At 48.4% G+C, this 67,111-nt stretch overlaps 3 protein-coding genes and 1 long non-coding RNA gene across 4 annotated transcripts; 2 read left to right on the forward strand and 2 right to left on the reverse strand.

The window, feature by feature from the left end:
• The first annotated feature begins 6,923 nt into the window (after nt 1-6,923).
• Nucleotides 6,924-16,060, forward strand: LOC140189128 (uncharacterized). Its single transcript, XM_072245835.1, has 2 exons — nt 6,924-6,963; nt 14,497-16,060. Exon 2 carries the CDS (start codon nt 14,869-14,871, stop codon nt 15,883-15,885), a length of 1,017 nt encoding a protein of 338 aa, XP_072101936.1. The 5' UTR covers nt 6,924-6,963; nt 14,497-14,868; the 3' UTR covers nt 15,886-16,060.
• Nucleotides 16,061-19,889: 3,829 nt separating this feature from the next.
• On the reverse strand, nt 19,890-26,562 carry LOC140189131 (uncharacterized). The gene is made up of 3 exons (XR_011883459.1): nt 26,493-26,562; nt 20,243-20,369; nt 19,890-19,988 (listed from the first exon to the last, which is right to left on the reverse strand). It is a non-coding gene; the product is annotated as an uncharacterized lncRNA (long non-coding RNA).
• A 223-nt stretch (nt 26,563-26,785) lies between these two features.
• On the forward strand, nt 26,786-36,195 carry LOC140189126 (uncharacterized). The gene is made up of 2 exons (XM_072245830.1): nt 26,786-26,975; nt 31,755-36,195. Exon 2 carries the CDS (start codon nt 32,490-32,492, stop codon nt 34,185-34,187), a length of 1,698 nt encoding a protein of 565 aa, XP_072101931.1. The 5' UTR covers nt 26,786-26,975; nt 31,755-32,489; the 3' UTR covers nt 34,188-36,195.
• A 6,547-nt stretch (nt 36,196-42,742) lies between these two features.
• LOC140189129 (uncharacterized) lies at nt 42,743-60,526 on the reverse strand. The gene is made up of 2 exons (XM_072245836.1): nt 60,331-60,526; nt 42,743-44,964 (listed from the first exon to the last, which is right to left on the reverse strand). Exon 2 carries the CDS (start codon nt 44,204-44,206, stop codon nt 43,265-43,267), a length of 942 nt encoding a protein of 313 aa, XP_072101937.1. The 5' UTR covers nt 44,207-44,964; nt 60,331-60,526; the 3' UTR covers nt 42,743-43,264.
• Nucleotides 60,527-67,111: the final 6,585 nt, after the last annotated feature.

Consider the following 67,111-nt stretch of genomic DNA (forward strand, 5'->3'; position numbering starts at 1 on the left):
GGGGTTCATTCTGTGCCCGTCAGTCTCTGGTACAGTGCGAGAGTGTGGGGTTCATTCTGTCCCCGTCAGTCTCTGGTACAGTGCGAGAGTGTGGGGTTCATTCTGTCCCTGTCAGTCTCTGGTACAGTGCGAGAGTGTGGGGTTCATTCTGTACCTGTCAGTCTCTGGTACAGTGCGAGAGTGTGGGGTTCATTCTGTACCTGTCAGTCTCTGGTACAGTGCGAGAGTGTGGGGTTCATTCTGTACCTGTCAGTCTCTGGTTCAGTGTGAGAGTGTGGGGTTCATTCTGTACCTGTCAGTCTCTGGTACGGTGTGAGAGTGTGGGGTTTATTCTGTGCCTGTCAGTCTCTGGTACAGTGCGAGAGTGTGGGGTTCATTCTCTACCTGTCAGTCTCTGGTACAGTGCGAGAGTGTGGGTTTCATTCTCTACCTGTCAGTCTCTGGTACAGTGTGAGAGTGTGTGGTTTATTCTGTACCTGTCAGTCTCTGGTACAGTGTGAGAGTGTGGGGTTCATTCTGTTCCCGTCCATCTCTGGTACAGTGTGAGAGTGTGGGGATCATTCTGTACACGTCCGTCTTTGGTACAGTGTGAGAGTGTGGGGTTCATTCTGTACCTGTCAGTCTCTGGTACAGCGTGAGAGTGTGGGATTCATTCTGTACACGTCCGTCTCTGGTACAGTGTGAGAATGTGGGGTTCATTCTGTCCCTGTCAGTCTCTGGTACAGTGTGGGAGTTGGTACTTGGCACTCTGTCTCCAAGTCTCTCATGCTGTGTAAGTGTATAAAGTTCTTTCAGATTCATCCTCACAATTGAATTCTTTTTAGCTTTTTAAACAATATCACACAATGCGATGTGGCCACACATTTGTTGGAGGAACAACACCTTATGGGTGGCTTCCAACCTGACGGCATGAACATCGAACTCTCGCATTTCTGGTAATGCCTCCCGCTGCCCCCCCTTCACCATTTCCCATCATCTTGCCCACCCACCATCTCCCTCTGGTGCTCCTCTCCCCTTTTCTTTCTTCCATGGCCTCCTGTCTCTTTCACTAATCAACTTTCCAGCCCCCTACACGTTTCACACTCACCTTATTTTCTCTCTCCCCTTCCCCACCTTTTAAATCTACTCCTCACATTTTCTCCTTAAATCCTGCCGAAGGGTTTTGGCCCAAAACATTGGCTGTATTATTTTTTTCTATAGATGCTGCCTGACCTGCTGAGTTTGTTGTGTGTGGCTTGGATTTCCAGCAACCGTAGATTTTCTCTTGTTGGTGACACAATGACAGTGATGATGTATCTGGTTACATTGTGCTAATCTGAATGGACTTTGGAGCAGGGCATCCAGAGCAACAAGTCCAGACCATTGAATCCAACTCTGGTCTTGTGATAAATATGTCACTTCCCTCGAGTCTCTGTGTGGGAGGGTTTGAATGGTGTGGAGTAACATTCGGGCTGATGGAATTGAGAATGATCTTGACTGTAGATTTGTAACCAGTCCACAGTGCTCAGTGATGGGACCTCTGTCTGATCAGATTAAAACACACATGGGCTGATCAGATCGCTGATGACACAAATATTGGTGCAGATGTGGGTGGTGAGGAAGGTTGTCAAACGGACACAACTGGATGTAGATCAGTTGGAATCATGGATGGAGAAATGGGGGACAGAGTTTAATCTGGACAAGTGTGAGGAGTTTATAGGTCCAATGTTGGGGAAAATACACAGTAAATGGCAACACCCTTGGGAGCACTGATACACGAGGGATCTTGACGTGTTTGTCCGTATCATCCTCCAAGTGTCAATGAAAGCAAGTAAACTGCTATAAAGATCACAGAGGGGGAGCAGTAAGAGGATTCGCAGGGTGGGGGGGTCTCCGTAGGGTAATGTCATGTATGGAATTGTGCATAATTAATGACCACTGACATTCTGTTGTGTTTCTCTTTTAGAAGCTGGACTGCTGTTATGATGTAAGTATGTGAAGTTTTTTTTTAAACTGTGCTTTACGTTTCTGTATTTGGAGGACAATTAATGAGTTGTTATTGTCATAAGGCGGTGGCTGGGAACAGACCCAAGTGCAAGACACAGACACTGAAGGACTAGGGGCAGGTCCAGGATACAGGGCAATGGCAAGGACATGGACACGAAAATCGGGAACCCGGAACAGGACTGGACAAGAGAGCTAGGAGCCCGGGCTTGGACTCCGAGCCAGAGACTGGACAAGGACCCAGTACCTGGGTTTTGTCCTTGGCTCGGACCCCAGAACTAGGCAAGGACAAGACTTGGCAGGCAGGCAGGACGAGGCAGGTCCTCCTGGGCAGGGCGCGGATCACCACCCGACAGAGGCATGGAACAGGACGGGACAGAACCAACCGCAGTTAATGGCGAGACGGCCTGGCTTACCCTACATAGGCCAGGGACAGGAAGGGACAGAACCATCTGCAGGTAACGGCGAGAAGGCCTGGCTTACCTGGGTGGAGGCAAGGGACAGGAAGGGAGCTAGGTACAGGGTGGCTCCAGGACAAGACTGCAGGCCAGACGAGGCGAGAGTTACCAACAAGACAAGGCAAGGCTTCAGGCAATGCAAGGCGAGACGAGAACTTCAGGTAAGGCAAGAGTTAGCGGCAAGACAAGGCAAGGCTTCTGGCAAAGCAAGGTGAGACGAGAACTTCAGGTGAGGCAAGAGTTACCGGCAAGACAAGGCAGGGCTTCAGGCAAGGAAACAGAAGGCAGAGGAAGGAATACTAGGAGTAAGGACAAGAACAATCCAGCAGCAACACCCTGGTCTCTGAAGGTATTTATGCAGCCAGCCCCTATGAGCATCAGCTGACTCAATTAGAGCTCAACAAGAACAGAAACAGTGTAGACAGGAAAACCTGGAGCAAGGGTTGATGGACTGGACCGTGAACCAGAATACAGACTTCACGGACCGGGCCATGATAGTCATGGTTTTCCTGAAACAGAAAATGCCTCATGCCATTTTATTTGTAAAAGCCTTCACACTGCAAGAATACCGCAGTGTCAATCTGCACCGAGATAGCCTGATCACATTCTCTTGAGGTTCAATGGCATTGCTGACTCTGAATTTACTGCCGTTGAATGCCAGCAGGGTCACAATCAGCAGAAACTCTCACAAAGCAGCTCTGTTTGTATTGTGTGCTTAGTAGGTCTGTGGGAGATACCCAGACTGTGAAGCTATAGTAATGGAGAGAGACACACTGAGCCAAGTCACAGCTTGATGGGCAGAGAGGAAAACAGAGAATTTGATGTTGTGTCCTTATGCCTGAACTATACCCAGTTAGAAGTGTTGTTCCTCCGCACAGTGTTCAGCCTCACTGTAACAGTGTGACATCAGACATCAACATGAAAACCAAAATAATCTCAGCTGAGATATATTCTCTTTCACCTGTTGATCTTCTTTGCAAACATTTTACAGGCAGAAAAGGCAAAGAATTTCTGTCTGAATTATCCCTTACGAACTGTACTTTACGCATCACCGTAAGACTGTATCCATTTACCCCTAGGCTTGAAGAAGCTTGTTTTTTATATTTCCACACTTTTATATATATATAATCATTGCTAACCTGTTTGATATATATGATTTTATATTATTGTATTGCGTAGTTACTAACAAATAGTATTAGTTAACAGCAATACCAGACTCCAAAGTGTTTTCCATTTCTGCGGGTTCCTTAACCCGTCATGGAGTACGTGACAAAATTGGGGCCTGCGTCCGGGATTTCAACAAATTATTTGGGGGCTCATTTGAATTGATTGGGGAAAATGGAGGCTAGTATTGATAGGATGCAGTATTGGAACCAACCCCTGGAGGACGCTACAAGGGATGTGCTGTTGGCAATCGCTCAAAAGTTAAGACTAAAGGTGGCCACTAAAATGAGAAAAGCTCAGATGCAGACGGTAATAGCCCAGCATTATATAGCGAAGGGAAAGTTTGAAGAGGAGGTGTTTGAGTTATGCCATGGAGGTAAACTTACTAAGGCTGAGATTCAGCTTCAGGTAGAGCACTTCAGGCTGGAGGCTGAGGAGAGGAAAAGACAGCATGAGTTGCAACTGAAACAGCTCAAGGCCACTGAGGCGAAAAAGCAGACAGAAGAGTCAGAAAAACGGAGAGAAGAGGCAGAAAGACAGAGACAGTTTGAGAGGGAGATGTGGCAGCTGGGAGGTCCAGTGTTGGACCCTGATGACTTTTACAGCTTGCAAGAGCTGGTTTTGATTGAAGAATTTAAGAATTGTGTCCCCGATGATGTAAGGGGATACCTAGATGAAGAGGATGCCGCTACCTTGGGGGAGTCTGCTAAGGCAGCAGGCGAGTTTGTTTTAACCCACGAGGTTGAGTTTACTCCAGATGAGAGTTTCCCAGAGAGTAGCTGGGAGGTTCAGGGTAACCTTGAATTTGAAACTGGGGCAAGTGATGAAAGCCCAGAAGAGGCAGCTGTCCCAATTGCCTGTGTTCAGGTTGTTGAAGTACCTGTGGATTCACAGGGTACTGAACCTTGTGTTGAAGCTCAGGTAAGGTCTGAGGTGTCTGACTCGGTTGAAAAGGAATCCTTTTGTGTCAGATGGACTTGGTTCAGTGAATAAGGGGTTAACCCTGGTACCAGTGGAAATTGAGGATTCTCAGTCACTTGTATTACACAGTGTTCTAAAAGTTAATGATGAGATGAAAACTGATGAGGTAAATGTCACTGAAGATATTGAGAAAAGTGTTGTTTCTGGACTTTTGAATAAAGTGCTGGGGAAGGTTCAATTGGTTTCACGACCTTTGACCCTGCTTTCAGGACAAAGGCCTGCTAAAGAAGTATGTGGCACTCTGCTGAATTTTGTTTTAACATTCTGATGTAAACATGTTCAAGGTTATAGAGTTGCTTTTCACGATGGTGTTGTGGAGAAAAAAGATTGTTTTGGTTTTGAGAAGCCATTTGTAGAGGTTACTATGGAGGCAAATCAAGATAAAAGTTGTAGAAATGGAATAAATGGATTGTTTGGACTTTTTCACAATATACACATGGTTTTTGTAAGTCTGATGATAGTGCTGAGTTTAGTAAACATTGGGGGGAGGTTGACACATATCGAAGGTGATGTTTATCCAGCAGTTCAGCTAACGAGCAAGCCGGCTGCTGCTAATGACCAACACAGAAAGACTCATGTTTACCCTGTCTGCGTAGTCACTCGAAGCATGTCTAAGAAGTCTGCTGATGCTCATGGTGATTTCTCAGAGACTTTCTTACCTTCCCTATTCCAGCAGAACTTAGAGGACAGTAAGGTTGATGAGAAAGCTTTTTCTTGTCCAGGGAGGAATTTATAGAAGAACAGAAGCGAGATTCTGAAATTGCTGTGTTAAAGGAGACAGCTCTCTCAGAATAGGAGGTTCAGAGAGAGTCAGTAGGATATTATTTTAAAGATGGGATGTTAATGAGGAAGTGGAGACCAGCCACTGTGCATGCAAGTGAGGATCCGGAACATCAAGTTGTGGTCCCGAAAGTTTATAGGACTGAGATTTTAAACATGGCTCATAATATGCCTTTAGGTGGACATTTTGGAGTGAGAAAGACAGTGAACAGGATTATGAAGGAACTCTACTGGCCTGATTTAAGAAAGGATGTTGTGAATTTTTGCAGGACTTGCCATACCTGCCAGGTTGTGGGGAAACCTAATCAGGTTATTCACGTAGCACCACTTAAACCAATACCTGCTTTTGGTGAACCTTTTCCTAGGGTCATAGTGGATTGTGTTGGCCCATTGCCCAAGACTGCAGCTGGTCATCAGTACTGGTTAACAATTATGTGTGCTGCGTCTTGGTTTGCTGAAGCAGTGCCTCTCGGAAACATCCAGACCAAGACTGTGGTAAAAGCAATCATCAAGTTTTCATACTGGTAGGTCTGTCCAAAGAAATTCAATCTGACCAGGGTAGTAACTTTACTTCGAGAACATTCCAGGGGATAGTTAGAGAACTGGGGCTAAGCACATTGCCTCATCTGCATATCACCCAGAGTCTGAGGGAGCCTTGGAAAGGTTCCACTCCACTCTTAAGACCATGATTAAAATATATTGTGTGGAAAATGGAAAAAACTGGGATGAGGGGCTTCCCCTGCACTTATCCGCTGTTAGAGATTCAATTCAAGAATCATTGCAGCGTAGTCCGTTTGAGCATGTTTTCGGTCACAGGCCCAAAAGACCTTTGACCTTGCTCAGAGAACAGTGGTCTGATCAGAAAGTATGTGTCAGTGTGCTGGATTATGTTTTGAAATTTCGAGAAAGACTTAACAAGGCTTGTGACCTTGCACAGGAGAATTTGCAGAATGTTCAAATTAAAATGAAACACTGGTTTGATGGGATAGCACCTGTGAGTACTGTTATGAAAACAAATGAAGCTGTGGAGCCTGGTACTGAGATACCAGATAATTTTAATGTACTCAGTGTAGTCTCCACAAAACTCGAAGACACTACTGTTTTGAAAAATATTAATAACAAGGTCCATCAGTTGGAACCTGCACAGCAAAAGCAATTGAAAGAATTAATTAGCACGTGTAACGCTCAGTTATATTGGCTCGTATATGTCTAGGGGATATTGGGGTGTTCCTTTGGCAGAGAGGGCTAAAGAAATACCTACATTTGTGACACCATCTCGACTGTATGAGTACAATGTTTTACACCCTGAATCTGAATTTACACCTGAATCTCGTGTGTTTTAAGTGAGTTGGGAGGATCACATGGATTGCCTGTTGACACTGAATATGCTGTGTTAAAGTTGCTGCTGAGTTTTCTACATAAATACATTTATCTGTGGAACCGCCGTTTGCTTCAATGGCACCGTGGATACCCAGAAACCTCCGCGCTCAAGAATCGAGTGCCCAGCGACCAAATGCGCAGGCCTAAGGGTCGCAGATCGTTCCCGGAAACTGCGCATGCGTTCAGTGGACGACATGCTGGGGAGAGTTGGCAGCAGGTAGGAGCGAGGCTGCGGACGGGCGTTTCATCCCCACCGCGACGGATAGACTGTTGTTGCGAGCTCCGGTCACACTGTGACCCGCACCTGGGGACATTTCCAGTTCTTTCCCCCACGTTCCGTCCCTGGGCCCCGGGGAGCTTTCTGCTGATCGGGGAAGGACGTGGCGTCATTTTTGTGGCGCATGCGCATCGCGGTGTCCGTGATGGCGAGACGAGTCTCGTTCAGAGCCGGGTTTAATATCACGGGCGTGTACCGTGAAATGTGTGTGTTTCCGGCAGCAGTACAGTGCAATGCGTAATAAAACTAAATTATCTAGGTATAAGACCAAAAGAAGGTGTAGAGGGTTGTAAATCTAGTCAGCTCCATCTTGGGTACCAGCCTACAAAGTACCCAGGACATCTTCAGGGAGCGGTGTCTCAGAAAGGCAGCGTCCATTATACAGGACCTCCAGCACCCAGGGCATGCCCTTTTCTCACTGTTACCATCAGAGAGAAGATACAGAGCCTGAAGGCACACACTCAGTGATTCAGGAACAGCTTCTTCCCCTCTGACATCCGATTCCTAAATGGACATTAAATCTTTGGACAATAGCTCACTTTCATAATATGCAGTATTTCTGATTTTGCACGTTTTTAAAAATCTAGTCAATACATTTACTTATTTGTTTATATTATGTTTTATTTATTTTTTCTCTTCTGGATTATGTATTGCATTGAACTGCAGCTGCTAAGTTAACAAATTTCACGTCACATGCCGGTGATAGTAAACCTGATTCTTTTATTTATATACAGTCTCATGAGGCAATAGATGCAGGAGTAGTCCATTCGGCCCTTCGAGCCAGCAGCGCCGTTCACTGTGATCATGGCTGATCATCTACAATCAGTACCCCGTTCCTGCCTTCTCCCCATATCCCTTGACTCCGCTATCTTTAAGGGCTCTATCTAACTCTTTCTTGAAAGCATCCAGAGAATTGGCCTCCACTGCCTTCTGAGGCAGAGCATTCCACAGATCCACAACTCTCTGGGTGAAAAAGTTTTTCCTCAACTCTGTTCCAAATGGCCTACCCCTTATTCTCAAATTGTGGCCTCTGGTTCTGGATTCCCCAACATCGGGAACATATTTCCTGCCTCTAGCGTGTCCAATCCCTTAATAATTTTATATGTTTCAATCAGATCCCCTCTCATCCTTCTAAATTCCAGTGTATACAAGCCCAGTCGCTCCAATCTTTCAACATATGACAGTCCCGCCATCCTGGGAATTAACCTTGTGAACCTACGCTGCACTCCCTCAATAGCAGGAATGTCCTTTCTCAAATTTGGAGACCAAAACTGCACACAGTACTCCAGGTGTGGTCTCACCAGGGCCCTGTACAACTGCAGAAGGACCTCTTTGCTCCTATACTCAACTCCCCTTGTTATGAAGGCCAGCATGCCATTAGCTTTCTTCACTGCCTGCTGTACCTGCATGCTTACTTTCAGTGACTGATGAACAAGGACACCAAGATCTCATTGTACTTCCCCTTCTCCTATCTTGACACCATTCAAATAGTAATCTGCCTTCCTGTTCTTGCCACCAAAGTGGATAACCTCACATTTATCCACATTAAACTGCATCTGCCCACTCACCCAACCCGTCCAAGTCATCCTGTATTATCTCAACATCCTCCGCACATTTCACACTGCCACCCAGCTTTGTGTCATCTGCAAATTTGCTAATGTTACTTTTAATCCCTTCATCTAAATCATTAATATTGTAAATAGCTGCGGTACCCCACTAGTCACCGCCTGCCATTCTGAAAGGGACCCGTTAATCCCTACTCTTTGTTTCCTGTCTGCCAACCAATTTTCTATCCATGTCAGTACCCTACTCCCAATACCATGTGCTCTAATTTTGCCTACTAATCTCCTCTGTGGGACCTTATCAAAGGTTTTCTGAAAGTCCAGGTACACTACATCCATTGGCTCTCCCTTGTCCATTTTCATAGTTACATCCTCAAAAAATTCCAGTAGATTAGTCAAGCACGATTTCCCCTTTGTGAATCCATGCTGGCTCGGATCAATCCTGTTACTACTATCCAGATGTGTCGTAACTTCATCTTTTATAATTGACTCCAGCATCTTTCCCACCACCAACGTCAGGCTAACCGGTCTATAATTCCCTGTTTTCTCTCTTCCTCCCTCTTGAAGAGAGGGACAACATTAGCCACCCTCCAATCCACAGAAACTGATCCTGAATCTACAGAACATTGGAAGATGATTACCAATGCATCCACGATTTCTAAAGCCACCTCCTTAAGTACCCTGTGATGCAGACCATCAGGTCCCGGGGACTTATCAGCCTTCAGACCCAACAGCCTATCCAACACCATTTCCTGCCTGATATAAATTTCCTTCAGTTCATCCATTACCCTAGGTCCTTTGGCCACTATTACATCTGGGAGATTGTTTGTGTCTTCCCTAGTGAAGACAGATCCAAAGTACCTGTTCAACTCGTCTGCAAATTTGTTGTTCCCCATAATAAATGCACCTGTTTCTGTCTTCAAGGGCCCAATTTTGGTCTTAACTTTTTTTTTCCTTTTCACATACCAAAAGAAGCTTTTACTATCCTCCTTTATATTCTTGGCTAGTTTACCTTCATACCTAATTTTTTCTCCGCGTATTGCCTTTTTAGTTACCTTCTGTTGCTCTTTAAAAGTTTCCCAATCCTCCAGCTTCCCACTCGTCTTTGCTATGTTATACTTCTCTTTTATTTTTATACTGTCCATTACTTCCCTTGTCATCCATGGTCGCCCCTTACTCCCCTTAGGATCTTTCTTCTTCTTTGGAATGAACTGATCCCGCACCTTCTGTATTATTACCAGAAATACCTGCTATTGTTGTTCCACTCTCATCCCTGCGAGGGCATCGTTCCAGTCAACTTTGGCCAGCTCCTCTCTCATGGCTCCATAGTCCCCTTTGTTCAACTGTAATACTGACACTTCCGAGTTTCCCTTCTCCCTCTCAAATTGTAGATTAAAACTTACCATATTATGGTCACTACCTCCTAATGGCTCCTTTACCTCGAGGTCCCTGATCAAATCCGGTTCATTGCACAACACTAAATCCAGAATTGCCTTCTCCCTGGTAGGCTCCAGTACAAGCCGTTCTAAGAATCCATTTCGGAGGGACTCCATAAACTCCCTTTCTTGGGGTCCAGTACCAACCAGATTCCTCCAGTCTACCTGTATGTTGAAATCCCCCATAACAACTGAAGCATTACCTTTGCAACATGCCAATTTTAACTCTTGATTCAACTTACACTCTACATCCAGACTACTGTTTGTGGGCCTGTGGATAACTCCCATTAGGATCTTCCTACCCTTAGAATTTCTCAGTTCTCTCCATACTGACTCTACGTCTCCTGATTCTATGTCCCCCCTCGCAAGGGACTGAATTTCATTCCTCACCAACAGAGCCACCCCACCCCCTCTGCCCATCAGTCTGTCCTTTCGATAGGACGTATAGCCTTGAATATTCATTTCCCAGGCTGTCCACTTGAAGCCATGTCTCTGTTATTCCCACAACATCATACTTACCGATTTCCAACTGTGCCTCAAGCCCATCCACTTTATTTCTTATACTCTGTGTATTCATATACAATACTTTTAATTCATTACTCCCCTCACCTCCCATATCAGTTCCTATATCACTTAGCCATACTCTCCGATCCCTTCCTGAGCCTGTTAACTCTGTTGTCTTTCTTAACTTTCCTTATTCTCTCTTTCCCTTTACCTCCATCCTTGTATTTCCAGTTCATCCCCTCCCCCCAACTACTTAGTTTAAACACACCAGTGTTGCAGTGGCAAACCTGCCCGCCAGAATGCTGGTGCCCTGTCTGTTAAGATGCAACCCATCCCTTTTGTACAATTCATCCTTGCCTCAAAACAGATCCCAGCGGTCTAAAAATCTAAATCTCTGCTTCCCGCAGCAGCTCCTCAGCCACACATTCAGATCCATTATCTCCCTGTTCCTGCCCTCACCAGCACGAGGAACTGGAAGCAAACCGGAGATAACCACCCTGGAGGTCCTGCTTTTCAGCCTTCTTCCGAGTTCTCTGAAGTCACGCTGTAGAATGTCTTTCCTCCTCTTCCCCACGTCATTTGTGCCGACATGCACCACCACTTCCGGATGTTCACCTTCACTCTTGAGGATTCCCCGCAATCGGTCCGTGACATCCTGGATCCCGGCACCAGGGAGGCAACACACCATCCCTAAATCTCACCTGTTGCCACAGAAACCCCTTTCTGTACCTCTCACTATGGAGTCCCCTACTACCACGGCTCTGCCTGACGTCTGTCTCCTGGGACCTCAGCGCCAATTGTTGACTCACAGACCTGACCGCCTCTCAGGCTGGCATCATCTTCTGTCCCGACAGCTTCCAAGAGGGTGAACATGTTTACGAGGGGCACATCCCCCGGGGTCTCCTGTACTTCAAGCATCCTTTCCTTGCTCATCGTCGCCCCCCCTTCTCTCTTCAGGTATCCTCGGTGTAACGATTTCGCTGCAGGTCCTGTCCAGAAAACTCTTGGTTTCCCGGATGAACCTGAGGTCATCCAGTTGCCTCTCCAGAGCCCCAACACGGTCCTTCAGGAGCTGAACCTGGACACACTTTCCACCTTTGTAGCAGCCAGAGGCACCATCAACGTCCCTGACCTCCCACATCATGCACGCAGCACACTGAATCAGTTCACCTGTCATTCCTTCACCACTTCTCACCCTCTCCAACTGTAGCGTAGTCTCCTCCCTCAGCCTCCTTGCCGAAGACTCGCACTTTTCTCACAAGGCCACTCCCCGACAGGCTGCTCCCCTCGAGCAGACCGTGATTATATTGGATGATAAATTGACTAATTCCCTGCACCTGCCGCACCTTTGCCGACCTTGAAGGTACGTGTTGCGGGCTGGTCCCAACCGGTTTTTAAATCACCCGCTCCAGAAAACAACAGAAAAAAGACTCCCAAGAGCTTAACTTCTCAGCCAATCCCTGCATTCCCTCCTTCACTTGCCGCACCTTTGCTGACCTTGAAGGTATGAGACCGTGGATTTGCGCCTTGGAAGGTTTCCAGGGCACAGGCCTGGGCGAGGTTGTATGGAAGACTGGCAGTTGCCCATGCTGCAAGTCTCCCCTCTCCACAACACCGATGTTGTCCAAGGGAAGGGCATTAGGACCCATACAGCTTGGCACCGGTGTCGTCACAGAGCAATGTGTGGTTAAGACACAACATGCTGCCTCAGCCAAGGCTCGAACTAGCAACCTTCAGATCAGTAGACAAATGCCTTAACCACTTGGCCAGGCGCCAACACACACATATATATATATTATATAATAGTTAAGTAGTGCAAAAAGTCATGAGGCAGTGTTTCGTGGGTTCGATGTCCATTCAGAGATCTGATGGCAGAGGGGAAGAAGCTGTTCCTGAATCGTTGAGTGTGTGTCTTCAAGCTCCTGTACCTCCTCCCTGATGGTAGCAATGAGAAGAGGGCCTGTCCTGGGTGATGGGGTCCTTAATGATGGACACCGGCTTTGTGAGGCATTGCTCCTTGAAGACGTCCTGGATGCTGGGGAGGCCGGTGCCCATGATGGAGCTGACTGAGTTTACAACTTTCTGCAGCTTATTTCAATCCTGTGCAAAGTTCTTCCCCACCACCCCCATCCCATACAGTGATGTGGAATGGTCTCCAGAGTACATCTGTAGAAAATCGCGCATCTCTTTGATGACATACCAGATCTCAAACTCCAAATGAACTATTGCTGCTGTCGGGTCTTCTTTGTAGCTGCATCGATGTGTTGGGCCCAGGACAGATCCTCAGAGATGTTGAGACCAAAGAACTTAAAATTGCTGTCTCTCTCTCCATTCCTGATCCCTCCATGAGGACTGGTTCATGTTCCCTTGTCTTACCCTTCAGTTATTTGGTCTTACTGACGATGAGTGCAACGTTATTGCTGCCACACCACTCGACTAGCTGCCGCATCTCGCTCCTGTATGACCTCCCATCACAACGTCAGGCTATGGCAGCAACTGTTGTGCCGTCAGCAAGCGTACAGATGACGTGTGAGCTGTGCCCAGCCGCACAGTCTTTGGTGTGGAGAGGGCAGAGCGACCTTGAGGTGTGCCAGAGTTGTCAGCGAGGTGGAGAGGTTATTTCCAATCCGCACGGATTGTGGTCTTCAGGTGAGGAAGTTCCGGCATGCAGATCCAGTTGTTGGTACAAAGGACCAGGTTTTGGAGCTTTCCAACCAGAACTTTCAGAAGCGCGGAGTTGTCAAGAAACTGCGTCCTGACATATAAGTACTTGTGTTATCCGGGTGACTGAAGGCCGCGTGAAGAGCCATTGAATTTGCATCTGCCGTAGACCTGTTGTGGCGATAGGCAAGTTGCAGTGGGTCCAGGTCCTTCCTGAGACGAGTGTTGATTCCAGCCGAGACCAACCTCTCAAAGCAGTTCATCACCGTAGATGGAGCAGCTACTGGATGATAGTTGTTAAGGCAGCTTACCCTGCTCTTCCTGGGCACTAGTGTGATCGTTGTCCTTTTGAAGCAGGCTGTAAACTCTGACGAAGCAATGAGAGATTGGAAATGTCTTTGAATCTCTCCGCTAGTTGGTTGGCACAGGTTTCCTGAGCCCTGTCACCTACTCCAGTGGGCCTAGTTGCCTTGTGAGGGTTCACCCTCATGAACGACAGTCTGCTGTCGGCCTCTGTGGGTGTCCAGGGTCCGTGGATGACTGCTTCCCGAGCAGTCCGTAGGGTGCGTTTGGAAGTGCGGGCAGAGGGAATGTCAGTGGATGGGTCTGCAGACTCTGCCGATCTCCAGCTTTCTCAATCCGAGGATGAGGCACTCACAACAGAAACGTATTTCTGAGTCAATCTCGGATGGAGAGTCCAACTTCCAGTCAGTGAAATTGTCAGTTATTGCTGCATGGCAGGAAAAGAACAAAATCCTTCCGTCAGGTTTAGTTCTTGAGAAAACCACCTTTGTTTGGGCTCTTTCTCTGGGCCTTTCTACTCGTGAGACATGTTTTGTACCATTCTCTCTGGGTAGATAATGATATCAAACATCTTTCTCCTGGGTAACGAGTGACCTGTAGCTTCCACATCCCAAAAGTGCCACACTCCGATGGGAAAGGCAACTGGCAAGACAGGCAGGAGAGGCCCGTTCTGATACAGTCAGAAAACCAGCCGGAGAACTGGATGGACAGCCCGGGTACCTGATCCGTGCTCAGTTAGAAAGTCAGGAGTTGTTCCTCCAACTTGGGTTGAACCTCTCTGTAACAGTGTGGTGTCAGTCCATTAAATTTATTTCATCTTGAAATGCTGTGATTCACCTGTTGATGGCTTTTGTAAATCTTTTTACAGGTGAGATGGATGCAACAAAGAATTTGTGTGCAGGAATCTTAAATACAACAATTTGTCAGTTCTGATGATTCTGTCCAGATATTTAAAGGGTGACCAGATATTCCCTTTGTGACTCCAATGTATCTGTTGTTGGTCCTAGGAGATGAAGACGTCTCTGTGCATGATCCACTGGAACCGGGGTGCTGAGGACACAGCAGCATTTATTGATCTGTTCCGTCTGCGGAAAGTGATTCATCGAAGCTGATGATACGTCAGGAAACTCACAGCAGTGAGAGGTCGATCAGGGATTCACTCACTCAGCCGACCCGCCGAGACACCGGTGAGCTGACACAAGGGAGAGAGACTGTTCAATTGTTCCGTGTGTGGGACGAGATTCACTCGGTAGCCTGATCTGCTGACACACGAGCCAGTTCTCACTGCGGAGAGGCTGTTCACCTGCTCAGGCTGTGCGAAAGGATTCACTCAGTCATCCCAACTATAGACATAACTGTCGGTTCACACTGGGGAGAAGATGTTCTCCTGCTCAGAGTGTGGAAAGGCATTCACTCGATCATCTGACCTACTGACACACTGGTCAGTTCACACTGGGGAGAGGCCGTTCACCTGCTCAGACTGTGGGAAGGGGTTCAGTCAGTTATCTCAACTGAAGGTACACCAGCGAGTTCACACAGGGGAGAGGCCGTTCACCTGCTCAGAGTGTGGGAAGGGCTTCACTCGATCATCTAACCTACTGGCACACTTGCGAGTTCACACTGGGGAGAGGCCGTTCACCTGCTCAGACTGTGGGAAGGGCTTCAGTCAGTTATCTAATTTACTGGCGCACCAGCGCGTTCACACTGGGGAGAGGCCGTTCACCTGCTCGGACTGTGGGAAGGGATTCAGTCACTCGGCCCACCTGAAGCAACACCAGCGAATTCACACCGGGGAGAGGCCATTCACCTGCTCGGACTGTGGGAAGGGCTTCAGTCGCTCGTCAGACCTGAAGCAACACCTTCGAGTTCACACCGGGGAGAGGCCATTCACCTGCTCGCACTGCGGAAAGGGGTTCTCCCAGTCATGCAACCTCGTGTCGCACTACCAAGTTCACACTGGGGAGCGGCCGTTCACCTGCTCTGAATGTGGGAAAGGATTCTGCCACTCGTCTTACCTGAAGAAACATCAGCGAGTTCACACTGGGGAGAGGCCGTTCACCTGCTCAGAGTGTGGGAAGGGCTTCACTCAGTCATCCCAACTGAAGGTGCATCAGCGAGTTCACACCGGGGAGAGGCCGTTCGCCTGCTCAGACTGTGGGAAGGGATTCACTCAGTTATCAAACTTGTTGGCCCACCAGCGCGTTCACACTGGGGAGAAGCCTTTCACCTGCTCACATTGTGGGAAGGGATTCACTCAGTTATCTAACTTGTTGGCACACCAGCGAGTTCACACTGGGGAGAAGCCCTTTACCTGCTCAGAGTGTGGGAAGGGATTCAATCATTCAGCCAGCCTCCAGAAACACTACGGAGTTCACACTGGGGGAAAAGTTCAATAAGCTGCCTGGGGGATATTGAACCACCACAGCTGCTGAATCCGGAGACAAGTTTGCAAATGACTGCTGGTGTCTAACTCAGCAATTACTGCTGCTGTTCATCAAACCAGGTCTGCACCCTGGTCACTGGGAATGGGAGGAGTTTCTTCTGATGTTCACGTTTAATGGGACTGCAGTTTCTGTGATAAATAAATCAGTTCTATTTTAAACTGTGTCTCGGGTACTCAGTGAATCTACAACACTCCCAGTGTACAGTGGGGAGCCAACTCCACCCGGCTGGTCCCTGCCCGTATTTCTGTTCTACGACAGTCTGTTTAAATCCTACCCTGTTGTTCACCCCTCGCTCTCCCTGTGTGGTGGGTTCCAAACAGTCACCACTCTGTGGGGGAAGGGATTTCCCTCGAGTTTCCTGCATGACGTTCTGCAGACTGAAGAAGATGATGAGCTGCCTGTCATGTTGTTAGTCCCTCAAATCTCTGGACCGGGGAATAATGGTAGCTAATCACCTTATTCCCTGCTCTTATTGGTCATTTTCACTCTTCCTGAGGGCTGGGTTGTTAGAGCACACCACTGTACTCTGCAGTCTGAAAGCAGAACGCTGAACGTTCAGTTGGATGCTCAGTGGCACAGGGTCAGAACATGATGGGTCAGCACAGGGCAGAGTTTCGGGCTCAACGGTGGGAAAGGTGAGAGGATATGATGAGGAGCAGGGAAACAGTGCAGGGGGCGTGGCAAGCAATGACAGAGTAGCAACATTTGGAAGCTGATTGACAGAAAAAAGTACGATGAATTTGACTGTTGACACAGACACAATGCCTGTTGACATTCAGTGTATTCCTTGTGGAAGGTTGTTGTGTTCAACTGGCTACTGAGTTCCCATAAAAATATTGTTCAGATTGGTACCATTCGGCAGAGGAGAGGCGAAGCTTGTAACTGCTTCAATGGCACTGCTCTTACCCAGAATTCTTTGAGCTTAAGAATGTGCAGTCTCTGTGAATTGAGTACGCAGGTGCCTTGTGTCCAAAGCTGTACCAGGAATGGGTACTGGAGCTCCCAGGCACAGCTGAGATCTTGCCATTTCAACCTAAGGAGTTGAGACTCGCACAAGAAATCTAATCCCAACTTTATCCGCATGAAGAACTTCCAATGTATCTTCAAGTTAAGTAGATAAACGATTGTCTACCAATTGAAGTGGGACATTAAGTTCAGGTCTGATGAGAAGATCTCGCTCATGCCCGTACTTCAGTAGCTAATGGGAATAGTGACACCGAGTTCTAAAGGAAAGAGCTGGTTCCAACTTCCAGTGAACTTAAACGTCACTTAGAGCTGCAAAGGATAGACAAACTCTTTATGTCACGTTTGGTTCCTCAGCTCAGGGTCACAATGATCAGAAAGTCTCCAGTCGTGTAAATACCGTGTGATCCTGGTAGGGCAGTTGGACAGGTGCAGAATTGTTCTGTCACAGACAGTGACCCAAATCACAAATAGATGACCGGCAGGATTGTCCCATTATGAAACAGACAGGTAGACAGTCCCACACCTATCTCTGGGAAGTACCTTTCATCTCCTGTCTCCCGTCTCACCCATTTCACCCTGCTCTGGGCACCTTCCCCCATTCCTTACAGCCCTCCCAGCCACGGGTGCCCCCTCCTCCTCCCCATGTCCCTGGGGTTACAAGAATCACCCCTTGTAATAATGATCAGGGAGGCACAGAGAGAATCTGTAATTACCGACAAGTACCTTTATTGTCTCAACAGGAGAACACGTGAACTTACACAATCAATAGCTGTGTGCACACCTAGTAAGTTTTCCCGACCTTCCATGAAGAAAAGATATTACCAGTTAAAAAGCAGTTTCTGCTGCTGGCCACGTGTTCCTCGTTGTCCCGTTTCGAATCTCCACGTGCCGTGGGACACCTCACATTGACGATAGTTGTTCTCCTACAGAGTTACATTTGAAGCCTCTGCTTTCACATTCATTCCTTACCAAATAAAATGTTGCATTCCAGTGTCATTGGCTGTAGGTCATGTGTCTGACCTTTAACACCTTTGTATTGGCTCTGTTCCAGCCCAGCATCCATTATTACCCTCTTCCCAGCCGGTGACAATCGGTAATTTATGGTCCTTCGTTCTAAATCAGCTTGAATCACACAGAGCAACATTCACAAACCTGCTGTATCCAACCAAAGGACACCTCACAAATAACTTCTTATTTGGCAACGATCCCTAGTTCAGATTACCTGAGGCATCATTGTGTCAACTTTAAAACACTGATCAAGTGACTTTAACTCAAAATGGAGAACTCTTCATAAAATGCCAGCCTGTTTCTCGTGACAAGAACAAAGGCAATTGTTCTGTCCGCTTCCACTGTCCTTGATTCATTTGAATTCACTGATTTGCAGACTGGAGGTCTTTGTGGCCAACTCTGGAAACCCCAGCACACCCCACTCTTGACTCTGTGATGTCCCCATCTGGCCGAACCTCTGAAGCCTACGCCCCTCCATCCGTGCTTTCCTTCTCTGGGATAAAACATCCCCTACTCCCGTCCCTGGGGAATGTCCCTTTGCTCCTCTCTCCCTGTTCAGTCTCTGGAATGCTCCCTCGTCTACCACTCGGTCTCTGGGCCTCCCTCTAATTTGGCAAAGCAGCCTTACCCCCTAATCTGTCTCTGAGGTGCCCCCTACACCATTACCTTACCCCCCCATCTCCACAAGCTCCTGTACCACACTCCACCCCCTTACCCCCCCCCCCCTCTATCTGGGATGCCAACTCCACCAACCTGCACCTACCTTGCCTGAGATGGCCCCTTCCCGACTATCCTGACTTCCAGGACGTCTCCAATGTCCCCTCCAAACTGTCTCTGGGGTTCCCATCCAACCTCCCGTCTCTCTATCCTTCCCGTCTCCATGTCTCCCCTTTCTGTCTAAGCCCTTCCTTCCCCAATCTCCCATTCTCTGAGTCGTACTCATGCCCCATTGCCCTTCCCATTTCATTTCCCTTCAATCACCCTCTAATCCCTTCTGGCAGCTCCCCCTACCATCTCTGTGTTACCCCTACACTCATCGTCCACCCTGTGGTATTCACCTTTACCATTCCCCTCCTCTTGGGTCACCGACTCTCCCTCTACCCCATCTCTGCCATGCCACAATGTGCCAACCCCAACTCTAACCCCTCTCCCCATCTTGGAAACACACTCTGCCCATTCTCTCGGACTCTTCCTGCTGCCATTTCCTCTCGTTCACCTGTAAGACCAAGGAATCGATTGCAGACTTCGGGAAGGGGCGGTCAGGGGACACACCATTACACGTCGAGGGTGAACAATTTTAAGTTTTTGGTTGTCAGCATCTCTCAGATCAAAGAGATGCATTTATAGCAGCAATATTTCATTTGCAGTTTGAGAAAACTTGATAGAAAACCATAAGATGTAGGAGCAGACTTAGGCCATTTGACATATCTTATTTCATCATGGCTGATCCAATTTTCCTCTCAGCTCCAGTCTCCTGCCTTCATGCCCTGACCGATCAAGAATCTATCAATCTCTGCCTTAAGTATACATAAAGACTTGGCCTCCACAACTGCCTGTGTCAAAGAATTCCACAAATTCATCACTCTGTGGCTAAAGAAATTCCTTCTCATCTCTGTTCTAAAAGGACAGCCCACTATTCAGAGGCTGTGGTCTTAGACTCTCCCACCATAGAAAACATCATGTCCCCTCTATCAAGCCCTTTCGCCATTGACACCCAGAAACGTTGAATTGCTCACCTTTCCACATCCGATCCCTCGATGTGAGTCCCCTGACTACCCCTTCCTGAACTCCTTTGTCTTGCGGATGAACAAGAAGAAACAGGAATAGGAAGTGTCCCAGTCAATGTAACCGAAGACTGTTGCAAACTTCTACAGATGTGCTGTGGAGAGCTTTCTAACTGGTTGCATCGCCGTCTGGCAGGGAGGGGCCACCGTACAGGATCGGAAAAAGCTGCAGCAGCTGTAAACTCTGTTATCCGTTATGGACGATCAGGCACATTCTCTCCATCGCCGACTGAATAAGCAGCGGAGCAACCTTTTGAACAGACTCATTCAGCTTCGGATCATTACAGAAAATCTTTCCTACCAAATGCAATAAGCATAGACAACAGTTCATCTTTGTGTGACAGAACACACATCATGGTACAATAGTCTCTGTTTTATTATTTCCTACGTTATTATTGCACATTGGTAAATTATTACTGTGTATGTTATCATTCTGTACTTTATTATTAGCTAAGTCTGCACACTGCTAAGTGTGTTTTTAAATGTTGCTGCTGTAATGAAAGAATTTCCCACTCTGGATCAATGAAGTATTTATTATTAAAATGCAATACCTCAGGAAGGCAGCGTCCATCATTAAGGATTCTCATCACCCGGGACTTCTCATTGACAAAGTGCAGGAGCCTGAAGGCAGACACTCAATATTGCAGGAACAGCTTCTGTCCCACTGCCATTGGACTTCTAAATGGACAATGAAACCATGAACACTTCTTCAGTATTTTCCCACCTCTTTTCCATTATTTTTTTGTAACTTATTGTTATTATTCTGTACTGTGCTGTACCGCTGCCCCAAAACAACAAATTTCACAGATTCTGCCAGTGATATAAAACCTGACTCTGAGCGGATCGATTCCCGACAGTTCCAATGCTCACCCATTTCTCAAATGTGACAAAACCTGCCTCCACCACTTCCTCAGGCAGCGTGAGGGGAAAATCTCTTCCTCAGGTTCCTCTAAATCACTGACTCCTGTTTAAATCTATGCCTCCAGTCTCAGAAACCTCTGCCTCGGGTACGTGGCCAACACAGGCTTCAGTGAGGCCTCGAGAAGGTTCAGCATGGTGGGCAGCTGTGGAAAGTCTGATCACAGGGGATCCAGGCAGAGCGGGCTCATTGGATACACAATTGGCTTGATGCTATAAATCAGAAGGTGATGTTTGAAGGCTGTTTCTCGGCCTCGAGGTCCGTGCCGAGTTGCGTTCCATTATTGTTGGGCCCATTATTGTTAGGATGACAACCAGCAACTTGACTGAGAATGTACAAGGTCTGTTGGTGACTTTGCAGCAAGTTTGTTGAAACAATTACTTTTATTTAAAAGGTAGTAAGAATAAACGTTCCCCACACCTATCCTCACCCCTCCATCTTCCCCCTCCACAATGCCCACACCCTTCCCCTCACCCCATCTTCCCCTCCACAAAGCCCACGTCCTTCCCCTTACCCCGTCTTCCCCCTCCACAATGCCCACACCCTTCCCCTCACCCCATCTTCCCCCTACACAATGCCCACCCTTCCCCTCACCCCATCTTCCCCCTCCACAATGCCCACCCTTCCCCTCACCCCATCTTTCCCCTCCACAATGCCCACACCCTTCCCCTCACCCCATCTTCCCCCTCCACAATGCCCACCCTTCCCCTCACTCCATCTTCCCCCTCCACAATGCCCACACCCTTCCCCTCACCCCATCTTCCCCCTCCACAATGCCCACATCCTTCCCCTCACCCCATCTTCCCCCTCCACAATGCCCACACCCTTCCCCTCACCCCATCTTCCCCCTCCACAATGCCCACCGTTCCCCTCACCCCATCTTCCCCCTCCACAATGCCCACCCTTCCCCTTACCCCATCTTCCCGCTTCCCCTCACCCCGTCTTCCTCCTCCCCAATGCCCACACCCTTCCCCTCACCCCATCTTCCCCCTCCACAATGCCCACCCTTCCCCTTACCCGATCTTCCCCCTCCACAATGCCCACACCCTTCCCCTCACCCCATCTTCCCCCTCCACAAAGCCCACACCCTTCCCCTCACCCCATCTTCCCCCTCCACAATGCCCACCCTTCCCCTCACCCCATCTTCCCCCTCCACAATGCCCACACCCTTCCCCTCACCCCATCTTCCCCCTCCACAATGCCCACACCCTTCCCCTCACCCCATCTTCCCCCTCCACAATGCCCACCCTTCCCCTCACCCCGTCTTCCCCCTCCACAATGCCCACACCCTTCCCCTCACCCCGTCTTCCCCCTCCACAAAGCCCACACCCTTCCCCTCACCCCATCTTCCCCCTCCACAATGCCCACACCCTTCCCCTCACCCCATCTTCCCCTCCACAATGCCCACACTCTTCCCCTCACCCCACCTTCCCCCTCCACAATGCCCACCCTTCCCCTCACCCCATCTTCCCCCTCCACAATGCCCACACCCTTCCCCTCACCCCATCTTCCCCTTCCACAATGCCCAAACCCTTCCCCTCACCCCATCTTCCCCCTCCACAAAGCCCACACCCTTCCCCTCACCCCATCTTCCCCCTCCACAATGCCCACACCCTTCCCCTCACCCCATCTTCCCCCTCCACAATGCCCACCCTTCCCCTCACCCCATCTTCCCCCTCCACAATGCCCACACCCTTCCCCTCACCCCATCGTCCCCCTCCACAATGCCCACACCCTTCCCCTCACCCCATCTTTCCCCTCCACAATGCCCACACCCTTCCCCTCACCCCATCTTCCCCCTCCACAATGCCCACCCTTCCCCTCACCCCGTCTTCCCCCTCCACAATGCCCACCCTTCCCCTCACCCCATCTTCCCCCTCCACAATACCCACACCCTTCTCCTCACCCCGTCTTCCCCCTCCACAATGCCCACACTCTTCCCTTTACCCCATCTTCCCCCTCCACAATGCCCACACCCTTCCCCTCACCCCATCTTCCCCCTCCACAATGCCCACCCTTTCCCTCACCCCATCTTCCCCCTCCACAAAGCCCACCCTTCCCCTCACCCCATCTTCCCCCTCCACAATGCCCACACCCTTCCCCTCACCCCATCTTCCCCCTCCACAATGCCCACACCCTTCCCCTCACCCCATCTTCCCCCTCCACAATGCCCACCCTTCTCCTCACCCCGTCTTCCCCCTCCACAATGCCCACACCCTTCCCCTCACCCCATCTTCCCCCTCCACAATGCCCACACCCTTCCCCTCACCCCATCTTCCCCCTCCACAATGCCCACCCTTCCCCTCACCCCATCTTCCCCCTCCACAATGCCCACACCCTTCTCCTCACCCCATCTTCCCCCTCCACAATGCCCACACCCTTCCCCTCACCCCATCTTCCTCCTCCACCTACATTTCTACCCCCTGCCTCTCCACCCCGAGAGATATGGGTCAAAGGTGAAAGGTACATACGGGGGATTTCTTCACTCAGAGGATGGTGCAAGTGTGGGTCGTGGTGTGCTGGGTGTCGGTTCGTTTCCAGCGTTTAAGGGAAACTGGGATAAGTACCTGGTTGAGAGGGCTACAGAGAACTATGGGGCAGGTTGATGTCACCATGCAGAGTAACAGGTTAGCATGGACTAGATGGGCTGAATTGTATGTTTTTATGCTATGGTGCTACACGACTCTAATAATACTCTCATTTGTAATTTCCACAGTCAGTAGTTTGCTACTAAGGACTGAACCCAGAGGTTTACAGAATGGGTGACTGTTCCCGTGCTCAAAGCCATTGGGACGTCCCATCGCTGGGCAGATATTGTCCCCTCCATTCTCTTTGGCTCAGTCCGTCACTCAGCAAGTTCACTGCTTATGGGAACCCACAGAGGAGGAATCCCTGGCACAGGTTTCCCCACTCTCTCTCAGTCTGGTGACAGGGAAAGGCTCCCGGTCTCAGGGAGTGACGTGGGAATCCTTTTGTGGAAATGCGGAAAGAGTTGGCAAAGTTGGACAAAGAGCTGAAAGAAGTTCCGGAGTTCGATACAGTAAAAAAACACACTGAACTGAAACATGGCACTTAATAATGTTAGATCTGATTTAATAGAACATAGAACAGTACAGGCCCTTTGGCCCACAATGTCATACTGACCCTAGAAACTCCTGCAAGATTGTGTGTCGTGGGAGCTGGGACTTATTTGACTGTGCCCAGAGACCTGAGATCTTTGGGCGCAGAGCTCGCAAAAGGCGACACAATGGACTTCTAACATTGTAAACCAGCTAGTTGTTTGTTATGTCTCCCCTCCCGCTGTGAAATGGAGACAGCTCGTTCTCCCTTATTAGGGAGAGAGTGAGCCTGCGTTGTATCGGATACCGGGTGAATGGGTTGTCTTTGGAGTAACTGCAAGTCTGTGTCTTTTCTATTGCTTTGCTCACGCTTGAGTGCTCAGTACCGGTGGTATTGTTTTTATTTCGCCAGCGGGGGGAGGGGGGAATGTTGCTCGCTGCCGCTTACGCGCGTGGGGATGGGGGGCCGGGGGGCTGCACTTTGGGGTTCTAACATTTAACTGTTGTTCATTCTCCGGGGCACTCCTCTGTTTTCGTGGATGGTTGTGAAGAAGAAGCATTTCAGGATGTATGTTGTACACATTTCTCTGACATTAAACGTACCTTTGAAACTTCTGAAGATTAATCCAATATTCCCTCCTACATAACCCATCATTTTCTGCCATCTATGTGACTATCTAGGAGTCATTTAAATGTCCATAATAAATCTGGCTCAAACTCCACCCCAGGCAGGGTGCAAAACATACCCACACCACTCAGTGTAAATAATTTAAATACGACTCCCCCCCCCATTACCATTTCAGCCCTGGGAAAATTCTCCAGCTCTCCACTCAGTCTGTGCCTCTTATCATCTTGTCCACTTCTATCATGTCAGCTATCATCATCCTTCGCTCCAAAGACAAAAGCCCAAGCCTACTCAACCGGTCCTCACAGTACATGCTCCATCATCGAGGCGGCTCCTGGTAAACCTCCTCTGCACTCTCTAATGCTTCCACGTCCTTCTGATAGTGTGGCACGCAGAACTGGACATAATGCTCCAGGAGTGGTCTCACCAGGAATTTATAAGAATGCAACATTATCTTGAATGAAAGAAGACCATGACTGTAAGATATAGGAGCAGAATTAGGCTGTTTAGATCGTTAAGTGTGCTCTGCCATCTCCTGCCCTCCCCTCACGCCCTGACCAGTCAAGAATCTATCACCCTCTGCCTTAACTATCCATGAATCCCTCGTCTCCACAGCTGCCTGTGACAAAGAATTCCACGGATCCACCACTCTCTGGCTAAAGAAATTCCTCCTTATCTCTGTTGTAAAAGGACACCCCTCTATCCTGAGGCTGTGTCCTCTGGTCTTGGGCTCTCCCACCACAGCAAATATCCTCTCCACAACTACTCTTTCAAGGCCATTCGATGGGTCTCAAAGAGGTCACCCCTCCCTCTTCCGAATTCCAGTCAATACAGGCCCAGAGCCATCTAAAGCTCTTCATATGACAAGCTGTTCAATCCTGGAACTGTTTCTGTGAACCTCCTTTGAACTCTCTCCAGTTTCAACACATCCTTTCTAAGATAACAGGCCAAAACCTGCTCACAATACTCTAAGTGAGGCCTGACCAGTGCTTTACAAAGCCTCAACGTTACCTCCTTGCTGTCATGTTCTAGTCCTCTTGAAATGAATGTTATCGTCACATTTGTCGTCCTCATCACAGACTCAAACTGCAAATTAACCTTTAGGGAATCCCACACGAGGACTCCTAAGTCTCCTGGTGTCTCAGATTTTTGTAATATCTCTCCCCTTAGAAAACAGTCAACCCTTTCATTTCTTCCATCAAGGTGCATGACCGTAACTTGCCGGCACTGTATTCCATCTGACACTGCTGTGCCCGTTCTCCTAATCTGCTCCTTTATTCCCACTGTTTGCCCCCTGCAAATCAGCCACTGCTTTATCCATGCTAGAATCTTCCCTGTCACACCATGGGCTTGTAGCTTGTTAAGCAGCCTTGGGTGGCAGCCTAAATCGAAATACGCTACATCAACCGCTTCTCCTTTGTCAATCCTGCTTGTTATTTCTTCAATCCCTGATTGAAGAAGGCCAACAACCCATACACCTTCTGAACCACCGCTTGAACTTGCATGGAAACTTTGAGAGATCTATGGTTGTGACACTAATATCCCTCTTCTTTACAATGCTGAAAGTCGGTTATTAACCATGTGTTTTGCAGTGAAGTCAGTAATTCCGAAGGAAATCACTGCACTTTTCCGGAGGGAGAAGTGTGTGTGAACGTCACATGAGGAAATGTGCAGATGCTGTCAATCAGTGGCAACACACACAAAATGCTGGTGGAACGCAGCAGGCCAGGCAGCATCTATAGAAAGAGGTACAGTCGACGTTTCGGGCCGAGACCCCTATATACATACTTTGATAATCAGTTCCATAGTTCTTTGAATTCCTCTGGAAGTAAAAGGATTCTTTTGTCTCTATCAAGATCTCGACACACCCAGAGAGGCTGATAAATACCAGGCATCATCCACTGCCAAGGGGGCCCGAAACGTCGACCGTATGTCTTCCTATAGATGCTGCCTGGCCTGCTGCGTTCACTAGCAATTTTAGTGTTTTGTATGTAAACATCACGATGCGTTTGCACCTCCTGACCACTTGGGGCGCAGCACGGGGAGTAATATTGTTACAATGGCAGAAACCTGTGTAAACATATCCCTCTTACCTCTCCTCACCTGCCTATCATCTCCCACGGTCCACTCTCTTCTCCTATCACATTCCTTCCTCTCCAGCCCTTCACCATTCCCACCCACCTGGCTTCACCTGTCACCTTCTAGATATCTTTCTTCTATCTGTTAATTCTGGCGTCTTCTCTCTTCCTTTTGGGCCCTGAGGGAGGGTCACCGCCCGAAACGCTGATCACTTATTTATTTCCATAGAATAAATAAGTACTGAACGTAAATAAGCGCCTGTACGTGGCGCTTCAGAATTCAAGCGATCGTAACTCAGCAATGATATGCGCATGCGTAAGGATCGCTCTGGTTCCCGAACACTGCGCATGTCACAGAATCCCCGCCCCCCCCTCCACCCGTACGCGCGCATGCGCTCAGTAGACGGCGGGCAGCCATTAGTCGAATCGGCAGCGACGGGAGAGTGAGTCCGGGTAGAGTTTTCATCAGCACCGGTGTCGACTGAGGGATTACTGTTGTGGGATCTGGAGCCACCATGACCGGGCATATTCTCGATCCTCTTCCTCTCTCTCAGCCTCACGATCCGTTCCCGGGCCTTGGGAAGCTTTCTCTTTGCTGCGGAGGTAAGGTGCTGGCGCCATTTCGGAGGCGCATGCGCAACTCTGGCCCGTGGGGGATAGAGGGGTCTCTCGATCGTGGGGGTTTCTGGGTAGCGAGACAGCCATGGGTGACAATGCCAGCGTTTTCCCCGGTAATCGGTAGGGCGCGTTGGAAAATGCAGGCGGAGTGACTGGAATTGGTTGCGGTTGGATCTATCTAAAGCCAATGATTAGGAAATCGGTAAAAATATATAATTCGGAGTTAATCTCGGATGAAGAGTCTTCCAGTCAATGAAAATGTGAATTGGACTACAGGCGGAAAAAGAACAAAAAATCCTTCCAGCAGCTTTCGTTCTGGAGAAAATCACTGTTGTTCTCCCGCCTACCTATTCCTGTTCTGGATCTGCCTACCCGTGAGAACATGTTTTGTCACGTTTTCCCTGGGTAACAAGTGACTTGCAGATTTCACATCACAAACGTAGAAATACTATTGCCTTCCCCTTCATATTCATTGGCAATACCATCAATGAGTCAATTACCTGGGGGTAGGAGGTCCAGCCATGTAATATCATGTGCTCTTTGTGGCGCTGTGGGATGTGAGCATAATTTGAAATAATACAAACTGAGCCATGTCACGATAAGACATGGGAAATGAATTAGGCCACCTGGCCCATTGAGTCTGTTTTGCTGATCCTTTTTTCACTCCTCCTCAATCCCTGTTTCTGGCCTTCTTCCCATAACCTTTGATGCCATGTCCAATCATGAATCTATCTATCTCTGCCTTAAATACGCCCAACGACCTGGCCTCTACGGTTGCATGTGGCAACACATTCCACAAATTCACCACCCTTTGGCTGAAGAAATTTCTCTGCATCTGTTTTGAAAGGGCGCCCCTCTATCCTGAGGCTGTGCCCTCTTGTCCTAGGCTCTCCTTTCCACATCTACTCTGTCTAGTCCTTTCAACATTTGAAAGGTTTCAATGTGATCCCCCTTATCATTCTGAATTCCAGCAAGTACAGGCCCACAGGTATCAAACATTCCTTGTATGATAACCCTTTCATTCCTGGAATCATCCTTGCGAACCTCCTCTGGACCCTCTCCAATGCCAACACATCCATTCTGAGATGAGGGGCCCAAAACTGTTCACAATACTCAAGGTGAGGCCTCACCAGTGCCTCATAAAGCCTCTGCATCACATCCTTACTCCTGTATTCTGTACCTCTTGAAATGAATGCTAACATGGCATTTGCCTTCCTCACCACTGACTCAACCTGAAAGTTACCCTTCAGGGTGTTCTGCACGAGGACTCCCAAGTCCCTTTGCATCTCAGATTTTTGGATTTTCTCCCTGTTTAGCAAATAGTCTTCACATTAATTTCTACTACCAAAGTGCATGACCATGTATTTTCCAACACTGTATTTCATTTGCTACTCTCTTGCCCGTTCTCCTAATCTGTCTAAGTCTTTCTGCAGCCTACCTGTTTCCTCAACACTACCTGCCCCTCCACCAATCTTCATATCATCTGCAAACTGGACAACAAAGCCATCTATTCCATCATCTAAGTCATTTATATAAGCATAAAAAGGTAGCCCCACCACCAGCCCCTGCGGAACACCACTACTCACTGGCAGCCAACCAGAAAAGGATCCTTTTATTCCCACTTATTGCCTCTTACCAATGAGCCAATGCTCTAACCATGCCAGTAACCTTCCTGTCATACCACGGGCTCTTAACTTGTAAGCAGACTCATGCGTGGCACCTTGTCAAAGGCCTTCTGGAAGTCCAAATATACAATATCCACTGCATCCCCTTTATCTATCCTACTTGTAATCTCCTCAAAGAATTCCAACAGGTTTGTCAGGCAGGATTTTTCCTGAAGGAAACCATGCTGACTTTGTACTATCTGGCCCTGTGTCACCAAGTACTCCATAACCTCATCCTTATCAATTGACTCTAACATCTTCCCAACCACTGAGGTCAGTCCAACCGGTCTATAATTTCCTTTCTGCTGCCTTCCTCCTTTCTTAAAGAGTGGAGTAATATTTGCAATTTTTCAGTTCTCTGGCACCATGCCAGAGTCCAATGATTTTTGAGAGATCATTTCTCATGCCACCACAATCTTTAACGCTACCTCTTTCAGCACCCTAGGGTGCAGTTCCTCTGGTCCGGGTGACTTACGTACCTTTAGGTCTTTTAGCTTTCTGAGCACCTTCTCCCTTGCACCCACTTCTCTTCCTTCGCACGCTACAACATCAGGCACACTGCAAATGTCTTCCACAGTGAAGACTGACACAAAATACTCATTTAGTTCATCAGCCAACTCCTTGTCCCCTGCTATTATTTCCCTGCCTCATTTTCTTGTGGTCCTATATCCACGCTCATTTCTCTTTTATTTTTAAAATACTTGAAAACTTTTACTATCCACTTTAATATTATTTGCTAGCTTGCTTTCGTATTTCATCTTTTCCCTTCTAATGATTTTTCTGTAGGTTTTTCAAAACTTCCCAATCCTCTATCTTCCCACTAATTTTTGCTTTGTTGTCTGCCCTTTCGTTTGCTTTTACAATAGCTTTGACTTCTCTTGTCAGCCATGGTTGTAGTATTTTACCATTTGATTATTTCTTCATTTTTGGCATACACATGCCCTGCACCTTCCTCATTTTTCCCAGAAACACACGCCATTACTGCTCTACCGTCATCCTTGCCAGCAGCTTCTTCCAATTTACTTTGACCAACTCTTCTCTCATACCACTAATTTCCCTTTCTCCACTGAAATACTGCTACATCAGACTTTACTTTATCCCTATCAAATTTCAAGTTGAACTCAGTCATATTGTGATCACTGGTTCCTAAGTGTTCTTTTACCTTAAGCTCACTAATTGCCTCCGGTTCATTACATAACACCCAATCCAGTATAGCTGATCCCCTGGTAGGCTCAAAGACAAACTGCTCTAAAAAGCCATCTCATAGGCATTCAACAAACTCACTCTCTTGCAATCCATTACCAACCTGATTTTCCCAATCGACCTGCCTGTTAAAATATCCCGTGACTACCATAACATTGCCCTTTTGACCTGCCTGTTGTAAACTGTGGTCCACCTCCCAGCCACTACTGGCAGGCCTGTATATAACTGCCATCAATCCCTGTCACAGAATGAAGACGGGCAGAAATAGCCCATTCTGATACGGACAGGAAAACATAGTCAATCGAGATCTCTGATCTGTGCCCAGTTAGATGGTTGTTCCTCCAACTTGGGTTGAACCTCTCTGTGATAGTCAGACACCACCAAAGGGACTAAACTGATTTCACCTGGAATGCTGCCCTTCACCCATTCAAGCAACACACATAAGAGTTGCTAGTGAACGCAGCAGGCCAGGCAGCATCTCTAGGAAGAGGTACAGTCGACGTTTCAGGCCGAGACCCTTCGTCAGGACTAACTGAAGGAAGAGTGAGTAAGGGATTTGAAAGTTGGAGGGGGAGATCCAAAATGATAGGAGAAGACAGGAGGGGGAGGGATAGAGCCAAGAGCTGGACAGGTGATAGGCAAAAGGGGATACGAGAGGATCATGGGACAGGAGATCCAGGAAGAAAGACAAGGGGGGGGGGGGCCAGAGGATGGGCAAGAGGTATATTCAGAGGGACAGAGGGAGAAAAAGGAGAGTGAGAGAAAGAATGTGTGCATAAAAATAAGTAACAGATGGGGTACGAGGGGGAGGTGGGGCCTTAGTGGAAGTTAGAGAAGTCGATGTTCATGCCATCAGGTTGGAGGCTACCCAGACGGAATATAAGGTGTTGTTCCTCCAACCTGAGTGTGGCTTCATCTTTACAGTAGAGGAGGCCGTGGATAGACATGTCAGAGTGGGAATGGGATGTGGAATTAAAATGTGTGGCCACTGGGAGATCCTGCTTTCTCTGGCGGACAGAGCGTAGCTGTTCAGCAAAGCGGTCTCCCAGTCTGCGTCGGGTCTCGCCAATATATAAAAGGCCACATCGGGAGCACCGGACGCAGTATATCACCCCAGTCGACTCACAGGTGAAGTGTTGCCTCACCTGGAAGGACTGTTTGGGGCCCTGAATGGTGGTAAGGGAGGAAGTGTAAGGGCATGTGTAGCATTTGTTCCGCTTACACGGATAAGTGCCAGGAAGGAGATCAGTGGGGAAGGATGGGGGGGACAAATGGACAAGGGAGTTGTGTAGGGAGCGATCCCTGTGGAATGCGGGGGGGGGGGGGGAGGGAAAGATGTGCTTAGTGGTGGGATCCCATTGGAGGTGGCGGAAGTTACGGAGAATAATATGTTGGACCCGGAGGCTGGTGGGGTGGTAGGTAAGGACCAGGGGAACCCTATTCCTAGTGGGGTGGCGGGAGGATGGAGTGAGAGCAGATGTACATGAAATGGGGGAGATGCGTTAAAGAGCAGAGTTGATAGTGGAGGAAGGGAAGCCCCTTTCTTTAAAAAAGGAAGACATCTCCCTCGTCTTAGAATGAAAAGCCTCATCCTGAGAGCAGATGTGGCGGAGACAGAGGAATTGCGAGAGGGGGATGGCGTTTTTGCAAGAGACAGGGTGAGAAGAAGAATAGTCCAGATAGCTGTGAGAGTCAGTAGGCTTATAGTAGATATCAGTGGATAAGGTGTCTCCAGAGACAGAGACAGAAAGATCTAGAAAGGGGAGGGAGGTGTCAGAAATGGACCAGATAAACTTGAGGGCAGGGTGAAAGTTGGAGGCAAAGTTAATAAAGTCAACGAGTTCTGCATGCGTGCCGGAAGCAGCACCAATCATGTCTTTTGTAAATCTTTTTGCAGATTGGAAACGATAAGGAACGTACGGGAATCGCAAGCAATTCCTTGAAGATGAAGAGGTATCTCATTCCATCTGGAAACAAGTTTTGTGTCTGTAGTGAAGTTTTATGTGTAACTCTGTGCAATCCACAGGAACCGGGGAGCTGAGAACCTATCAGCACTTGTTCACTCGAGATCAGTTCTTCAACTGCATTGACTGTACGAGGCAGTCACTCTGTCTTGACGTCTGACCTGGTGAATTGCCAGCAGGGATTATCATTCTCCTTCTCTCAGTCTGTGATTCTGTCACTCAGCGAGCCACAGACACAACGGTGAACAGAGGGGGGAGCCAGTTCACCTGCTCTGTGTGGGGGACAGGATCGACACAGTCATCCAGACTGAAGATACATCAGCAAGTTCACAGCACAGTGAGATGGTTCGCCTGTTCCGTCTGCGGGAAGAGATTCATTCAGTCATCCTCGCCGACGATATGTCAGAAAATTCACAGCAGTGAGGGGCCGATCGCTTGCTCCGTGTGTAGGAAGGGATTCACTCACTCAGCCAACGCACCAGTTAGTTCACAAGGGACAAAGACTGTTCAGATGTTCTGTATGTGGAAAGAGATTCACTCGGCCTTCCGATCTGCTGACACACAGGTGTGTTCACTCTGGTGAGAGGCTGTTCACCTGTTCAGACTGTGGGAAGGGTTTGACTCGGTTATCTGACCTGTTGGCACACCAGTTCGTTCACACTGGGGAGATGCTGTTCACCTGCTCAGACTGTGGGAAGGCATTCAATCGATCATCTGCCCTGTTGGTACATCAGCGAGTTCACACTGGGGAGAGACCGTTCACCTGCTCAGTGTGTGGAAAAGGATTTACTCAATCATCTAACCTATTGACACATCAGCGAGTTCACACTGCGAAGAGGCTGTTCACCTGCTCAGACTGTGGCAAGAAATTCACTCGATCATCTAATCTACAAAAACATCAGCAAGTTCACAAAGGGGACAGGTCGTTCGCCTGTTCAGACTGTGGGAAGGGATTCACTCGATCATCTCACCTGCACAGACACCAGCGACTTCACACTGGGGAGAGGCCGTTCACCTGCTCAGACTGCGGGAAGGGATTCACTCAATCATCCGACCTACTGGCACACCAGCGAGTTCACACTGGGGAGAGGCCGTTCTCCTGCTCATTGTGTGGGAAAGGATACACTCAGTCATCTCAACTGAAGGTACATCAGCGAATTCACACTGGGGAGAGGCCATTCACCTGCTCAGACTGTGGGAAGGGATTCACTCAATTATCTCACCTACAGGCACACCAGCGAGTTCACACTGGGGAGAGGCCATTCACCTGCTCGGAGTGTGGGAAGGGATTTACTCAGTCATCTGCCCTATTGGTACACCAGCGAGTTCACACCGGGGAGAAGCCATTCACCTGCTCAGACTGTGGGAAGGGGTTCACACAATCATTTGATCTACAGGCACACAAGTCAGTTCACACTGGCAAGTGGCCATACACCTGCTCAGACTGTGGGAAGGGATTCATCACTCCATCTAAGCTGAAGATCCACCAGCGGGTTCACACAGGGGAGAGGCCATTCACCTGCTCCAACTGTGGGAAGGGATTCACTTGGTCATCTGACCTATTGGTACACCAGCAAGTTCACACTGGGGAGAGGCCGTTCACCTGTCCAGACTGTGGGAAGCGATTCACTCAGTCATCTCAACTACAGACACACCAGCGAGTTCACATGGTAGAGAGGCCGTTCACCTGCTCGGACTGTGGGAAGGCATTCACTCAGTCATCCCACCTGAAGACACACCGGCGAGTTCACACTGGGGAGAGTCCGTTCACCTGTTCAGAGTGTGGGAAGGGATTCACAAAGTCACGTGACCTGCAGGGACATCAGCGAGTTCACACTGGGGAGAGGCCATTCACCTGCTCTGAGTGTGGGAAGGGATTCACTCGATCATCTGTGTTGTTGGCTCACCAGCGGCTTCATACTGGGGAGAGGCCATTCACCTGTCCAGACTGTGGGAAGCGATTCACTCGATCGGGTGACCTACAGGCGCACCAGTTAGTTCACACTGAGGAGAGGCCATTCTCCTGTTCGGTGTGTGGGAAGCGATTCACTCGATCACGGGACCTACAGACCCACCGGCGAATTCACACTGGGGAGAAGCCATTCACCTGTTCAGTGTGTGAGAAGGGATTCACTCAGTTATCTTCCCTGCAGTCACACCAGCGAGTTCACACTGAGAGGAGACCGTTCACCTGCGCTGACTGTGGGAAGGGATTCACTCGATCACGTGACCTACAGACACACCAGCAAGTTCACACTGAGAAGAGACCGTTCACCTGCTCAGACTGTGGGAAAGGATTCACTCAATCATCTAAATTGAAGGTACATCAGCGAGTTCACACAGGGGAGAGGGCATCCAGCAGCTAAGAATATGGGAGTGGGTTCACCTGGCCTTCTGGCAGTTTGACACGTCAGTTAACACTGGGGAGAGACTGCTCACCTGCTCAGACTGTGGGAGGGGATTCATTCAACCATCGGGCTGACTGACCATCAGCGAGTTCACACCGGGGAGTGGCCAAACAGCTACTCTGACTGTGAGAAGGGATTTACTAGGCCAGCTAAACTAAAGGAGTTAACGCAAGGGAGAAGTTGTTCACCTGCTCTCGCTGTAGGAAGGATTGACTTGGTCACCTAATCTATTGGCACATCAATCAGTTCACACTGTGGATGGCATCGGTTCCATCTGCAGGAAGGCTTCCACCCAGTCATCTACCTGTAGACACACCGGCCAGTTCAGCCCGGTCAGAAGCCGTTCTGTTCCGTGTGTGTGAAGGGATTCACTCACACTACGGAGTTCACACTGGGGAAAGGTTTCAGTAAGCTACAATAATCCAGGGGCAAGTTGGTGTCGAATTATTACTGCTGCTGCTCATCAAACCAGGTCTGCACCCTGGTCACTGGGAATGGGAGGAGTTTCTTCTGATGTTCACGTTTACTGGGACTAGAATTTCTGTGATAAATAAATCAGTTCCATTTTTAAACTCCGTCTCGGGCACGCAGTGAATCTACAACACTCCCAGTGTGAAGTAGGCAGCCAAATCCAGCTGGTCCCTCCCCGTATTTCTGTTCCATAACAGTCCATCCGTGCTGTTCACCTCTCGCTGACCCTGTGATGGTGATCCAGTCACCAGCCTGTGGGTGAGAACCCTGTCCCTGAATTTCCTGCACGGCATTCTGCCGACTGACTGCAGTTTTGTCGGAAGTGTTTGTCCCTCAAATCTCTGGGCCGAGGAGGAATGACATTGGTAGTTAATCACCTTACTCCCTGCCCATTTCAAAGTTATGGGGGCTGTTTTCACTGCTGCTGAAAGGGCCGTGTCTCATACGGCTGTGGGTTTTGAACACACCACTGTAGTCTAAAGCCAGGGAGCAGAACGAGGAGCCGTCAGCTGGATGCCCAGTGGAGCAGGGACAGGTGCGCAGAGGGCAGAGTTTTGGCCTCTGGACAGCGGTAAGAGTGAGAGAATATGATGAGAAGGGAAACAGCGGGACGCGGGCGGGAAGGTGGCCTTGGCACTGGATGACACGGTAGCAATGTTTGGAAAGGTCATTGCAGAGAAAAAAAATAGGTTTACTTTGACTGGACACATACAATGTTTGTTGACACGGAGTACACTGCTTGTGAAAACTCGCTGTGACAAGTGAGTTCTCACTAAAATATTGACTGGATTGGTGCCATTTGGCAGAGGGGAGGCGGTGCTTGTAAATGCTTTGAATGGTGCTGCTCTTACCCAGAGGTCTCTGAGCTTAAGAATATACTGTCGCTGAATCCAGCACAGAAGTGCTGAAAGGCGCGCGTGCGTTTGGTGGAGAAACAGCTCCGGGAATCCGGGAATGGGTTTGTCAGGCACAGCGGAGATCTTGCTGTCTAGAGCTAAGGATTTGGGAGTTGCACAGAAATAGAATTCTGTCTTTATTGGACACGAAGAACCGATAATATATCCCGACTGGTAAGTGCACAGTGGGGAAAGTTCATTCGACTGCTCTGTCTATGGGAAGGACTGTATTCAGTCTCCTAACATACAGGAACACCAGTGAGTTCTCGCTGTGGAGAGGCAAATCACCTGCTCGTAGTGTAGGAAGGGATCCTACCTCATGAGGTGACACTGAGAGGCAACATACCTCTCCTGTGTGAGCAAAGAGCTTTAGTCCATTATCCCACTGGCTCAAGCACCAGCAAGTTTGCATGGGGGGGGGGGTTTGAACCATCAGGATTGCTGAACCTAGTTGCGAGTTCAAGAGTGACGGATTATGCAATTATTGCTGCTGTCTCATCAGACCTGGAACTGATCCCTGCTCGCTGGACACAGGAGACGTTTATTCTGGTGGCACAAGTCTTTCATTGGACTGGAGTTAAATTGTGTGTCATAAATAAATCGGTTCTATTTTACATCGTGTGTCTCGTATCCTTACTGACTCTGTAGCAGACTGAATGTACAGTAGAGAGGCCACTCTGCCCCTCTGGTCCCTGATCCATCTCCTCCCGTCCCCGTTCACTCCAATTCTCCTTAAACCCATCCCTGCTGCCCAGCTCATGCCGCCCTTATGGTGACGGGTTCCGACTGGCCCACTCTGGACAAAATGACATCACTGGTCAACTGGTGAGCGGCCTTAGCAACTTCACCGGCAGCACCTTGGGAGGGTGGTCAGGGCTGGAATTAACTCCCCTGGACCCACTGCAATTTGCCTCTCCCACAATAGGCCTGTGATGGTGTGGTCTCAGTGGCTCTCCATGTGGCCTTGGATCACCTGAACAATACAAATAACTATGTCACGTTGCTGTTTGTAGGCTAGAGCTCAGTGTTAAACACCATCATTCCTACAGTCCTGATCGAAAAGCTACAGAATCTGGGCCCCTACCTCCTTCTGTAACTGGATCCTCAATGACTTCCTAACGCAAAGACCACAGTCTGTGTGCATTGGTAGATTGACATCTCCATGTCGCTGATGATCATTATTGGCGCACCTCAGGGGTCTGTGCTTAGCCCACTGCTCTATTCTCTACACCTATGACTGTGTGGCCAGGCATAGCTCAAGTGGCACCTATAAATTTGCTGATAATACAAACATTGTTGGCAGAATTTCAGATGGGGATGTAGAGGAGTGAGATATATCAGCTAGTCGAGTGGTGTTGCACTCAACAACAGTGAGACCGAAGAGCTGACTGTGGACCAGAAAGGGTAAGACAAACGAACACACACTGGTCCTCATAGAGGAGAGTGATCTATTTCAAACTCCCGGGTGTCAGGATCGCTGAGGATCTAACCTGGTCCCAACTTATCGGTGTAGCTATGCAGAAGGCAAGACAGCAGCTATATTTCATTTGGGGTTTGAAGAGATCTGGTACGTCACCTAAGACACTCGTGAACCTCTATAGATGTACCATGGAGGGCGTTCTCACTGGCTGCATCACTGTCTGGTTGTGGGGGTGGTGGACAGGGGGACGGCTACTGCCTAGGATCAAAGTCAGCTGCTTGGTCAGTAGGGAGCGAGCGGTGTGCAATGTTAAGAACACCCACTACCCAGGACAGCTCCTGTTCTCATTGCTACCGTTGGAAAGGAGGTACAGAAGCCTGAAGGCCCACACTTAGCAATTCAGGAACAGTTTCTTCCCCTCTGCCATCTGGTTTCTAAATGAACACTGAACCCATTAACACTACATCACTATTTTAATTTCTGTTTTTGCACTACTTAACTATTTAATATACATATTATACTTACTGTAATTCTTTTTTTCTATTTTTATCATGTATTTTCTTGCACTGATGCTGCAAAGTTAACAAACTACGACACATGCCGGTGATATTAACTCTGATTCTGACAACCTGCGCTCGTTCCTTCAACCGTAATTTACTTGTGCACAAGGGCAATCGTCACCAAACTGCTATGAAACTTCTGCACAGGTTTGCCAATTTTATATGGATATTGACCAATTCTTACTGCTACTATTAAAACTACGCGCAATTTACACACACACAAAGTGCTCGAGGAACTTGGGAAGAGTGTGGAGGAGAATAAACCATTGACATCTCAGGCTAGGATACCTTAGCGCCCGATGTCTGGGTCTGCCCTATTCCCCAACCCTCCCCTAATCGCCACCACTCTCCTTGTCTCACTGCCGCCCAGTTACCTGCACCGCATCTCTGAGACACCCCTCACACTGGTTTGATGTCCTCCACACTCTCCTCCCCCGCCCCTTCTCTGGGCCGCTCACCACATCCCCACCCCCACTCGTCTCCAGACTGCTGCCATTGTCACCAGAATGCCCCTCCCCATTATGTAGGTCACTCCCTTCCCTACCTCGTCTACTGGTCGATCTGTTTCTTCCGCTCAATCGGAGACATCCCCACACCCTGCACTTGTAGCTCTTACTCTTTCCCCAATCCCACTATTTCCACTGTCTCCCCAACCCCTCATAAATCCCACTCACCCCATCTTTGGGTCGCCACACCGTATCCCCAATAGCCAGTTCCTGAGTCACATCATTCACCCTCAACCCCTGTCACTGGGTTACCAACTTCCCCATCCCCTACTCAAGGTCACTCTCTTACACCCCTCCACCCACCTCCTATTCCATCTCGAGGTCGTCATCTTTCACCCACCTCTGACATTTCTGGGTCAGTGTACTGACCCGCGTTTGGATCACTCATTACCTCCTACCATCCCCCTATGTAGCGCTTATGGATTCAATGTGTTTGCTCCCTTCCCTTCCATGGAGACTCTGGATCAATCATTCCCACTTCCCATTCTGCCTCTTCCCCACTAACTCACATTCCCATTTCTCCTGTTGCCCTCCTCTCCCCTCTGTTAATCGCAACCTCTCCTCATCTCTGGATCTCCTCCTTCACCCTTCCCAATGCCAGCACATCCTGCCATAGATGGACCCAGAACTGCTCACAATACCCCAGGTGAGGCCTCGCCAGTGTTTTATAAACACTCAATATTACATTCTTGCTTTATATTTTGGTCCTCTTCAACTGAATGCTAACATTGCATTCGCCTTCCTCACCACTGAGTCACCCAACAAAATAACCTTTCGGGAATCCTGCACGTTAGACCATTTGCACCTGAGATTTTGAAAGTAGTCTATGCTTTCATTTCTTCTACCAAAGTGCATGGCCATACACTTCCACCTGCCACCTTTTTGCTAAGTCCTTCTGTAGCAACTCTACTTCCTCAAAACTACCTACCCCTCCACCTATTTTTGTATTACCTGCAATCTCGGCCACAAAGCCAACAATTTCATCATCTAAATCATTGGCATATAATGCAAAAAGAATTGGCCCAAACAGAGACCCCAGTGGAACACGACTAATCACTAGCAACCAATCAGAAAAGGATCCCTTTATTCCCTCTCTGCCCCTGCCAATTAGCCAGTGCTGTATCCGTGCTAGCATCTTTCCTGTAATACCTTGGGCTCTTAACCTGCTAAGCAACCTCATGGGTGGCACCTTATCAAAGGCCTTCTGAAAATCTAAGTACACAACATCCACTGACTCCTTTGTTTACCATGCTTGTTACTTCTTCAAAGAATTCCAACAAATTTATCAGGCAGGATTTTCCCTTGAGGGCTTATTTTATCATGTGCCTCCAAGGTCCCGGGAACCTCATCCTCAGCAATCAACTCCAAAATCTTCCCAACCACTAAGATCAGATGAACTGGCCTACAATTTCCTTCGCAACACGCTGGAGGAACTCAGCAGGTCAGGCAACATCCGTGGAAACGATCAGTCAACGTTTTGGGCCGGAACCCTTCGTCAGGACTGAAGAGGGAAGGGGCAGAGGCCCTATAAAGGAGGTGGGGGGAGGGTGGGAAGGAGAAGGCTGGAAGGTTCCAGGTAAAAAACCAGGAAGGGGAAAGATAAAGGGGTGGGGGAGGTGCTAGGCAGGAAAGGTGAAGAAGGAATGGGGGAAGCACAATAGGTAGTAGAAGGAGGCGGAACCATGAGGGAGGTGATAGGCAGCTGGGGGAGGGGCAGAGTGAAACTGGGATAGGGGAAGGGAGGGGGAGGGAATTACCGGAAGTTGGAGAATTCAATGTTCATACCAAGGGGCTGGAGACTACCCAGACGGTATATGAACTATAATTTCCCTTCTCTCCCTTGGAGAGTGGAGAGACATTTGAAATTTTCATTCCTTTGGAACCATGCCAGAATCTGTTGATTCTTGAAAAATCATTACTAATGTCTCCACAATCTCTTCAGCCACCTCCTTCAGAACCCTGCGGTGTAGACCATGGGGTCCATGTGACATGTCCACTTTTAGACCTCACAGTTTCCCAAGTAATAGCAACTTCACACACTTCTGCCCCCCGACACTTCCGAACTTCCAGAAATCTGCGAGGATCTTGCACAGTGAAGACTGATGTAAGACACTTATTCAGCTCATCCACCATCTCCTTGTCCCCCATTGCAACCACTCCAGCATGATCTAGAAATCCGAACCCTGGCCCCTGCGCCAGTTCCTCACCAACACATTCATCTGCCAAGTCGTCCTATTGTCACCGTCACTGGCGCGTGGCGGAGGCAGCAAACCAGAGCCTACAACCCTGGAGACCCTGCTTTCACCTTTCTACCTAGCTCCTTAACATCTCTTTTCAGAAACTCCTCACCTTTCGTAACAGTATGTACCAAAACTTCTGGCAGCTCACACCATGGCATGGACTCAATCCGATACATCCCTGACCCTGGCGCCTGGGAGGCAGTATAACATCTGGGTGTCTCTATTGCATCCACAGGGTCTCATCTTCATTCCCCGAACAATGGGATCTCCTGTCACCACTGCAGTCCTCTTCACTTCTCTGCTCTTCTGAGCCACAGCACCAGACTCAGTGCCAGAGACTTGGTCACTGTAGCTGTCCCCGTACATCCTCCCTCTCAACAGTATCTAGTAACTAGCACACTTATAACTGGGGGAATGGCCGCAGGGCACTCTGCACTCGCTGCCCACTTCCTTTCCTTCCGCCAAGTCACACAGCTACTTGTCTCTCGCAGCCGAGGAGCCAATACCTTCCTGTCTAACACTTCCTCAGTCTCCCATATGAGCCCAACATCACCGAGCTCCAACCCATTTGGACAGCTCTCGTAAACCTACCACAGTGATACTGGATCTCCTCGGGTTCAGGTGTAACCAGTTCCTCAGCCAAAGCACCATATTCTTACCCTCACCGGCAGCAATTCCGAGACTACTACTTGAGTGGTCCTGCTTTCCTGGCCTTCTCCCAGTATCTTTCTGCATATATGCCCTGATAGTAGATAGTGCAGTGATGATGACAGTTTGGGAGGGGGGGAGAGTTGAATCTACCAGGAGATGTCACTGTCACTGAGTCTAGTGTTGTAGCTCAGAAGGGAAGGGGGCAGAGGTGACAGGAGAGTCCATTGTTAGAGCAGTAGATAGGAGAGTCTGTGGACACAATTGAGAGAGACTCAGGTATGTCACCTCCCAGGTGCCAGGCTCATGGGGCGTCTCAGATCGCACCCCGACATTCTAAAGCTGGAGGACGAGCAGTCAGACGTCTCATCTGGCACCAACGACATAGAAAGAAGAGATCCTAAAAAGAGAATTTAAACAAGGTAGAAAGCTGGAAAACAAGAGAAAATCTGCAGATGCTGGAAATCCGAGCAACACACACAAAACATTTGAGGAACTCAGCAGGCCAGGCAGCATCTATGGACAAGAGGACAGCTGACGTTTTGGGCCGAGACCCTTCAGCAGGACTGGAGGGAAAAAAAAGCCAAGCAGTAGGCTTTCCCCAGACAGCTGAAAAGCAGGGTACTGAGGTAACAATCTCTGGCTTGCTGCCTGTGCCGCGTGCTGGTCAGGAGAATAGGATGATTGGGCAGGGGAATGTGTGGCAGAGGGCAGGGCTTCAGATTTCTGCATCATTCAGATTTCTTCTTGGGAGCACGTGACCTGTACAAAAGGGATGTACACCTGAACCCCAGGGGAACCAATATACTCGCTGGAAGGTTTGCTGGAGCTATTGGGTAGGGTTTAAACCATATTGGCTAGGGGGTTGGGAACTGGAGTGATAAGGCTGAGGATAGGGATGTTGGTTTACAAGCTGAGGTAGAGTATCGTGAGAATGTTAGGATGAGAGGCAGATAATAGGCAAAATTATGGTCAGTGTGATGGGTTGAGGTGTAAAAGGGGGACAAAATTGAAAAGGGTGATGAATGCAGGACTTTTATACTTGAATGCACACATTATACATAAGAAGGCAAACGATCTTGCAAATTGGCAGATATAAATTTGCGGATATCACGGAATCATGGGCGAAAGACAATTGTGGTTGGGAGATTAATATATAAGGATATACAATCTATCAAAAGGACTTAAAGGCAGGCTCCGCTGTGTGAACTCGCTGGTGCTTCTGTATGTTAGGAGACAGAATATATCCCTTCCCACAGGCAGAGCAGGTGAATGACCTTTCCCCACAGTGTCTCAGGCTGGATGAATGACTGAATCCCTTCAGAACAGGAGAAATATTTTTCCCACCTATGAGCTTGCTAGTGCACCATCAGGTCAGACGACATAGTGAATCCCTCCCACCCCTCAAGCATTGAATAAGGTGTTTAACTACCATTATTCCCCGGTGCAGAGATCTGAGGGACTAACAACATGTCAGACACAACTGTAGTCAGCTTGTCTTCTTCAGTCTGCAGAACGTCATGCAGGAAACTCAAGGGAGATCCCTTCCCCCACAGAGTGGTGACTGTTTGGAACCCACCACACAGGGACAGCGAGGGGTGAACAACAGGGTAGGATTTAAACAGACTGTCGTAGAACAGAAATACGGGCAGGGACCAGCTGGGTGGAGTTGACTCCCCACTGTAGACTGGGAGTGTTGTAGATTCACTGAGTACCCGAGACAGAGTTTAAAATAGAACTGATTTATTTATCACAGAAACTGCAGTCCCATTAAACGTGAACATCAGAAGAAACTCCTCCCATTCCCAGTGACCAGGGTGCAGACCTGGTTTGATGAACAGCAGCAGTAATTGCAGAGTCCGACAACAACGGTCACTTGTGAACCTGCCTCTGGACACAGCAATCATAAGTATCCAGCCAGCAGCTTATCAAAACATTTCTCCCCAGTGTGAAGTCGGTAGTGTGTCACACAGTGAAAATCTCTTCCCGCAGTCTGAGCAGGTGAACAGCCTCTCTCCAGTGTGAACTCACCGATGTAGCATCAGTTGAGATGACCGAGTGAATTCTTTCACACATTTTCAGCAGGTAATGGGTCTCTTTCCAGCATGAACTTGCCAGCAGGGAAAGATGACTGAGTGAATCTGACTGAGCAGGTCAATGGCCTCTCACGACTGTCAACAAGCTGGTGTCACAGCAGCAAAACAACTGTGGGATAAGCTTTCCCACAGTCTGAGCAGGTGAACTAACTGAGGTGCCCATAGGTGAGTTAATTGAGTGAATCCCTTCCCACACACTCAACAGGTGAATGGCCTCTCCCCAGAGTGAACTCGCTGGTGTACCTTCAGTTGAGATGACTGAGTGTATCCTTTCCCGCAGTCAGAGCAGGTGAACGGTCTCTCCCCAGTGTGAACTAACTTGTGTGCCTGTAGGTGAGATAATTGAGTGAATCCCTTCGCACACACTGTACACCTAAACGGCCTCTCCCCAGTGTGAACTCGCTGATGTACCTTCAGTTGGGATGACTGACTGAATCCCTTCCCACAGTCTGAGCAGGTGAATGGCCACTCCCCAGTGTGAAGTGACTTATGTGCCTGTAGGTGAGATGATCGAGTGAAACTCTTCCCACACACTGAACAGGTAAACGGCCTCTCCCCAGTGTGAACTCGCTGATGCACCTTCAGCTTAGATGACTGAGTGAACCCCTTCCCACAGTCTGAGCAGGTGAACGGCCACTCCCCAGTGTGAACTCGCTGGTGTGCATGCAGGTCAGATGACTGAGTGAACCCCTTCCCACAGTCTGAACAAGTGAACGGCTTCTCCCCAGTGTGAACTCGTTGGTGTACCTTCAGTTTAGACGGCTTCGTGAATCCTTTCCCACAGTCAGAGCAGGTGTGTGGGTACACTCCAGTGTGAACTGACTGGTGTGCCAGTAGGTCAGATGACTGAGTGAATCCCTTCCCACAGTCTGAGCAGGTGAACGGCCTCTCCCCAGTGTGAACTCGCTGGTGTACCAATAGGGCAGACGATCGACTGAATCCCTTCCTGCACACTGAGCAGGTGAACGGCCTCTCCCCAGTGTGGACTCGCCGGTGTACCTGTAGGTGAGATAAGTGTGTGAAGCCCTTCCCGCAGTCTGAGCAGGTGAATGGCCTCTCTACCATGTGAATTCGCTGGTGTGCTTGTAGCTGGGATTTTCGATTGAACTCCTTTCCACAGTCTGCGCAGGTGAGCGGCATCTCCCGTGTAAACTCGCTGGTGTACCAATAGGGCAGATGATCGATTGAATCCCTTCCCACTGTCTGAGCAAGTGCCCAGTGTGAACACACTCATGTGTCAGCAGATCAGATGACTGAGTGAATCTCTTTCCCCATACAGAACAGTTGAACTATCTCCCTTATCAGCTCACTGGTGTCTCTTTGGATCGGCTGAGTGAGTGAATCCCTTCCTACACACGGAGCAAGCGATCGGCCCCTCACTGCTGTGAATTTTCTGACGTATCGTCGGCGAGGATGACTGAATGAATCTCTTCCCGGAGGTGGAACAGGCAAACCATCTCACTGTGCTGTGAACTTGCTGATGTATCTTCAGGCTAGATGACTGTGTCGATCCTGTCCCCCACACAGAGCAGGTGAACTGGCTCCCTCCTCTGTTCACCGTTGTGTCTGCGGCTTGCTGAGTGACAGAATCACAGACTGAGAGAAGGAGAATGATAATCCCTGCTGGCAATTCACCAGGTCAGACGTCAGACAGAGTGACTGCCTCGTACAGTCAATGCAGTTGAAGAACTGATCTCGAGTGAACAAGTGCTGATAGGTTCTCAGCTCCCCGGTTCCTGTGGATTGCACAGAGTTACACATAAAACTTCACTTCAGACACAAAACTTGTTTCCAGATGGAATGAGATACCTCTTCATCTCCAAGGATCAACCGCAGATATATTGGTGTTACAAATATTATTGCGATTCCTGTACAGAAATTCGCTGTCATTTCCAAACCTGCAAAAAGATTTACAAACGATATCAATGGGCGAAAGACAGCATTTCAAGATGAAATAAATTTAATGGACTGACACCACACTGTTACAGAGAGGTTCAACCCAAGTTGGAGGACAACTCCTGATTTTCTAACTGAGCACGGATCAGGTACCTGGGCTGTCCATCCAGTTCTCCGGCTGGTTTTCTGACTGTATCAGAATGGGCCTCTCCTGCCTGACTTCAATCTGTGATGTGGCTCGGTTTGTCTCTCTCCATTTGTATTATTTCCAGTTCTGGTCATGTCCCACAGCGCTAGAAAGGCGCATGGTGTTACACGGCCTGATCACTCTGACCCTCCCCCACGTGACTGACGGTAGTGAAATCACCGATGGCAGTGAATACGAAGGGGAAGCCAGTTGCCTTTCCCATCGGAGTGTGGCACTATTGTGATGTTGAAGCTACAGGTCACTCGTTACCCAGGAGAAAGATGTTTGATATCATTATCTACCCAGAGAGAATGGTACAAAACATGTTCTCACGGGTAGAAAGGCCCAGAGAAAGAGGCCAAACAAAGGTGGTTTTCTCAAGAACTAAACCTGACGGGAGGATTTTGTTCTTTTTTTCCCCATGCAGCAATAACTGGCATTTTCTTTGGAAGGAAGAACCCTCCCCCGAGATTAACTTGGGAATATGTTTGTCACAAACACGCAAGAAAGTCTGCAGAGGCCGGAAATCCAAAGCAACGCACACAAGATGCTGGAGGAACTCAGCAGGCCAGGCAGCATCTATGGAAAAGAGTACAGTCGACGTTTCGGGCCGAGACCCTTCAACAGGACTGGAGAGAAAGAGATGCTAGGTTAGAGTAAGAAGGTGGGGTGCCAGGGAGAGAGAAGTACAAGTTGGCAGGTGAAAGGTGAAACCAGGAGAGGAGCAGGAGGTGAAGGAAAGAGCTGGGAAGCTGTTCGGTGAAAGAGGTAAAGGGCTGGAGGAGGGAGAATCTGACAGTAGAGGGTAGAAGACCATGGAAGAAAGGGGAGGAGGTGTGCCAGAGGGAGGTGATGGGCAGTTAAGGAGACAATGTGAGAGAGGGAAGCAGGAATGGGGAATGGTGAAGGGGAGGCAAATACAGGAAATTAGAGAAATCGATCTTCATGCCATCAGGTTGAAGGTGGAGGAATCAGGTTTCTTACAGCGACATAGGACCCTGGTCAGACCCCAGTTGGAGTACCGTCCTCAGTTCTGGTCGCCTCACTACAGGAAGGACGTAGAAACCATAGAAAGTAGGAGAGGTAACACACATCAAAGTTGCTGGTGAACGCAGCAGGCCAGGCAGCATCTGTAGGAAGAGGTGCAGTCGACGTTTCAGGCCGAGACCCTTCGTCAGGACAGGAGAGGTTCCAGTGACGTCATCGTTCAGAATAGCAGCTTAAATCAATAGCTCCTCTGGAAAAACACATATTTTGCCCCGTTAATCCATCAAGTATAAGATCTTTCGAAAATATCTGAATTGATAAAGGGGGCAAGAATAGGAAGAAAGAACGGCGATTTAAAAAAAAGCATCACTGCGGAGCCTATGGAAGAGAAAGGTACAGCACGCGGCTCTCCTACACGTGCACGTGGCGGCGAGGCTGACGTGGGGCCTCGATCAGGTGAGGCAGCAAATATGATAAGGATTCCGGAAGAGATAAGGGAAGTCCAGAAAGATATAAAACAGCAACTCAATGATATAAAGTCAGAGCTCGCCAACGTCAATCAGAAAATAGCGGTGCCAGAGACTCGAATTGAGAAGATGGAAGATCACGTGCAAAACGTGGAACAGATACTCAGTAAGACGATAAAAACATTAAAGCAACAGGAAAGTAAATTGCTTGACCAGGAGGGAAGATCGCGACGGAAAAATATCAGGATTTATAATGTTCCCAAAGGAGCGGAGGGACTGTCGATGATGGACTTTGTAGACAAGCTGCTGCGGGAAGTGCTGGAGATTCCCCAGACTATAGAGATTGAAATTGACAGAACGCATCGTTTGCTCGTCCCGCGCCCCTCCGGAGACAGAGAAAGTAAACCGCGCTCAATAGTACTTAAATTCCTTTGATTTAAGAGCAAGGCAGAGATTCTACGAAGGGCCTGGGTTAAGAAGAGGGTTTTTTGGAACAGGAAGTTAATATACTTCGATCATGATTACCCCCCAGCAGTCCTAAAGAAACGGAAGGAATATTCCAAAGGAAAATGAATATTAAAGGAAGAAAAGATTAAATTCCAAACCCTGTACCCTGCTAAACTGAGGGTATTTTACCAAGAAGGGATACGACTATATCAGACGGTGGAAGGGGTGACTACAGACATGAAGAAGAGGACTGCCCATTAACGTGGTCAAACCAAGGGAAAGTCTGGCTGAGCAGTTATCCCAATCTGCTTGGAGAATAGTAAGAGAACCGAGAAAGCAGGGGATGGGAGTAAGACGAGAGAAGGATATTAGGAAGAGACTGTGAGTTCTCCGAAGACAGCCCTCACCTCCTCCAGAAGAGCCATAAGGTTTGGCTAACTTTAAGCGTGCTGATAAACTAAATGGAAGCAAAAATAGACGGTGATATACCTATCTCGAGACATACGTATTATAATGTGGGTTTTATATTACTCAATTTTTAAAAATTTATTCATTCATTCCCTTTTCCCCACCTAAATGAGAATATATACATGGGAGGAATACACAGGGAAATCATTTCTGTGTAATGGACATAGATTTTTTAACTTACTTTTATAGGTACTGCAGCAGGGGCCCTCAACTCACAGGTAGGAGGGGCTATGTCCCACGGCTAGACATTTCCTCTAGCTCAACCCCGGGTCATCTAGAAACCCCAGCCTTGGAATCACACCTTCATTACCTTTTTTTTAATTATTCACATTTCTTGGCTCTTATTTATTCAGGGAGTAGATCGATTAAGTTATATTCTGCAAATTTCAATGATATACTAACAGATAAATACACATGGCTAAGGACAAAGTAAAATTCATTTCTTTTAAAGTCAATGGGCTGTTGAATCCAGTCAAGCGCAGTAAAATTCTATCAAAAATGAAAAAAGAACAAGCCCATGTAGTATACTTACAGGAAACTCACTTAAGTGATAATGAGCATGGAAAATTAAAGAGAATGGGCTCCACTAATCCGTCTTTCTCCTCATATAAATCAGGACATAGAAGAGGAGTTCCTATTCCCATCTCAAGCAAGCTAAATTTTGAAAAAGTATTTGAAATGGGAGATAAAGAGGGCAGATATATTCTGGTAAGGGGGCATATAGATGGAAATCCAGTTACTTTATTGAATATATACACACCCCCAGGAAGTGATATTAGTTTCTTCCAGAAAATTACTAATATTATGGTAATGGAAACAGAAGGTCTCTTGATATGTGGAGGAGACTTAAATTTACAACTACAATCAAAGTTAGACTCTTCCAACAGAAAAACTTACGAAACAAAGTCCTTACATAAGAAAGTTAACACTCTTTGAGGATGTTGGTCTAATTGATATATGGAGGGACCTTTTCCCCGACAGAAGGGATCACACTCATTATTCTGTCCCCCATTCCGTATATACAAGAATAGACTATTTCATAACATTTGGAAAAGATAGAGACAAAATAATCACCTGTGGAATTGGGACAATAGATGTAAGTGACTGTGCACCCTATATATTTATCTGTTGATCTTGACCCACAACCAAAGAATACGAGTTGGAAACTAAATTCAAGTCTCCTCAATGATCCCTATTTTAAGGAACAAATTAAAAAAGAAATTGGCCTTTACTTAGAATTCAATGATAATGGAGAGGTTTCACCTCCCATTCTATGGGATACTCTGAAGGCTGTCTTAAGAGGGAAAATTATAGCGATATCTTCATATAAGAAAAGAATAAGGAATAAAACATCAGAGGAATTACAAAATAAGCTGAAGGAACTAGAAAAAAGAACACAAATTTAGTTTGGCACAATATACAAGAGAGGAAATTTTAAAAATTTGGAATTAAATTAATAGTTTGGCTACACAAGAAATTAGAAAAAATTAAGTGTTTCTGAAACAGAGACACGATGAAAGTGGATCTAAATCAATGAAAATACTGGCATGGAAACTGAAAAAAAAATAATAGCAGAAAGTACAATTCATAGAATTAGGGATCCAAGAACAAAAGTGATAAAAAAAAATAAGCTCAGTGAAATTCAAGAAGCTTTTGAAATGTTTTACAAAACACTATATTCCAAAGTTCCAGGGGGAAGCATAACCCAAATTGACACCTTCCTGAATTCTTTAGAGTTACCCACTTTAAGCAAAGAACGAAATAGAACGATGACTGCTGACATAACTGAAGCTGAACTAAAAACTGCAATTAGTCGGCTTAAGTTAAGCAAGTCACTGGGATCAGATGGATATATGGCAGAGTGGTATAAAGAGTTTAGGAGTGGGTTAATTCCTGTTTTACTCCCCACATTGAACTGGGCTCTAAGAAAGGTGCAATACCACCCAGCTGGAAGGAGGTGATAATCTCAGCTATACTGAAAGAAGGCAAGGATAAAATGGAATGTGGGTCATTTAGACCAATATCTGTTCTTAATATGGATTATAGAATATTTACCTCCATCATGGCCAAACGATTAGAAGAGTTTCTACCCACACTGATACATAATTATCAGACAGGTTTTATACAACAACGCCAAACACAAGACAATATACGAAGGACACTTCACATTATGGATCATATAGATTTGGTCTACATGACAAAACTATTAAAACTATGCAGGCACTATACGACAATCCTATTGCCAGGATTAAAATCAATGGATATTTATCTAATAGTTTTAACCTGGAAAGGGGCACAAGACAGGGTTGTGCATGGTCACCGCTACTCTTCACATTATATCTATTATATCACATTATATGTATTGAACCATTAGCTCAATACATCAGACAAAATGAAGATATCAGGGGAATTACTATTAAAGGGACAGAGCATAAATTGGCCTGTTACGCGGATGACATTTTGATCTATCCAGGGCAACCAACGTACTCTTTACCTAAATTGTTGCAATCCTTTGAACAATATGGCCAATTATCAGGATACAAGATCAACATAGATAAAACCCAACTACTTTCATATAACTATAGCCGACCAAGAGAAATTGAAAGTAGATATCCTTGAGCATGGCAAACAGAGTCCGTCAAATATTTGGGCATCATTATGCCAAAAGATTTGGCAAAATTATCAGAATGCAATTATCAGCCTATATATAAAAAAAATAAGGATGATATAACAAGGTGGAACCTCATTCCTTTTCTTGGTCTCAGTTCAAGGATTGAATCTATTAATATGAATATACTGCCAGACTATGAAATCTCTTTCAGACCCTACCAATAGAGATTAACCAAAATCAATTCAATGAACGGAACAAGATGCTATCAAGATATATATGGCAAGGTAAAAGGCCTAGGGTTCGTCTCAAAACTTTGCAATTAGCCAAGGAAAAGGGGGGATGGGGCCTACCTTCTCTTAGAGATTATTATTTTGCAGCACAGTTGAGAGCCGTGATATGCTGGTGCAACCCATCATATGATGCTCAATGGAAAAACGTTGAGGAGAGGATACTTTCCATCCCCATACAGGCAATTTTGGCTGATAACAACCTGCAAAGTTACATAAATAATATTGACAACACGTGGGTGAAATGGACTCTTAAAAATGGAAAACTATTATAAAAGAATATAAACTAGAGAGAGACATTGCAATTCTTAAATGGTGTGCATATGACTCGGATTTTACGCCGAATAAACTGGATAAACATTTAAGGACTGGACAGCTAAAGGAATAACAGCTATTTGCAATATAATGTAAGAAGGAACACTGTTCAGTTTTGAAATGCTCAAAGAGAAACACTTATTAGAAAAACAAGACTTTTACCAGTATTTACAGATGCGACAGTATGTTAATAGGACGGTTAAAAATGTAACCAAGGCAAGTACGTGTCTGATGGAGCTATTTAGAAAAGCATATAATTCAGACAACGGTAGTAGAATAATTTTAAGCGTGTATAAGCATTTATCAAATTTTAAAACATATTCGACTTCATACATTAAAACAAAATGGGAGAAGGAAGGAGGGATAATAATATCTGAAGAAGACTGGACAATAATATGGTGGTATCAATGGAAGTGTACCAGTTCACAGAAATGGAGGGAGTTCAGGTGGAAAAACTTGATAAGATATTTTATTACACCCTCTCAGAAACCCCATTATGATAGTAACCCCCTGTTTGCAGGAGAAATTGTGGAAATCAAAATGCAAACCATTATCATATTTTCTGGGAATGCCCCATTATCAAAGACTATTGGAGTGGGATACATAATGCCCTACAAGACATCTTTAAATGTGAAATACCCTTAGAGAGTAAGACCATATATTTTGGGTATATACCTCAAGAATGGTTGAAAAGAGATAAATATTTAATGAATGTACTGCTGGTGGCTGGTAAAATGACCCTTACCGGGAAATGGTCATCACAGGAGAGTCCAACTTTAAATGTATGGATGGAAATTACAATGGACATTTACAAAATGGAGAAGATAACAGCATCTGTTAATCATAAGTTGGAACAATTTGATTCATACTGGAAAAAATGGTTTAACTACATAACACCTCACAGGCCTGATTTTATTCTCACAAGTCAATGAATATGTTGTAAAAAAAAAAAGATCACTCTCTACTCTGTACATAGTTTTCTTGTTTCGATTGTTCTTTCTTTCCTCTCCTTTCTATCAGTGTATACCTCAGATAAATATTATGTGAAGATTTGTGACAAATATGATTATATGATATATATGTAGAGTATCTGAAATACATCTTACGGAAACGTTTGATGATGAAATTTAATAAAAAATAAACTACAAGAAAAAAGAAAGAGTAGGAAAGGAAAGGTACATCGCATGCGGAGTTTCTCCGGTTAGCGGACGACTTCCTCCCACGCCGCTCTAACGTAGTGGGAAATCGCGTACGAGACAAGTTACAGCAGTGGTTTGTCATTGCCTTTTCAAAGAGACCACCAGCTCGTAACCCAGCACAGATGAAAAACTTGCAGAGGAGCCGAATGGATTCGAATTCGCCCCGCAGTCCAGCACTGATGGCACGACGCCACCAGCCGGGACATAGAAAGAGTACAAAGGAGATTTACAAGGATGTTGCCTGGATTGGGGAGCATGCCTTAGGCTGAGTGAACTCGGACTTTTCTCCTTGGAGTGGTGGAGGATAAGAGGTGACCTGATAGAGGTGTATAAGATGATGAGAGGCATTGATCGTGTGGATAGTCAGAGGCTTTTTCCCAGGGCTGAAATGGCTAACACAAGGGGGCACAGTTTTAAGCTGCTTGGAAGCAGGTACAGAGGAGATGTCAGGGGTAAGTTTTTTTACGCAGAGGGTGGTGAGTGCGTGGAATGGGCTCCTGGCAACGGTGGTGGAGGCAGATACCATAAGACCATAAGACAAAGGAGCAGAAGTCAGCCATTCGGCCCATCAAGTCTGCTCCGCCATTTTATCATGAGCTGATCCATTCTCCCATTTAGTCCCACTCCCCCGCCTTCTCACCATAACCTTTGATGCCTTGGCTACTCAGATACCTGTCAATCTCTGCCTTAAATACACCCAATGACTTGGCCTCCACTGCTGCCCGTGGCAACAAATTCCATAGGTTCACCACCCTCTGACTAAAAAAATTTCTTCGCATTTCTGTTCTGAATGGGCGCCCTTCAATCCTTAAGTCATGCCCTCTCGTACTAGACTCCCCCATCATGAGAAACAACCTTGCCACATCCACTCTGTCCATGCCTTTCAACATTCGAAATGTTTCTATGAGGTCTCCCCTCATTCTCCTAAACTCCAAGGAGTACAGTCCCAGAGCGGACAAACTTTCCTCGTATGTTAACCCTCTCATTCCCAGAATCATTCTAGTGAATCTTCTCTGTATCCTTTCCAATGTCAACACATCCTTTCTTAAATAAGGAGACCAAAACTGCCCACAGTACTCCAAGTGAGGTCTCACCAGCGCCTTATAGAGCGTCAACATCACATCTCTGCTCCTATACTCTATTCCTTTAGAAATGAATGCATTCACCTTCTTCACCATCGACTCGACCTGGAGGTTAACCTTAAGGGTATCCTGTACAAGGACTCCCAAGTCCCGTTGCATCTCAGAACTTTGAATTCTTTCCCCATTTAAATAATAGTCTGCCCGTTTATTTCTTCTGCCAAAGTGCATAACCATACATTTTCCAACATTGTATTTCATTTACCACTTCTTTACCCATTCTCCCAATCTATCAAGTCTCTCTGCAGACTCTCTGTTTCCTCAGCACTACCAGCCCCTCCACCTATCTTCGTATCGTCAGCAAACTTAGCCACGAAGCCATCTATTCCATAATCCAAATCGTTGATGTACAATGTAAAAAGAAGCGGCCCCAACACGGACCCCTGTGGAACACCACTGGTAACCAGCAGCCAACCAGAATAGGATCCCTTTATTCCCACTCTCTGTTTCCTGCCAATCAGCCAACGCTCTATCCACGTATGTAACTTTCCCATAATTCCATGGGCTCTTATATTGTTAAGTAGCCTCATGTGTGGCACCTTGTCAAAGGCCTTCTGAAAATCCAAATATACAACATCCACTGCATCTCCCTTGTCTAGCCTACTGGTAATTTCCTCAAAAAATTGTAATAGGTTTGTCAGGCAGGATTTTCCTTTAAGGAATCCATGCTGAGTTCTGCCTATCTTGTCATATGCCTCCAGGTACTCTGTAACCTCATCCTTGACAATCGACTCCAACAACTTCCCAACCACCGACGTCAAGCTAACAGGTCTATAATTTCCTTTTTGCTTCCTTGCCCCCTTCTTAAATAGCAGAGTGACATTTGCAATCTTCCAGTCCTCCGGAACCATGCCAGAATCTATCGACTTTTGAAAGATCATCGCTAATGCCTCCGCAATCTCCACAGCTACTTCCTTCAGAACACAAGGGTGCATTCCATCTGGTCCAGGAGATTTATCTGCCTTTAGACTATTCAGCTTCCTGAGTACTTTCTCTGTCGTAATTGTGACTGCGCACACTTCTCTTCCCTGCCACCCTTGAGTGTCCGGTATACTGCTGTCTTCCTCAGTGAAGACTGATGCAAAATACTCGTTCATTTCCTCCGCCATCTCCTTATCTCCCATTACAATTTCTCCAGTATCATTTTCTATCGGTCCAATATCTACTCTCACTTGTCGTTTACTCTTTATATACTCGAAAAAGCTTTTAGTATCCTTTGATATTATTTGCTACTTTCCTTTCATAGTTCATCTTTTCCTTCTTAATGACCTTCTTAGTTTCCTTTTGTAAAGCTTTTAAAATCTTCCCAATCCTCTGTCTTCCCACTAATGTAACCCCCCCCCGGCCACCCTCAGGGTCGCTCGGCTCGCTGTTGTCTAGGGAAACAGCCTCGGCCCCGGCAAACTGGGTAATTCGTTGGTGTGGATGCTGTGTGAGGTACCCCACCCCACCCACAGCACAGACAATACACCAGATGCAATTAAATGATTTACAGTTTATAGATATTACTGGAACTATATAATTAAAAGAGAATAAAATATAAAAGGAAAATAAAAGGCGCCACACTTATCAAAGTTCAATCTCTTTGTGCACAAAAACCGTTGGAGCTCAAGGACCTTCTTCTTCACCCTGTGACCCTCTCGGACCACCTCGACCGGCCACTTGGGACCAACAACGGTGGTCGACCAGACGCTCCACACGAGTCCATCTCCGTCTCCTCGCCGAACGTCCTGCTCGGGGTCCGACCCCGTTAGCGGACTCACAGCACCTGGTCCATCCTCTGTCTCGCTCTCCCGCCTTCTGCCCCAAAACCCCGCGCAGATAGTATCTTCAAATACACCAAAACCATAACAACTATCCCAATTGGTTAATAGAAGGCTGATACCTCAATTCAAAGTAAAACAAACTGCTAGCGCAAACTCTCTTCAGCGTTAAGGCACAACAAAGCCGCAATCCCCAGATTAACATAACAAAGTCGCCATTTTAATTAGCCTCCGCAGTAACATAAAAATCGAAACCCCCTTACACTAATTTTTGCTTCTTTGTATGCCCTCTCCTTTGCTTTAGCTTTGGCTTTGACTTCTCGTCAGCCACGGTTGCATCCTTTTTCCATTCGAAAATTTCTTCTGTTTTGGAATATACCTGTCTTGCACCTTCCTCACTTCTCGCATAAACTCCAGCCACTGCTGCTCTGCCGTCCTTCCCGCCAGTGTCCCTTTCCAGTCAACTTTGGCCAGTTCCTCTCATGCCACTGTAATTTCCTTTACTCCACTGAAATACCAACACATCGGATTTCGGCTTCTCTTTTTCTAATTTCACAGTGAACTCAATCATGTTATGATCACTGCCTCCTAAGGGTTCCTTCACCTAATCTCTCTAATCACCTCCAGTTCATTACACAATACCCAATCCAGTACAGCCGATCCCCTAGTGGGCTCAACAACAAGCTGTTCTAAAAAGCCATCTCGCAGACATCCTACAAATTCTCTCACTTGAGATCCAGTGCTGACCTGACTTTCCCAATCCACTCGCATGTTAAAATCCCCCACAATTATCATAACACTGCCCTTCTGACAAGCCTTTTCTATTTCCAGTTGTAATTTGTAGTCCACATCACTGCAGCTGTTTGGAGGCCTATAGATAACTGCCATCAGGGTCCCTTTACCCCTGCAATTTCTTAGCTCAACCCATAAAGACTCTGCACCTTCCAATCCTATATCACCTCTTTCTAATGATTTATTATTATTTCTTACCAATAAATCCACGCCACCCCCTCTGCCTACCTGCCTATCCTTCCGATACACCGTGTATCCTTGGACATTCAGCTCCCAGAGACATGCATCCTTTAGCCACGTCTCAGTGATGGCCACAATATCATACCTGCCAATCTGTAGCTGTATGACAAGATCATCCACCTTATTCCTTATGCCGCGTGTATTTAAGTATAACACCTTAAGACCAGTATTTGGTACTTTTTGCTTTGATTGCACTGTAACTCATCCCAATGGCTGCAAATTTGCCCCATCACCTGCCTGTCTTTCCTGACATCTTTACTGTTCACTATCTTAGATTTATTTCTGTTTTCCCCCTCCTCCACTCTATCATTCCGGTTCCCACCCCACTGCCAAATTAGTTTAAACCCTCCCTAACAGCTCTATTAAACCTTCCCGCCAGGATATTGGTCCCCTTCAGGTTCAGGTGTAACCTGTCCATTTTGAACAGGTCATACTTCCCCCAGAAGAGATCCCAATTATCCAAGAATCTGAAGCCCTGCCCTCTGCTCCTGTCTCTCAGCCACGCATTCATCTGCCTGATCCGACGACTCTTGCCCTCGCTAGCACATGGCACAGGTAGCAATCCTGAGATTACTACCCTGGAGGTCCTGCTTCTCAGCTTCCTTCCTAACTCCCGGAAATCTCTCTTCAGGACCTCTTCCCTTCTCCTATCTATGTCATTGGTACCAACATGTACCAAGACAACTGGCTGCTCACCCTCTCCCTTCAGAATATTCAGGACCCGATCCGAGACATCCCGTACCCTGGCACCTGGGAGGCAACACACCATGTGGGTATCTCTATCAGGCTCACAGAATCTCCGGTCTGTTCCCCTGACTATGGAATCCCCTACGACTACCACATTCCTCTTCTCCCTCCTGTACAACAGTGCCAGGCTCAGTACTACAGACCTGGTCACCGTGGGTGTCCCCTGTCAGGTCATCCCCCTCAACAGCATCTAGAACAAGATATCTGTTGCTGAGGGGGACAGCCAAAGGGGTGCTCTCCACTATCCGGATACAATAGCATCTTTTAAGAGGCTCCTGGATAGGTACATTGAGCTTAGACAAATAGAGGGCTATGGGTAATTTCTAAAGTAAGTACATGTTCAGCACAGCATTGTGGGCCGAAGGGCCTGTACGGTGATGTAGGTTCTCTGTGTTTCTATGTTCTGTGTTTACCCAGACGGAATATAAGGTGTCATTCCTCCAACCTGAGTGTGGCCTGACAAACCACTGGCCAACATGTCGGAATGGGAATGGGACGTGGAATTAAAATGGGTGGCCACTGGGAGATCCCACCTTTTCTGGTGCTCTCCCAATCTCCGTCGCATCTCATCGATACACAAGAGGCCACACCAGGAGCACTGGGTATAGCAGGCAACCCCAACAGATTCACAGGTGAAGTGTCGCCTCACCTGAAAGGAGCATTTGGGGCCCTGAACGGAGAAAGGAGAAGGTGTAGGGGCAGGTGTGGCATTAGTTCTGCTTGTAAGGATAAGTACCAGTAAGGTCATTGGGGAGGGACGAGTGGGGAAGGGAATCACGTAGGGAGTGATCCCTGCGGAAAGTGGAGAATTGTTGGTGGGGAGGGGGGAGGAGGAAAGATTTGCTGGGTGGTGGATCCCTTTGGAGCTGGAGGAAATTATGGAGAAGCACGTGCTCAAGCTCTGTCGGCAGGAGGATGGGTTGAGGGCAGGTGTGCAGAGATGCTGGTGAGGGCTAAGTCGATGGTGGAGGGAGGAACGCCCATTTCTTTGAAGAACGAGGACCTCAGTAGTTCTGGAATGAGAAGCCTCATCCTGGCGGAGACAGTGGAACTGAGAGAAGGGGATGGCATTTTTACAAGTGACAGGGTGGGAGGAAGTATAGTCTAGGTAGCTGTCGGGGTCAGTGGGTTTATGAAAGACAGCAGTAGATCATAAGGCCATAAGATATAGGAGCAGAAGTAGGCCATTTGGCCCATCGAGGCCATTCCGCCATTCAATGATGGGCTGATCCAATTCTTCCAGTCATCCCCACTCCCCTGCTTTCACCCCATACCCTTTGATGCCCTGGCTAATCAAGAACCTATCTATTTCTGCCTTAAATACATCCAATGACTTGGCCTCCACAGCCGCTCGTGGCAACAAATCCCACAGATTTACCACTCTCTGACTAAAGTAATTTCTCTGCACCTCAGTTCTAAATGGACGTCCTTCAATCCTGAAGTCATGCCCTCTCCCCTACCATGGGAAATGACTTTGCCATATCCAATCTGTTCAGGCCTTCTAACATTCGGAATGTTTCTATGAGATCCTCTCATTCTCCTGAATTCCAAGGAATACAGCCCAAGAGCTGCCAGACGTTCCTCATACAGTAACCCTTTCGTTCCTGGATTCATTCTCGTGAATCTTCTCTGAACCCTCTCCAATGTCAGTATATCCTTTCTAAAAAAAGCAGCCTAAAACTGCACACAATACTCCAAGTGAGGTCTCACAAGTGCCTTACAGAGCCTCAACATCACATTCCTGCTCTTATACTCTATACCTCTAGAAATAAATGCCAACATTGCATTCGCTTTCTTCACAACGGACTCAACCTGGAGGTTAACTTTTAATGTATCTTGCACAAGGACTCCCAAGTCTCTTTGCATCTCAGCACTTTGAATTCTCTCCCCATCTAAATAATAGTCTACCCGTTTATTTCTTCCACCAAAGTGAATGACCATACACTTTCCAACATTGCATTTCATTTGCCACTTATTTGCCCATTCCCTTAAAATATCTAAGTCTCTCTACAGGCTCTCTGTTTCCTTAACACTACCCACTCCTCCACTTATCAAGTGGAGAAATCAAGAATGGGGAGAGAGATGTAGGAAAAAGACCAAGTAAATTTAAAGGCAGAATGGAATTTGGAGGCAAAGTTTATGAGCTCATAATAGGTGCAGGAAGCAGCAGCAATGCAGTTGTTAACATAGCGTTGTATCCTCCAACGATGCCCCCCTTCACCATTCTCCCTTCCCATTTCCCTCTCACCCCATCTCCTTGCCTGCCCATCACCTCCCTGTGGTGCTCCTCCCCCTTTCCTTTCTTCCATGGTCTTCTATCCTCTCCTACCCTCTAACACTGACTTCTCATCTTTTTTCCCCCAGTCCTGATGAAGGGTCTCGGCAGTGGATGTTGTCTATATGCACTTCAGTAAGGCATCTGACAAGGTTCCACATGGAAGGTTAGTTAGGAAGGTTCAATCGTTAGGCATTAATATGGAAGTAGTAAAATAGATTCAGCAGTGGCTGGATGGGAGACGCCAGAGAATAGTGGTGGATAACTGTGTGTCAGATTGGAGGAGCGTGTGTAGCCGTGTGCCTCAGGGATCTGTACTGGGTCCACTGTTGTTTGTCATATACATTAATGATCTGGATGATGGGGTTGTAAATTGGATTAGTAAGTATGCAGATGATACTAAGATAGGTGGAGTTGTGGATAATGAAGTAGGTTTTCAAAGCTTGCAGAGAGATTTAGGACAGTTAGAAGAGCGGGCTGAAAGATGGCAGATGGAGTTTAATGCTGAAAAATGTGAGGTGCTACTTTTTGGTAGGACTAATCAAAATAGGACAAACATGGTAAATGGTTGGGCATTAAAGAATGCTGTAGAACAGAGGGATCTAGGAATAATGGTGCATAGTTCCCTGAAGATGGAATCTCATGTGGATAGGATGGTGAAGAAAGCTTTTGGTTTGCTGGCCTTTATTAATCAGAGCATTGAGTATAGGAGTTGGGATGGAATGTTGAAATTGTATAATGCATTGGTAAGGCCAAATCTGGAGTATTGTGTACAGTTCTGGTCACCGAATTGTAGGAAAGATGTCAATAAAATTGACAGAGTACAGGGGAGGTTTACTAAAATGTTGCCTGGGTTTCATCTCCTAAATTACAGAGAGAGGTTGAACAAGTTAGGTCTTTATTCTTTGGAGTGTAGAAGGTTGAGGGGGGACTTGATAGAGGTGTTTGAAATTATGAGGAGGATAGATAGAGTTGACATGGTTAGGCTTTTTCCATTGAGAGTGGGGAAGATTCAAACAAGAGGACATGAGTTGGGAGTTAGAGGACAAAAGTTTAGGGGTAACATGAGGGGGAACTTTTTTACTCAGATAGTAGTAGCTTTGTGGAATGAGTTTCCAGCAGAAGTGGTTGAATCTGGTTCGATGTTGTCGTTTAAAGTTAAATTGGATAGCTATATGGACAGGAAAGGAATAGAGGGTTATTGGCTGAGTGCAGGTCGGTGGGACTAGGTGAGAGTAAGAGTTCGGCACGGACTAGAAGGGCCGAGATGGCCTGTTTCCGTGCTGTAATTGTTATATGATCGATCACTCTCATACCCAGTCACGCCACCTCGAGAGGTACCCATGGCTGCCTCTCTCCCCAGAACCCCCCACGAACGAGAAACCCCTCTATCCGTTACGGTCCCAGCGATGCGTATGCGTCTCTCGGGGCGCCAGCTCCTTACCTCAGTAGCAGAAAGTTCCCCTGGGGCCCGGATTACGGTTGGTGGGTCTGAGAGAGAGAGAGAGAGAGGGAAAGGAACGGGAATGATCCCGGTGCGTCTGGATTTCGCAAAAATTGCCCCTCAGTCGCGGTGTGGAAGCCGGTGCTGATGAAAACTCTGCCTGCAGCCACGCTTCAGGGATGCCGCCGAATCGCCAGGACGCCGTCGTCTGAGCGCATGCGCAAGCACCGGGGTGGATAGCGCATGCACGTCTACAGAGTTTTATAACGCATGCGCGGTTGGTCGCCGAATTCCGAAGCGCTCAACTGAAAATGCTGAAGGGACTCAGCAGGTCAGGCAGCATCCATGGAGGTGAATAACTAATCAACGTTTCGGGCAGTGACCCCGCTTCAGGACGGAAAAGGATGGGAGAAGACGTCACAATAAGAAGGTCGAGGCGGGAGGGGGAAGGAGGATAGTTAGAGGGTGATAAGTGAAGACAGGTGAGAAGAGAAGTAGCCGGAGGGATTTGTAAAGCACAGCTGCACCCCAAAGTGGACAGGGGTGGCAAACACAGCGTGATGTTTACATACGCTTCTCCCTCGGGGAGAATGCAGTGACTTACCTTGGAAGTACAGATTTGAATGCAGAGTACAGAGTTAGTGACAGGATTTTCAGCAGTGTCCAGACACAGGGGTATCAGGAACCACATCAGGAATCCAGGCAATTTAATAGGTGGTTAAGAAGGTGTATGGAGTTTTAACCTTCAATAATTAGGAATTTGAGTTCAAGAACAGCGAGGTAATGTTGCAATCCTATACAATCCTGGTTAGACCACACTTGGAATATTATGTTCACAGACATCCCACCCTGCAAAAACTCATTTCAGGGAGGTAGCACCATCAAATTCCGGGAGAGGTGGGATGTCTGCAATAGAGTAGCTCCTTAGCAGCTAGCCAGCTAGTTTAAATAACATTAGCTATGCTAATGAACGAATGACACTTGTTAAACTCACCTCAGCATGTCTTTTACAGTCTTAACCCACCATGGCCAATAGAAAAGTCACTGTTGCAAACAGCGCAGTGACCAACACTGTCATTATTTTGACCCCTATTAGGCAGGGTAGTCTGGGGTGAAGTATGTTTTATATTTTCTTTTTTAGAACACTCTGCCATGGTGCGCTCTCGCTCTCGTGGTCACTCTCGCTCTCTCTCTCTTGCTTTCTCTCTCTCGCTCACTCGCTCTCAAAAGAATTGATTTTCGTGAAATTGTATATAACTTGCAGGCATCAGGGAGCCACTATTCTAATGCGGGAGACTCCCAGAACTTCCGGGAGAGGTGGCATGTCTGTGTTCAGTTCTGAGCGCCACACTACAGAAAGCATTGGAGAGAGTGCAGAGATTTACCAGCAGCTGCGTAGATGATAGAGCATTTACTATGAGGACGGAGTGAGCGAGCTAGCGCCTTTGGGGTGAAGGATGATGAGAGCTGATGAGATAGAAGTGGACAAGACGATAAGAAGCATAGATCGAGTGGACAGCCAGACATATACGGCATCCCAGGGCTGAAATGGCTAATACGAGGTGGCCGTAATTGTACAGTGACTGAAAGAAAGGAGTGGTTGGGGGAAGCGGGGGATGTCGGAGTGAAGCTCTTTGCACAGTCTGGTGGGTATGTGTTATGCCCCACCAGGGAGGAGTCTGACGCAGGTTCATGATGGACTTTTAAACAACTCCTAGATAAGCATGTAGACAGAAAATGGAGAGTTACGTAGGGGGGAATATTTGGATTGATTGTGTCGGAGTTTCTAGGGTCAGTATGACATTGTGCGCTGAAGGACCTGTACTGCTCTATTGAATCAGATCTCACATTACTAAGTCTGCCGTGTTTCAATGTGATTTTCAGTTCAGCGTGATTTTTTACTGTATCCAATTTCCAAACTTCTTTCAGCTCTTTGTCCAACTTTGCCAACTCTTTCCGCATTTCCACAAAAGGATTCCCACGTCACCCCCTGAAACTGGGAGCCTTTCCCTGTCACCAGACTGAGAGAGAGTGGGGAAACCTGTGTCAGGGATCCCTCCTCTGTGGGTTCCCATAAGGAGTGAACTTGCTGAGTGACGGACTGAGCCAAAGAGAATGGAGGGGACAATATCTGCCCAGCGATGGGACGTCCCAATGGCTTTGAGCACGGGAACAGTCACCCATTCTGTAAACCTCTGGGTTCAGTCCTTAGCAGCAAACTACTGACTGTGGAAATTACAAATGAGAGTATTATTAGAGTCGTGTAGCACCGCAGCATAAAAACATACAGTTCAGCCCATCTAGTCCATGCTAACCTGTTACTCTGCATGGTGACATCAACCTGCGCCATAGTTCTCTGTAGCCCTCTCAACCAGGTACTTATCCCAGTTTCCCTTAAACGCTGGAAACGAACCGACACCCAGCACACCACGACCCACACTTGCACCATCCTCTGAGTGAAGAAATCCCCCTGATGTACCTTTCACCTTTGACCCATATCTCTCGGGGTGGAGAGGCAGGGGATAGAAATGTAGGTGGAGGAGGAAGATGGGGTGAGGGGAAGGGGGTGGGCATTGTGGAGGGGGAAGATGGGGTGAGGGGAAGGGTGGGCTTTGTGGAGGGGGAAGATGGGGTGAGGGGAAGGGTGGGCATTGTGGAGGGGGAAGATGGGGTGAGGGGAAGGGTGGGCATTGTGGAGGGGGAAGATGGGGTGAGGGGAAGGGTGTGGGCATTGTGGAGGGGGAAGACGGGGTAAGGGGAAGGATGTGGGCATTGTGGAGGGGGAAGATGGGGTGAGGGGAAGGGTGTGGGCATTGTGGAGGGGGAAGATGGGGTGAGGGGAAGGGTGGGCTTTGTGGAGGGGGAAGATGGGGTGAGGGGAAGGGTGTGGGCATTGTGGAGGGGGAAGATGGGGTGAGGGGAAGGGTGTGGGCATTGTGGAGGGGAAGATGGAGTGAGGGGAAGGGTGTGGGCATTGTGGAGGGGGAAGACGGGGTAAGGGGAAGGGTGTGGGCATTGTGGAGGGGGAAGATGGGGTGAGGGGAAGGGTGTGGGCATTGTGGAGGGGGAAGATGGGGTGAGGGGAAGGGTGGGCTTTGTGGAGGGGGAAGATGGGGTGAGGGGAAGGGTGGGCATTGTGGAGGGGGAAGATGGGGTGAGGGGAAGGGTGTGGGCATTGTGGAGGGGGAAGATGGGGTGAGGGGAAGGGTGTGGGCATTGTGGAGGGGGAAGATGGGGTGAGGGGAAGGGTGTGGGCATTGTGGAGGGGGAAGATGGGGTGAGGGGAAGGGTGGGCTTTGTGGAGGGGGAAGATGGGGTGAGGGGAAGGGTGGGCATTGTGGAGGGGGAAGATGGGGTGAGGGGAAGGGTGGGCATTGTGGAGGGGGAAGATGGGGTGAGGGGAAGGGTGTGGGCATTGTGGAGGGGGAAGACGGGGTAAGGGGAAGGGTGTGGGCATTGTGGAGGGGGAAGATGGGGTGAGGGGAAGGGTGGGCATTGTGGAGGGGGAAGATGGGGTGGGGGAAGGGTGGGCATTGTGGTGGGGGAAGATGGGGTGAGGGGAAGGGTGTGGGCATTGTGGAGGGGGAAGATGGGGTAAGGGGAAGGGTGTGGGCATTGTGGAGGGGGAAGATGGAGTGAGGGGGAAGGGTGTGGGCATTGTGGAGGGGGAAGATGGGGTGGGGGAAGGGTGGGCATTGTGGTGGGGGAAGATGGGGTGAGGGGAAGGGTGTGGGCATTGTGGAGGGGGAAGATGGGGTAAGGGGAAGGGTGTGGGCATTGTGGAGGGGGAAGATGGGGTGAGGGGAAGGGTGGGCATTGTGGAGGGGGAAGATGGAGTGAGGGGAAGGGTGTGGGCATTGTGGAGGGGGAAGATGGGGTGGGGGAAGGGTGGGCATTGTGGTGGGGGAAGATGGGGTGAGGGGAAGGGTGTGGGCATTGTGGAGGGGGAAGATGGGGTAAGGGGAAGGGTGGGCATTGTGGAGGGGGAAGATGGGGTGAGGGGAAGGGTGTGGGCATTGTGGAGGGGGAAGATGGGGTGGGGGAAGGGTGGGCATTGTGGAGGGGGAAGATGGGGTGAGGGGAAGGGTGTGGGCATTGTGGAGGGGGAAGATGGGGTGAGGGGAAGGGTGTGGGCATTGTGGAGGGGGAAGACGGGGTGAGGGGAAGGGTGTGGGCATTGTGGAGGGGGAAGATGGGGTGAGGGGAAGGGTGGGCTTTGTGGAGGGGGAAGATGGGGTGAGGGGAAGGGTGTGGATATTGTGGAGGGGGAAGATGGGGTGGGGGAAGGTGTGGGCTTTGTGGAGGGGGAAGATGGGGTGAGGGGAAGGGTGGGCTTTGTGGAGGGGGAAGATGGGGTGAGGGGAAGGGTGGTGGGCATTGTGGAGGGGGAAGACGGGGTGAGGGGAAGGGTGTGGGCATTGTGGAGGGGGAAGATGGGGTGAGGGGAAGGGTGTGGGCATTGTGGAGGGGGAAGATGGGGTGAGGGGAAGGGTGTGGGCTTTGTGGAGGAGGAAGATGGGGTGAGGGGAAGGGTGGGCATTGTGGAGGGGGAAGATGGGGTGAGGGGAAGGGTGGGCATTGTGGAGGGGGAAGATGGGGTGAGGGGAAGGGTGGGCATTGTGGAGGGGGAAGACGGGGTGAGGGGAAGGGTGTGGGCATTGTGGAGGGGAAGATGGGGTGAGGGGGAAGGGTGTGGGCATTGTGGAGGGGAAGATGGGGTGAGGGGAAGGGTGTGGGCATTGTGGAGGGGAAAGATGGGGTAAGGGGAAGGGTGGGCATTGTGGAGGGGAAGATGGGGTGAGGGGAAGGGTGGGCATTGTGGAGGGGGAAGATGGGGTGAGGGGAAGGGTGTGGGCATTGTGGAGGGGAAGACGGGGTAAGGGGAAGGGTGGGCATTGTGGTGGGGGAAGATGGGGTGAGGGGAAGGGTGTGGGGCATTGTGGAGGGGGAAGATGGGGTGAGGAGAAGGGTGTGGGCTTTGTGGAGGGGAAGATGGGGGTAAGGGGAAGGGTGTGGGCATTGTGGAGGGGGAAGATGGGGTGAGGGGAAGGGTGTGGGCATTGTGGTGGGGGAAGATGGGGTGAGGGGAAGGGTGGGGTTTGTGGAGGGGGAAGATGGGGTGAGGGGAAGGGTGGGCTTTGTGGAGGGGGAAGATGGGGTGAGGGGAAGGCTGTGGGCATTGTGGAGGGGGAAGATGGGGTGAGGGGAAGGGTGTGGGCATTGTGGAGGGGGAAGATGGGGTGAGGGGAAGGGTGTGGGCATTGTGGAGGGGGAAGATGGGGTGAGGGAAAGGGTGTGGGCATTGTGGAGGGGGAAGATGGGGTAAGGGGAAGGGTGGGCATTGTGGAGGGGGAAGATGGGGTGAGGGGAAGGGTGTGGGCATTGTGGAGGGGAAGATGGGGTAAGGGGAAGGGTGGGCATTGTGGAGGGGGAAGATGGGGTGAGGGGAAGGGTGTGGGCATTGTGGAGGGGGAAGATGGGGTGAGGGGAAGGGTGTGGGCAATGTGGAGGGGGAAGATGGGGTGAGGGGAAGGGTGTGGGCATTGTGGAGGGGGAAGATGGGGTGAGGGGAAGGCTGTGGGCATTGTGGTGGGGGGAAGATGGGGTAAGGGGAAGGGTGGGCTTTGTGGAGGGGGAAGATGGGGTGAGGGGAAGGGTGTGGGCATTGTGGAGGGGAAGGAATGGGGTAAGGGGAAGGGTGGGCATTGTGGAGGGGGAAGATGGGGTGAGGGGAAGGGTGTGGGCATTGTGGAGGGGAAGATGGGGTGAGGGGAAGGGTGGGCATTGTGGAGGAGGAAGATGGGTAAGGGGAAGGGTGTGGGCATTGTGGAGGGGGAAGATGGGGTGAGGGGAAGGGTGTTGGCTTTGTGGAGGGGGAAGATGGGGTGAGGGGAAGGGTGTGGGCATTGTGGAGGGGGAAGATGAGTGAGGGGAAGGGTGTGGGCATTGTGGTGGGGGAAGATGGGTAAGGGGAAGGGTGGGCTTTGTGGAGGGGGAAGATGGGGTGAGGGGAAGGGTGGGCTTTGTGGAGGGGGAAGATGGGGTGAGGGGAAGGGTGGGCATTGTGGAGGGGAAGATGGGGTGAGGGGAAGGGTGTGGGCATTGTGGAGGAGGAAGATGGGGTGAGGGGAAGGGTGTGGCATTGTGGAGGGGGAAAATGGGGTGAGGGGAAGGGTGTGGGCATTGTGGAGGGGGGAAGATGGGGTGAGGGGAAGGGTGTGGGGGCATTGTGGAGGGGGAAGATGGGGTGAGGGGAAGGGTGTGGGCATTGTGGAGGGGGAAGATGGGGTGAGGGGAAGGGTGTGGGCATTGTGGAGGGGGAAGATGGGGTGAGGGGAAGGGTGTGGGCATTGTGGAGGGGGAAGACGGGGTGAGGGGAAGGGTGTGGGCATTGTGGAGGGGGGAAGACGGGGTGAGGGGAAGGGTGGGGCATGGGGAGATGGGTGAGGGGGAGGGTGGGCATTGTGGAGGGGGAAGATGGGGTGAGGGGAAGGGTGGGGCATTGTGGAGGGGGAAGATGGGGTAAGGGGAAGGGTGTGGGCATTGTGGAGGGGGAAGATGGGGTGAGGGGAAGGGTGTGGGCATTGTGGAGGAGGAAGATGGGGTGAGGGGAAGTGTGAGTGGGCATTGTGGAGGGGGAAAATGGGGGTAAGGGGAAGGGTGTGGGCATTGTGGAGGAGGAAGATGGAGTAAGGGGAAGGGGTGTGGCATTGTGGTGGGGGAAGATGGGGTGAGGGGAAGGGTGGGCTTTGTGGAGGGGGAAGATGGGGTGAGGGGAAGG

The sequence above is a fragment of the Mobula birostris genome, chromosome 28, assembly GCF_030028105.1.
Source record: "Mobula birostris isolate sMobBir1 chromosome 28, sMobBir1.hap1, whole genome shotgun sequence".
NCBI classification, from domain to species: Eukaryota; Metazoa; Chordata; class Chondrichthyes; order Myliobatiformes; family Myliobatidae; genus Mobula; species Mobula birostris.

Excerpts from the sequence above, each read along its gene's own strand:
- LOC140189126 (XM_072245830.1), top strand. The coding sequence starts at position 32,490 with ATGCTGTTCACCTGCTCAGACTGTGGGAAGGCATTCAATCGATCATCT.
- LOC140189128 (XM_072245835.1), top strand. The coding sequence starts at position 14,869 with ATGTTCTCCTGCTCAGAGTGTGGAAAGGCATTCACTCGATCATCTGAC.
- LOC140189129 (XM_072245836.1), bottom strand. The coding sequence starts at position 44,206 with ATGCCGCTCACCTGCGCAGACTGTGGAAAGGAGTTCAATCGAAAATCC.